We start from the raw sequence: 67,429 nt of genomic DNA, 5'->3' as shown, positions 1-67,429 counted from the left end.
CTGCTGCCGTCTGCACCCGGGGTCAGCCAAGGTCACTCTTTGCCCCTAATTTGTGTTTCCGGACCCGTTGAGAGTAGAAAGGAGGGCCAGTCCAGGGAGGGACACTGTGGCCATGGCCACTGGCCCTCAGAGCCTACAGGGACCAGATCTTCACCACCAGCCCTCTGCTTTCGGCTGTCAGAGCGAGAGCCGGTGGGGAGACCGCCTGAGCATTGAGACCTGCGGCCCAGGGGACCGACCTCCCTGACCCTGCAGGTGGGGAAGGGAAGGGGTCCTGGTAAAGGCTGCCTCCCGACGCCGGGGTTAGGGGGCGCGGCGCAGGGGCCCAAGCCCGGGGCCACGCTCTGCCGCCACCTGCGGTGTGGCCTTCTGAGGGCGCGGCCTGACGTCTAGGTGCACACCGTGGCGCCGCATAAATGCAGGGGTCCCCTTCCGGGAAGCAGCAGGCTGTGGCTGCGCCACTCCCGTGCCCCTGATATGCGCACCTGAGGTAGCAGGCTCAGGAAAGACCCGGGGTCCCAGCCCGCGCACCCCCGACTTCCCGGCCGCGCCTTGGGTCCTGACTCGGGCGCGGGGAGATGTGCGCGGTCCGTTTAAAAGGGGCGCGGCCCTCCTAGCGTGGCCCTGAGGACAACAATCCCATTGGCTGGAATGTGGACCTCGGCCACGCCCCTCGCGCTCAGTCCCTGGAATCCTATTGGCCCAGCTCCAGGGCCTCATCTTCCACAACCTGGGAGCCTGGGTGTGGGCCAGGTTCGGTGACGCAAACGCGTTGCCCGGCAACCGCTCCCGCCTCGGGGCAGAGGGGCCCAGCACAGTAGCCAGGGCGCAGGCGCGGCGGCCGCGGGTCCCCAGGGCGCGCGACCCCGACCCCGCAGTCCGCCCTGTCCCCCGCCGTGCGGACGAGGAGGAGGAGCCCCGGGGACGGCCTGCCCGGCGGGGGTCTCGGCGTGGGAACGGGCTGGGCGCCGCGGGCGTCCGGCTGCCGAGGGCGGGGAGGGTTCGGAGGCGCGGGGTCCCAGGCCCCGCAGCAGATCCGCTGGAGCTTTTAGCAGCATTAGCAAATCCAGCCCGGGGGGAGGGTATTCCTGGAGGCTGGAGCCGGGTCCCTACAGCCGCCGCTCCCGGCCGCAGGCTCCCGGCCTCTCCCGGCCTCCGTCCCAGCAGCCAGGTTTGCCTCCTCCGGGCCTGGCTGGACCTGCCTCACTTTGCTCATCTGCAAAATGGCAACTCGAGGCGTCAATGCCTGTGTGAGCCTCCAAGGCCGCTGTAAGAATTACCCGATTTAGGGCCTTAAAATGACAGAAATATATTCTATGACACTTCTGGAGGTCGGGAATCCCACACCAGACTCGCGGGCTAAACCCCGGCGTGGGCAGGGCTGGTCCCCCCCGGAGCCCCCAGGGAGACCCGGCTCCGGCCTTTCCCTGGCCCGCGGCCCCCCCTCCATCCTCGCCGCCAGCAGCGCGGGGTCTGCCCATCTCTGGGACTCCCACCCTCTGCCTCCCCCCCCCCCCCCCCGTGAGGACGTCCGGCCGAGGAATCCCCACCTCAGGGTCCTCAATCTCATTTGCAAAGTCCCTTCTGCCACTAGATTTCATAACCACAGGTTCCCAGCATGAGGACAGGATATCTGCCTACCCCAGAGCCTGACTGAGCTTTCTGCAGCAGCCCCCTCTGGGCGAGGCCCTGGGCCGCAAGAGGGTTTGGGGCAGGTGACCTACGTGGTGTGACCTGGTGGGGCATGGGGTTTCCCCCCACATCTGCCTCCTTTTCCCTCCCTACCCCATCACCTGTCCTCTTTGGGCCCCTCTTTGGGCCCCTCTGCACACATGCCTGAAAGCCGCCACCCCTCCCCAAGACTGGGGGCTTGTGTACATGATGCCCCAGGTTATTATTGTTGGACAGGTCAGCCAGGAGTGGGAGATCTGGCTTTCCCAAGAGCCACCTACATGTCCACCGCCCTGGACGACTGGGCAGAGAGGAGACAAGATGACAGGCCAAGGGCCCCATCCTCAGTCACTGGGGCAGAGTGGTGGCCCTTGGCCCTCTGCTGGGCCCACCCTGCCAGCCCCCAGCCCCGCCCCGCCCCCACCTTTGGGACTTCCAGTGACCGATCCCTGGGAGATAGGACATGCGCGGCGGGCCCCATGGCTGCTGAGGCACCCACAGCCAAGCAGGCGGGGCAGCCCAGAGCTCCTGGCCACACCCACCCCTGCTTTCTCTTCTCCCTGCCCTCCCCCCACCCCCACGGAGGACAGCGGCCCTGGCCCCAGCCCCAGGACTGCTGAGCCACCGGAATGGAGCGGGCTGTGAGTCAGTCAGCAGGAAGGGACACTTACAGCCACTTGCATCAGATGTTCCTGCCATGTGGCCCCACAGCCAGAAGCCCCAGCTCGTGACCCTCACTTCTCTGGGGAGCTCCTGGGGCTTGAGGTTCCTGTCCATGGAGGGCCAGATGTGTGGGAACACGCGGGGAGAGTACAGGCCTGGTGGGGCGCCAGCCCGGGACTCCCAACCCCACCTGTGCTCTATTACCCACAGCCACCCTTGCTCCAAATGCCAGTCCTGATCCCAACAGCCTGATCCTGCTTAGAAGCTGCACTGGGACCCAGGTCCTCCCACACCAGCTCAGGGCTCTAAGGCAGCCCTGTGCCCCACTCTGAGTCAGGGGCCTGGCTCTGAGCAAAAGAGGGAGAGGCCCAGCCCTTTCCCCAAAGGCACTGGCTTGTGAGGGTACTGCAGCCATCCTAGCACCACGCACGGGCCCCCACTGCTCTCTCTTATGTGTGCACACACCTCCACTCTGCTCCCACACGTTCACAGACACACGTGCACACCCAAATCTGCTCGTACTCGCACACACGCCAAACAGGTGCCTTGTTTTTTGTTAAGATTTTTTATTTATTTATCTGACAGACAGACACAGCGAGAGAGGGAACACAAGCAGGGGGAGTGGGGGAGGGAGAAGCAGGCCTCCCGCCGAGCAGGGAGCCCGATGCGGGGCTCGATCCCAGGACCTCAGGATCATGAGCTGAGCCGAACGCAGATGCTCAACGATTGAGCCACCCAGGCGCCCCTCGGTGCCTTGTTTTAAATGTTGCAGGAGAAAGGTCTTTACCATCACCCCCTGCTAAGGTTGTCGGGTAAAATATAGGACACCCAGTTACATTTGAATTTCAGATAAACAATGAATAACTGTTTGGGATATACTTATGCATTCACTGAAAAGTATTCCTTGTTTACCTGTCATTTCGTGTTCTGTATTTTATTGGCTAAATCTGGGAGTATCTGCTGGGTTGTGGAGGCAGACCCTGAGCTTCCTGGGTTCCCCCAAACACTGCCCAGGAGGTGAACGCAGCACACCCAAGCCCCCCAGATCCCAGGGCTCTGGCCACTTAGCCAGGCCAAGGAGGGGGTGGTCAGAGGGGGCACCACCCATGACAGCCAGCTTGCCTCCTGGCTCAAAGGAGGCAGGGGGAAGCAGGGGCCCTAAGGGGGAAGTCAGGACCTGCCTCGTGTCTCCTCTGGGGTTTTGGGGAGTCCTGAGCCCTACCTGTCCTGCCCACCAGCTCTCTCTGTCCTTAGCCTTGGCTGGAACTGCACATTCCGCGCCCCCCCCCCCCGAGCCCCCCAGTGACGGTCACCAAGAGCTGGGCAGGCGTGAGGAGCAGGGGCTAGGACCTAGTCTTCCTGCCTCACTTGCCTGGCAGACTACCTTCCAACCCCCAGGGCAGGTGAGAGGCAGGTGAGACCCCTGGGGGTCCATGGAGAGGTGGGCAGGGTGGCTGGCAGATACCTCTCAGCCCCCTCTCCCTCCCTGGGGAGGGCACCCAGCACCTCTGGGAGCTTGGCCTATAAACAGGGCCTTCCTGGAGGAAGAAGCCTGGCTGTCTGGGTCTGCGGCTGGGGCTCAGGCCTGCGAGCCTTGCAGGCTGGGCACAGAAGTCCCTCCACTCGCCCATTCCCATTGGCAGCCCCCATCGCCCCCAGTGCAGGCGACACTGGGGTGGGCCTGGTTGCCTCTCCCTGGCCATCATAACTCAGGCACCCACAGGCACCTGTCCTGGGGTCATCCCCAGGGCTCAGACCTGGGGGCTCAGGCACCTCTGAGGGCATCTCTGACCTGACGTGCTCAGGGGATGTGTGTGGACGAAGTGAGCACCCCTCTACGTAGCCACGGACACACACACGTGCAAGCCCCTCGGGCTGTGCACAGAAGCCCGTCCCTGTGTGCACTCACACACGGCCCCCACCTGTGGGGAAGGACCCTGTGCGCACCATGCCCCCCCAGCTCTCACAGAAGGGTGTGCTCCCCCGTGGTCCCCACCTTCTCACACACAGGGCAGGGGATTACAGGACTTTGCTCCCTGGGTGGGCAGAAGCAGTGGATATCATCCAGGCGGGAGCCTGCCCCCCACCCAGGGAACACTGGGTGAGGTGCGGAGACATTTGTGGTTGTTATGACTGGGGGTGCTACTGCATCGAGTAGGTGGGGGCCCTGGATGCTGCTCAGTGCCCCGCGTTGCCCAGGGCGGCCCCCACAGAGAGTGACCTGCCCGTGTGTCACTAGTGCTGAGGGGGGGCTGCTGGAAAGACCCCAGATGGGGGGCCGCCTCCCTGTTTTCCCACCTATGACACGGTGCCCAAAGAGGAACCAGCTGTTCCGGCTGTATGAGGGTGAGGCGGCTGTCTGACCTGTCACCAGACCTGGGAACAAATCTGTTCCCCTGCCCCCCACCCCCCACCGGCCGGGCTCCAGGATCAGCCCCCCGGACCTGAGCTTGGCTGCACTTGGGGAGATGGCCCCGGGGGTGGCCTTCATTCTGTTCCCTGAGGTCAGTGTGAATGTCAGCCCCCACAGGTCCACACACGAGAGTGAACACGGCTAAACACCCACCCTGGGGTGTAGACCTGCTTTGCTGCTGTGGGTTGAATTGCGTTCCCTAGGAACCCATGAATGTGGCATCTGGAAATAGGGCCTCGTTAGGTGGAATTCGTTAGGATGAGGTTGTACGGGACGGGTGATGCCAGAGATGCAGAGCAGACAGCCACCTGAAGGCGGGGGCAGGGGCCGGGGTGAGGTGGCTGCGGGCCTAGGGACTCCAGGACTGCCAGCCAGCTCCGGAAGCTGGGAGAAGCAGGAAGGATCCTCCGCGGGGAGCCTTCAGAGAGGGTGTGGCCCTGCCTAGACCTTGATTTCAGACTCCAGGTCTCCAAAACCTGAGAGCATAAATTTTTGTTGTTTGAAGCCTTCCAGTATGCGAGAAGCTAACACACTTACACAACCCCTGTACGCACACACACCCCCTTGCACACACGCGTGCACACACGCTCAAACACATCTATTCTTCTCAGCAGTATTCAGGGGGCACGTCCTGCGTGCCAGGCCCTGTGCTGGGTGGGCTCTGGGCGGGCAGCGGACAGATCTGTGCTGTCATGAAGCTGAGCTTCCGAGGAGGGGCAGTGACCCATCTGTACTCACCTGAGCCCGCCAGGTGACAGGGAGGGCCCTGGCCTGGAGGCTGAGGTGGGAGGGGCAGCCAGGAAAGGACAGAGGGAGGGCGAAGAGACTTCTCCTGGGCAGGCAGGTCTAACAGCCCCACCCCAGGCACCTGGAGCCAACGTGTACGTACACACACACACACACACACACACACACACACACACACACACACGCAGGGGATGGCGGAGGATGGGGGAAGTGCTTCCTGAAGGAAGTCAGGTGTGGCCTTGGCAGGCAGCACAGAGAGGCTGCCCCACTAGAAGGGGACAATTCAGCTTCAGGTCAGCGGGGCCTGGTTGGGGGACAACTAGATTTGGGTGGCAGGAAGTCTCTAGCAGGACAAGCTGAGGCCTGGAGGAGAGGGAGGTCGGTCCACCCCACAGACTTGTACTTCCATGTGCCCAGGGTACGAAGTCAGGACTCTGCACCACAGTGCTTTGGGGACAGGGAACTGGCCCAGCTCAGGAAGGGCCGATTCTACCCAAACCTGGGTCAGGGCGGGGGGGGGGGGGGCAACAAAAACAGAATGGTATTTTACCCCCTGTCCTGGCTGCTCCCACCCTTTGGACTCTTTCTTGGTCCTGGGTCCCTGCTCTCCCTGAAACATTCCTTTGCAGAACTGAGGGAAGGTCCTTCATAGATTTCAGTCCCCATCCCATACAGTGGTCCCCTTTCTCGGCCAACTACAGGGCAAACTCTTGGGGAGCTCCCTGGAGGAGGCAGCTGGGTCTCAAAGCCTGTTGGGGTGCATCAGCAGGACAGCCGGAGCCAGGATCAGGGAGGTGCATCAGGAAGCCTTGGCAGGTTGTAGGATCAATCAAGACAGAGCCACAGCAAGTTCTGGGATTGGGGAGCTGCCAAGAGGGAGCCATGTATGTTCTAGGGAAGGGAAGTCGCCCAAAGGAGTCAGTGTATTCGAGGCCCTGGCCGGGCATCCTGGGGGAACTGCCAGAGCGCAGGGCCCGGCTCCAGCTCGGTGCCAGGGACCCGCGGGTCTCCCAGGGCCTCAGGCAACCCCCCCAGCAACCGTCAGCAGCCCTCCCGGGTCTTTCTCCCGAAGCCCCGCGCACCTCACCGCGCAGGCGCGTGGACACCCCTCACGGCCCGAGTGCGCAGCCGCACTTGGCCCGGAGGGCCCTCCAGCCCAGCTCCCGCTGTGCGCGTGTGGGCGGGGCTGGCGGGGGCGGGGCATGCGTACGGGGCGGGGCGAAGCCTGGCCTATAAAGGCGGCGGCGGGGCGGCGCGCCCGGCTCCTCTCGGCGGCGGTGGCGGCGGCCCAGGCGGAGGAGTCCGCGGTGGTGGCGGCGGCGGCGGCGGCGGCGGCGGCGGCGGCGGCGGCGCTGTTCCCCGCGCGGTCCGCGCAGCGGGGTCCGGGCTGCGTGTCTCGGGCGGTGGCGGCGGCGGCAGCACTGCGGCCCCGGCCCGAGCCCGACCCCGGTAAGTGCGGCCCGGCGACCCTGGCCCGGCCCCGACCCGGTCTCGGGAATCAGGCCCCGCGGAGCCTCGCCGGCCCGGGCTCCCGGCGCGCTGGCCGCAGCCACTCACGCTCTCCTTTGTCTGCTCCCGCCTGCAGGGTCCCTTCCCCGGCCGCCCCCCGCCCACGGGCCGTCCTCCCGGGCCCGCCGTCCCCTCCCCCGCTGGCGGGGCCCGGACAGAAGATGGTGCAGAAGAAAACAGCCGAACTTCAGGGCTTCCACCGTTCGTTTAAGGTGAGGGCCGGGTGGGTTTGGGGTCGCCTGGGGCTGGACCACTCGAGTGGCCGGTGGGGGGCGCGTAGCCCACCCCCAGGATCCCCCCCCCCCCCGGGGCTCGTGCCTGCCCCCCCACCCAGGGTCTGGGGCTGCCCCAACCGGGTGTGCGCTGGCGGGTGGGGGGGGGGGAGGTCAGTGGGCCACAGTCCAGGCCCCAGCGCCTTGGGGACTGTTGGGGTCTTTCCTCCAAGAACCCCAAGTGGGGCCGGGGGCAGCCTGTGGGGGCACCTAGCAGTGAGTCCCCTGCAAACCCCAGCTGGGTGTGCACTGCCAGGGAGCTCAGCAGGCCACAGTCCAGTCCTCAGCGCCCTGGGCCTGTGGGTCTGTGGGGTCTTTCCTCCAGGGATCCAAAGTAGGGCTGCAGGACCCCAAAGCTCTCCTACGTGGTCTAAGGAACGGGGGAGTGGATTGGATGCCCCCCAGCCCTGCACCTCCCAGACACTCCAGGCCCAAGTGCTACTTCCTGTGGGAGCGGGAAGTTTCTGCGGTGGCCCCACGGCTGCAGCCGAGTCCGGGTCTCAGATGAGCGCGTCTGGGGGGGGGGGCGGCAGGCAGGTGCTGGGCTGGGGCCCCACAGGGCTGGCTCAGGGGACGCAGTGATGTCAACGGCCGCCCCACCCTGCCAGCCGCGTTATGTAATGGCTTCCCTGGGCCTCCTTGGGCAGGGACCTGTTGCCCTGTAAAGAAGGCAGGACCTGCGCGCGCGCTTGTGTGTGTGTGTGTGTGTGTGTGTGTGTGTGTGTGTGTGTGTGCAGGCGCGTGCATGGGCACGCGCGCGTTTGCGTGTGTGCGTGTGTGTGTGTATGTGCGTGTGTGTGTGTGTGTACACAGGCGCGCTGCGCACCGAGGTGGGAGGAGCAAGTGGAGACTGTTTGGGTTAGAATTCCCAGGCCTGTCCAGCCAGCATCTCGGGCCAGCGTGCCCCACCCCTGCCCACATGCCTGTCATCCGTGCTTCCCCCCCACCCCCAGGGCAGCGACGCCCTTGGCTCATCCATGTGTCCAGGGCTGGGCTGAAGGGGGGGTGAACCTGAGACATCACTGGCAGTGGTCTGTCCCCTCCTGGGGCTGGGCAGGAGCTGAGACAGGGTCAATGTGAGGGGCCAGCACGGCGGCCAAAGCAAACTCGCACTTTCTGGATGGTTCCAGCTGCCGCCTGCCAAGGGCTGCTGACTGGAGGCCTGAGGCCAGCCCCAGGCCCAGCCCGCCCACATTGCTTGGGACCAGAGGCTGCGCCCAGGTGGGCCTCCGGGAGTGCTGAGCGGGTGGGAAGAACACTGGACAGGGAGCCTCGCCTCTGAGATGGCCCTTCGGGCCACTCTAGGACTCTCCTCGCACCACACTGAGGTTGTTCCCTTGGGCTGGGGCCAGCTGCCTCCCCCCACCGTCCAGCAGCCGCACAGCGGGGACAGGCTTCTGCCAGGCATCTCCCAACACACTTTCCCCTTTGTAAGTGAGGAAATTGGAGGCACAGCCAGCACCGGGGTTTGCCCTATTCTCCCCTGCACGTGGTGCGAGGGCACGGGAGCTGGCTCTCCCCTGGGGGTGGCTTGGCCACCCTTTCTGCCTCCGAGTTGGAGGCCGGGACAGGCGTGTGGGGGTGGTGAGGGAAGCCAGCAGGCTCCCTGGGGTCCTCGCGCCCTTCCTCCGGCCGACGAACCGTGGGCAGCTTCCTCCCATGTCACCCACCGATGTCGGTCAGGCCTGGGGCTGAGGTCACCAGACCAAGGTGAGGTAGCTGGAACGTGACATCGCTGGCTGCTGACTGGGAGCCTCTTGTCTACCCTCCCTCGTCATCACCCCTTTATGTGGTTCCCTGGAGCCCCTCCTCCCAGGTGGAAGCAGTAACCTGGCGCCTCTGGAGGAGTCTTATCAGACGGCTGTGTGCCTGACTCCCCCAGGGGCCGGACCCCTCAGCAGGCAGGGCGAGGGGCTGGTGGGTGAGCCCTGAGTAGGCTGGCTGGAGTACTCCCTTCTCCCCGCTGCCCTGCCCGGCCTGGGCCTCCTAGCAACTATCTGCAGGGTGGGTAAGGAGGCAGGGAGGGCCTGTGCGTGTTTTCAGCCGCTCCCTCTGACCTCTGCCTGCCCCCCCTGTGCTGCCGGCCTGGCTTCCAGGCCCCGTCTGTAGGAATCTGGCCCAGCTCCTTCGGCAGCGGGCCCCTCAGGGTCTCTCTAGGGCTTTCCTGGACTTCCTTCTCTGGATGACCCTCCAGCCAGAGCCTGGCCCCGGTTGTCTTGAGGCCCAGAGAGGGGCAGTGACTGGGCCCAGGTCACCCAGCACCAACAGCACCACTGTGCACACAGGCCGGCCCACACCCACCCGAGGCCCTGGCCACCTAGTCTACTAGCGTTCGGGGAGCGAAATTAGAGCTAACTCCTGAGGGAACCTGGCTGGGCCCCAGCCTCAAAGGCCTCACACCTCATGCTGGGGGCCATCAGTCCTCACCCTGGACCATCTGCTCTGCAGAAAGTTCTTCCAGCAATCCTGTGGGGCATACGAAACAGTTTCTCCAACCCCCAGCCGCCTTCCTTCCCTAGTCAGGGTCTGGCGCCCTTCCCGCAGTCGTGGGGGCTGGCGGGCTGCCTCCAGCGGGCCCCTCTCTCCCAGGGCTGCTTTCTTAGCTGGGCACGGGGGCCTGGAAGGGGCTGTGTCCTGCGGGTGAAACGGGACTGGGTAGGGCCAGGCAGAGGGCAGCCCGGGGTTTATGCTCTCCCGCCGGAGGCCTTGCAGGCCCATCTCATGAGCCTCCAGAGTCTGGGGGAGTGACACAGTCTGGTAACAGCGCGGCCACACAGGGAGCAGTCTATGGGCAGGAGGGCGGTGGCTCCCCCTTTGACAGCGGGGAAACTGAGGCCAGAATGGCAAGGGCCTTTGCGCAGGAGGCCGTGGGAAAGCAGGCAGGGCCGCCCCTGCTGGGAATCCCGCCTGGAGGCCGGTGACTCATCCCCTCGCACTGACCACTGACCGCCCTGCTGCCTTTGATCCCAGGCAGCCCAGAGGGCCAGGTGGGCTAAGGAGGTTGAACCCATTCTGCAGGGTGAGCAACCAAGGTGTGAGGCATGGCCTGGCACCCGGGTGACTCACGCAGGGCCCTCTGCCTCTGCTCATGGCCCCTCCCCGCACCGCATCCCCTTCCTGGACGCCCCAAGGGCCCTGGGCTGGTGGGGGGAGGGGGGAAGGTCCATTTCCTCACAGTCAGGCAAAGCCAGGCTTTGTTCCCCTTGACTTGTGGACACAGGGGGGGCTGGGTCACTCTCTGGGCGGGGCCTGAGCGCTCTCCTTTCCTTTCCCTACAGGGGCAGAATCCTTTCGAGCTGGCCTTCTCCTTAGATCAGACCCATCACGGGGAGACTGACTTCAGCCTGGAGTGCCCTGCCCGCCCTGGTGAGGGCCTGAGCGGGAGGGGTACTTCCCTGGCTGTGGGTGAGGGCCGTGGCCGGGGAGCCGCAGGGGCCGGCTGCCTGCTGGGCAGGGTCGGCCTCACCTCCGGGTCTCCCAGTACAGATATGCCCACGAGCCAGCCCATCGACATCCCGGATGCCAAGAAGAGAGGCAAGAAGAAGAAGCGGTGCCGGGCCACCGACAGCTTCTCGGGCAGGTTTGAGGGTGAGTGGGCACCAGCAGGGGCGGGGGAGGGAGGGAGAGGGGGGCTGGCCTGGGGCAGCTCTCAACCACCCCCCCCCTCCACTCCATAGACGTCTACCAGCTCCAGGAGGATGTGCTCGGGGAGGGCGCCCATGCCCGCGTGCAGACCTGTGTCAACCTCATCACCAACCAGGAGTACGCTGTCAAGGTGAGCGCCAGCGCCCAGACGGCCCTCCTCACCTCCCCGCAGCGCCTGGGATCCGGCACCAGCTGAGGGTGGCGGGAGGAGGGGAGCTGGCATCTGAGCCCCTGGACCAGCAGCTGGGGAAAACTGGTGTCTAAAAATGGCCCCAGGGCCAGTGACTCAGGCCACCCTTGGGAATCTAGGTCAGACTGGTCTGAGCCCCCGAGGCTGGGCAGGAAGTGACCACAAGGGGCAGCTCCCTACGCAGGTGGCTGAGGACCAGTGCGGCTGGGGGCTTCGGTCAGAGTTGGCTCTTGTCTGCTGGTTCACCTCGTGCCATTCCTCAGGAGTGGCAAGTGGTTCTCCATGTTGGTCACAAGGATGGAAAGGCCACACTTTACTTGGGGCCTGAGGAGGCTTGGCATTTGGGGCGACTAGGGCAGCCTCGGAAGAACCTCTTCAGTGTTCCTGTGTAGCCCCTGACCCACAGTATGGCCAAGTGGTCTGGAAAACCTGTTTCTTGGCCAGGCAGTGTGACCCTGTGTTCTGGGAAGTCTTCCAGTCCTCCCTGGCGATGCTACATCTGGGTGGGATGGGGCCCCAGGAGGCTGGCGGCCCAGCAGCGAGGACCAGGTGCCCCCTGGTGAGCGGAGCGGGGCAATGGTGCGAGAGAATTGGATGCTTAGCCCCAGCACTTTCTGCACTGGGTGCTTTCCTCCTCAGGATCCTCCTGGGCAGCTGGCTTCCTTACACTGTTGTGTGACCGCCCGTAAAGCCATCCCTCTCCCGAGGGACCACATTTTTCTCATGAAGTAGGGGTCCTAGCCAGGTTGTCAAGAGCTACTCCAGCAGAGTGTGGCTGCTGGCATTGTGTCAGGAGGCCCTGAAATCTGGTTGTCCTGCCTCTCTGTGGCACTGGTGTTTGTCACCAGACAGGTGGCACAGTGCATAGGCTGGGTCCCGGCAGCAAGTGGACGTCATGCCTGCCTGCTGCAGGAACTAGCTGGGGGAACACACTGCATCCCCCTCCAGGCCAGTGCACTGGACAGGGAACCCCGGGCCAGGGGGTGACTAGCCTCCCTCACCGGCCCAGTGAGAGGGGGCCGAAGATCCAACCTGTCCAGAGAGAGCCAGCACGTACCTTTTGCCCCCACTTCTGGGAGCAAAGGTGGCTGGGGGACCCTCCGGTCCTCAGAGCTCCTGGGTGCCCAAGGGGATTGAAGGCAGAAGCTGGCTTTCTGGGGCTGAGTCCCAGGAGACTGTGCCTGCTGGTTGGCAGGAGGCCCATCTGGATGGGCTGCGTGAGCCCAGGCAGCTGCCCGGACGGTCATGAAACTGGAGAGGTAGCACTTGGCACTGAGGTAGGCGGGGGCGGTGTGTCTGGCAGCCAGGCACCCCAAGGCCCCTCCAGTCCCCTGGGTGGTGTGGGAACCCGTGCAGTGGCCACCAGTCTCCTGGTCAGGGAGGAGAGGCTGCCCAGTCCCAGGGCCTCTGACACCCCTGAAGGGGCATTTTGTAGGAGTCCCAGCCCACAGACATGCCCCTGAGGACTGTGGGGTCGGGAATGGAGAAGGCCCAGTTCTCTTTCTGGCTTTCTGGTCCAGCCTGTCTCTCCCCTGGTGCCACTCTGGAAACATGTTGCACCTCGCCCCCCCCCCCCAGGCTTGTGCTGATGCCATAGTTCTTGACTTCTGGCGAATTCTGGGCCCCAGGAGGAGAGCTCAGCTTCTTAGAACTTCAGATCTAAGCTCTAATGGGGTTTTAGGCATGGCACAGGGCAAATTTCTGGTAGGGGCCCCTTGGGCTTTGGAGGGTCTGGCTGACCCAGCTGCTCTGTCTCCTGCCCCACCCCCGTCTAGATCATCGAGAAGCAGCCGGGCCACATTCGGAGTCGGGTTTTCCGGGAGGTGGAGATGCTGTATCAGTGCCAGGGACACAGGTAATGTGACCCACCTCACCACAGAACTGGGCCCTGAGCCATCTCTCCGTGGATGAATGGGCCTGAAGCTCATCATCCCCAGCAAGCGTTCCGGGAGCGCCCAGTGCGTATCTCTGCGCAGGGTCTTCTGCGGTACACCCAGTGTCCCGCACGCAGCCCCCAGCAGGCAGGGTGGAGGCAGGCCCAGGGCCCCGGTGCTATAGCCTTCCTGTGGGCAGGTGGGCGTGGAAAGGGCGGGCCCCAGCTGGGCTGGGCGGTGGGCGCACACGGTCCTCAGAAGCTTCCCTCCTCTCCTGCCTCTCCAACCCCCCATGGCCCAGGAATGTTCTAGAGCTGATAGAGTTCTTTGAGGAGGAGGATCGCTTCTACCTGGTGTTTGAGAAGATGCGGGGCGGTACGTGGGGCCTGGGAGCCACCTCCAGCTGCATCTTAATGGTTAATGGGCTGTGGGCCCGGCCACCAGGAGGGACTTTTCAGAGCTGCCCCTCCTGTGCATCGGGGGGTGGGGGGGTGGATTGTGGGGTCTGAACTTGCTGTCCAGGCTTTGAGCCCACGGAGGCCAGAGTGGGCGTGTGCCTGCGGGGTGGAAGTGGGTGCTACTGGGCGGTGGCCTGGAGACACACAGGTGACCTGTACACGTTCTCCGTCCCCCACGGCCTGGCCCCAGGCTCCATCCTGAGCCACATCCACAAGCGGCGGCACTTTAACGAGCTGGAGGCCAGCGTGGTCGTGCAGGACGTGGCCAGCGCCCTGGACTTCCTGCACAACAAAGGTGGGTGGTGGGGCCCACGGGGCCCCCAGCGGTGTGCAGCCTTGCGCCCGCTCCACCTGCCCCAGACTCCCAGACAATGCCCCCACTCCCCCCAGTGACCCCGCTCCCCCCTGGTTCTCACCGCAGGCATCGCCCACAGGGACCTAAAGCCAGAAAACATCCTCTGTGAGCACCCCAACCAGGTGAGGGCGCCCGGGAGCGGCCTTCCCAGCGGCCGGGGCGGGGTTGGCCTGGACCCCCGCCTCACCGCCTCTTCGCACCCCTCCCAGGTCTCCCCCGTCAAGATATGCGACTTTGACCTGGGCAGCGGCATCAAACTCAACGGGGACTGCTCCCCCATCTCCACTCCGGAGCTGCTCACCCCGGTGAGGCGCGCAGGCAGCGGGCACGCCCCGACCCGCTCCCGGGCTGCGGTTGCGTAACCTCGAGGTGCCGCCGGCCGAGCGCCGCCGAGCTGGGGCTTTTCGCTTAGCAACAGCCGCTGATTGGCCCCGCGGAGGGGGGCGGGGCCGGCTCCTGGCCGCTGATTGGGTGGCTAGGCGGGGTGGGCACCTGCCACCTGTTGATTGGGTGGAGGGGCGGGGCTGGGCCCCTGGCCCGCCTCTGATTGGCCTGGCGGGGCGCTGGGCGCAGAGGCCCCGGTGACCCTGCCTTCGGGCCCTCACGTGACGCCGGGAAGTCCCGGCCTGGCCGCGCTGCCCTTCCCCCTCGGCGGGTTCGTGACGCCCGGTCCCCGCCCGCAGTGCGGCTCGGCCGAGTACATGGCCCCCGAGGTGGTGGAGGCCTTCAGTGAGGAAGCCAGCATCTACGACAAGCGCTGCGACCTCTGGAGCCTGGGCGTCATTCTCTACATCCTGCTCAGTGGCTACCCGCCCTTCGTGGGCCACTGCGGCAGCGACTGCGGCTGGGACCGCGGCGAGGCCTGCCCGGCCTGCCAGGTGCGCGCCCCCTGCGCCCCGCGGGACCCCCGTGCGCCCCGTGCGCCCCCTGCGCGCCGCGGGACCCCCACGCGCCCCGTGCGCCCCCTGCGCCCCGCGGGACCCCCACCCACTGCCATGTGCCGCCCTGTCCGTGCACCCCGCGGGGATCCCCACCCCCCCACACACACACCACACACACCCCGCTGGGACCCCCACCCACCCCCTTGCACTCCATAGTCTCCCCCATCCCCTGCACCCCGCCATATCCCCTGCACCCCTGCATCCCACCACTGCCTTGGTCACGGTCTCCCCCCTGCACCCCGCGGGACCCCCACCCACTGCCATGTGCCGCCCTGTGCCCCGTGCACCCCGCTGGGACCCCCACCCACCCCTTGCACTCCATAGTCTCCCCCATCCCCTGCACCCCGCCATATCCCCTGCACCCCTGCATCCCACCACTGCCCTGGTCACGGTCTCCAACACCCCACACGCCCACAGGATGGTGCTGGCCTGCCCTCTTGGGGTTACACAGGCTTCTTGGTTCTGCGGCCTGAGAGAAAGCAGTTGGGAGGCAGGGAGCTGCCATGAGGAGAGGCAGGGGTTCCAGCCTCGTGGCCTGTGCCTCACGGGAGCCCGGCTGCCCGTCACACTGTCCCAGGCAGAGTTCACTGAGCACTTGGCTGAGGCCAGCTCTCCACTGCAGCCTGCATCATACCCAGGCATTTAGCCCTCCAGAGCGGCCCCGCCCCCCGCCATCCTGCCAGCTAGGTCTCAGGGGCCTCTGCAGCCCCCAGTCCAGCCTGTTGTCGGGGGGGAGGGGGGTGAGGGGGGGTGGCAGTGTGTCCAGGTCATGGGTTAGGCCGCACGGTTGGGTCCTGGGCCCCTGGCAGGGCTCGTTCCTAAGCTGGCGTGCCCGAATCTGGTCCCAGCTGGCACGTGTCTGTGTGGGGCTCAGTCGCCTGCAGCGGACCTTTCACCTCCTTACTTGTCTGCCCCGCAGAACATGCTGTTCGAGAGCATCCAGGAGGGCAAGTACGAGTTTCCTGAGAAGGATTGGGCCCACATCTCCTTTGCTGCCAAAGATCTCATCTCAAAGCTCCTTGTCCGCGACGCCAAGCAGAGGCTGAGCGCCGCCCAAGTTCTGCAGCACCCTTGGGTGCAGGGGGTGAGTGTGAGCTCCGCTAGGGCCTCCTGCCTCCACACAGCCTCCAAGGGGCTAGGGGTGACTTGGAGCGGGTGTACGAGAGTCCTTGGGAAGGCCCGCAGCAGCTCCCCACCTGCCGCATGGGTCTGGGGCTCAGGCCATCTGGGGTGGGGGCACGTGCATGGCGGGAAAGTCCACCCGCTGCTACCAGCTAGGGGTTGGGACTGCAGGCACTGCCGCTCAGTGAATTGCTTGGTTTTGTGCCCCAGAGGCGCAGGGGCCTCTTCCTGTCTGGCACACCTGCACAGAGCAGCAAGCCGAGGTCGTCCAGGTGTTGGGCAGGTCACAGACCCCCGGCAGAGCCTGCCAACCCCAGCCCAGCTTTCTGTCCCCACCCATCTGGGAAGAGCCTGCCATTTCTCTGGCCAGCGGTCACCCGAGCCAGGCTGCCAGCCCAAGGCAAGGAGGCCACAAGGGCAAGGGTCTTAACGAAAAATAGAATTTGGCACTGGGCCTCCCCAGGGAGCGAAGGCAGGCCCTGATCTCAGGGCAAGTGGTGGAGGCGCACCTGTGTCCTTCTGGAACGTCAGGAGATCCATGAGTAGACAGGGGAGGGGGCAGGGAGCAGGTGTAATGGACCACTGCCAGGCTTCTGCCACATCCTGCTCCCCCTGGCCTGGCTCCGTTCTAGCAGGTATGCCCCTTGACCCCTGGTCACAGCCAGCTGGGCACTCGGAGGGCAGCGGGGCTCTGTGCTTCAGCCCCGCCCCTCCTGTCGCTTTACAGTGTGCTCCAGAGAACACTCTACCCACACCCATGGTCCTGCAGAGGTGAGGCCCGCGTGGGGGCATGGGGCCCGGAACAGAGACCCTGAGGTGGGGGAGGGTGGTTAACATTAGGTGTTTAAAAAAGACAAGAAACCTTACTTAAATCATTGGGTTGGGGAGCCACCTAAGTGCTTGGGTTTTCTTGGACCAGTGATGGTGGTAGATTGGGCCCCCAGTTGGGGGGGGGGGTCCTGGGGCCTGCAGCCCCTCCCCCAGGGTACTGAACGCCTCGGGGGGGTCCCGAGGGGATCGGGGCGTGCCTGGCGGCCCTCCTCCACCTTCTCCACGACTGCCCCCTCCCCAGGAACAGCTGTGCCAAAGAGCTCACGTCGTTTGCGGCTGAGGCCATCGCCGTGAACCGGCAGCTGGCTCAGCGAGAGGAGGACGCAGCCGAGGAGGCGGGGCAGGGCCCGCCCGTGGTCATCCGAGCTACCTCACGCTGCCTGCAGCTGTCCCCGCCCTCTCAGAGCAAGCTGGCCCAGAGGCGGCAGCGGGCCAGCCTGTCTGCGGCCCCCGTGGTCCTGGTGGGAGACCACGCGTGACCCCTCGCCCCCTCTGTACATAGGTCACTCCTCCCCCTCCCCCCACCCCCCAGTCACATCTAAAGATTTTTTTAAGCTGTTGCCAGCCGGTGACCAGCAGGCTGCCCTCCCCTGGCTGGACCCCGAGGCCCTAAGCTCAGTTGGGGGGGGCTCTTTTTATATGAGGTTTTTGCTGTTGGGTTTTTTTCTCCTTTTTTCTGCCCTACCCCCATTTTTGTTGCCCTTTAAAGGTGTTGAAAGCAAAGCAGACGCCTGGGGAGGAGAGTGGCGGATGCGTGTCGCTGGGCTTGCCCGGTCCCTGCCTCCCCAGTCCCAGATGCTCACCTGTACTGTGAAGGTCCCCCGCCCGCCCGCCCCGCCCCGATGTGACTCAGGAGAGGAGGCGTTTGTCGTCTTCCAGAGCTGGGGGCACAGGGACGCGCCCCCTCCCCAGCCTCACAGTATTTCAGGGACGGGCCAACCCCACACCTCCCCTCAGTGACACAGCAGCTCCTTCATCCCGCACCCGGGAGACACCCTGGTGGCCGGGTGGGGTGGGGGCTTCTCAGGTCTCCCTCGTGGCAGGTGGGGTCCTGGGTGCAGGCAGCTGGACTCCCCCCTTTGACTGACAATCGGGGCTCTCGCAAACCTTGACCTTAAGCTGCAGCTGACCCGGGGTGGGGGGCTGCACCCACTGCCCCCTCCCCTGCCCACCCAGGAGGGCGGTGCCAGAGGAAGTGGGAGGGGCTGGACAGGCGCCCGTCAGCCAACGTGGGGGTCCCAGAGACCCCCACCCCGGGCACCCGAGTGCCCCTTCTCAGGGCTCAGTCTGACCACGGCCACGTCCCGCCCCTTGTCACCCTTGGGGTCTGATGTGGAAGCTCTGTCAGCCCCCTTCCTCCTCAGAGCCAGGGCCCACCCAGGGGTCCTGCTGAAGCCCCCCACCCCCCAAGGGCAGCGTCTCGACTCTGCCCACCTTCAGGAAAATGGCCGCCGCTGCCACGGCCTCCTTCCGGGCACCCAGGAATCGCCATGCCCGCCTCTGCCCACCTCGGCGCTGGGGTCACACGTCGAGGGGCCTGCTAGGCTTGGGGAGACCAGTGCCCCTCCTCGTCCTCGGGTGGGAAACACTATGCAATACAGGCCCCCCTTCTCCACGCACACGCGCTCCTGCCGCCCGGGGAGGGTCCCTGCGACTCCCGCCAAGGCAGCGTGGCCTGGGGTCTGGCCGGGTCTCCATGGCAGGCCAGGGCCTGGAAAGCCCTCTGGCTTCTAGTTGTTCGTCCTGTTTTGTTAATTTTTTAAAGACATCAGTTGACTTCCCTTCCCTGTTCTTGAATACTTGAATGTTGGGGGGCCTCGTGGGTGGGGGGGCCCAGATGCTGTTTCTGTGGCAGTCTCTGGTGGCTGGTGGGGACTGACACCCCCTCCGGTCCCCCTGCCCGCCTGGATCTGTGGACTGGCCTTTCCAAAGACCCCGGGGGGGGGGGAGGCCGCCCCCACCCCCACTTCGTGCCCACCGGTGATCCTACGCGTTGCAACTGGGGATTCCGCCTTTTTGTAAAAAAGAAACAAACGGACCCCCCGCCCGCCACAGGCGCCTTGGCCGTTTTACTCTGGAACGCAGAGCTGTGAGGAGCTTTTTTTTTTTCCCAAAGGTGGGACAGCCACTTCCTCCACCCGCCACATGTCACGTGGGCCGTGGGAGCTGGAGAGACTGTCGGAACCGTTACTGTGAATGAGCGCCTGGCTCCCAGGCCACCTGGCCCTGCGGGAGGGGAACGGCCACGTCTCAATGTTAAGATGTGTAAAAAAAGACAAAAAAAAAAACTCAAGTTTTTTAAAAGTGGGGGGAAAACACCCAAGCACTTTAACTCCACCGCACCAGGTGAATCGATACAGCTCATTTTCCTTACACCAACTGTCAATGCCGGAATTTTGTATTGTTTTGTAAGGATTTAATAAAAGTCATAAAAACTTGTGTGCTCTCGTCCTGGTTTTGTGTGGTTTTTTTTTTTTTTAAAGAAATCAGGTGTTTTGTTTTGTTTGTAAAGATTTCATTTATTTGACAGAGACAGCGAGAGAGGGAACACAAGCAGGGGGAGTGGGAGAGGGAGAAGCAGGCTCCCCGCCGATCAGGGAGCCCGATGCGGGGCCCGATCCCAGGACCCCGGGACCGTGACCCGAGCCGAAGGCAGACGCCCAACGACCGAGCCACCCAGGTGCCCCCTGGTTTTGTGTTTTGTAACAAGTGGCCCCAAACCATTTCTCGTCCCCAGTGACACCGTGAGTCCGGAACGTGGACAGGCGCAGCGGGCTTGGCTTGCTGCCTGGGGGGCCCGGGCTCCCGGCCGGTGGGCTCGTCCTCGACGTCCTCACGACGTGCTGGGCGGCTCAGCAAATCTGTGGAACCGAAGAGGGAAGGGGGGCAACAGGGCTGGCCTGACCTTGGACACTGCGCCATCACCTCCCCACAGCCAACGCCAGGCTCGGGGCCGCCCCAGATCCAAGCTCAGGGAGAAGGAAGGGAGCAGCTGCTGCTGACTTTGAACACTGCAACCCAACAAGACCTAGTCATTCACAACCCCCCTCATGTGGCTGGCCCTCGGCCATCATTGAATCCTCACTCTGCAGGCTTCTGTGGCCTGATAGCCCAGGGCTGACTTCCCATCCTGGCGGGGAGGGAGCAGATCAGGGAGGGCTTCCTGGAGGCAGGAGCCAATGGGGTGGGGGAGGGGTGGTGAAGCCGGGGGGTTGAGGTGTCGGCCTGGCTGCTGTGTGCTTCAGCATCCTTATCGGACCAGCGGGGATCCGAGAGAGGCCAGGTGTGGGAGCAGGTGGCCGACCCACATTGGGCGCGGGCTTCCGGGGCGTCTGCGTGGGCTCAGGGTCTGTCCCTGGGGCAGAGCGTCGTGGCCTCTGGGTCTGTCCCCCGGGCGCTGCGCCTCGCTCCTGCTCACGGCCGAGGGACGCTCCCGTGCGTGGGGGACACGTGTGTATGTGTTGATTGTGTTGTTTATATGTGTTAAGTGTCCGCGAACACTTAGCTTGCTCCCCGTTTTTGGCCGTTGTGAGTTGTGCTGCCGCGAGCGCTGTTTCCGTTGTCCCTGCGTGGATGGACACCCACAGACAGGACAGGAACAGGGCACAGACCCGACTGGATGTCATTTCTGGGGGGACCATCTTGTCACCGTGTGGAGTGTGGACGCAGCCTAAAGGGCCTGGTGAGCTCTTGTCACTTTGCAGCCAGCCCGGTGAGGGGTGACAGGCCAGGGCAGGGCGGGGGCCAGGAGGCCAGAGAGAGGGCCAACAGCTGGCTGGCAGTGGGTGACCCGGGAGCACCTGGAGTCAGCCTGGACGTGGCACTGGGAAGGGACGGGTGCTTTCTGGGCTGGTGACAGGCCTCCCTGGACAGGCATAGGCGCTAGGATGTCCTGCGGCAGCAGGGGCCCGCAGGCCACCCCCGTCCTCCCTGGGAGCGCCAGGCTCAGCCGTGAGCACACCCTCCCCCCACCTGGCACCCCAAAGGAAAACCTGAGCACCCTTGAACCTGGCTCCCACCCTGCATTTGTCCAGCCACCCCCTCTATAGAGCCCTCCTCAGAGACCCCACAGTTACCCTGCCCCCTCCAGGACCTCCCCCCCAGCCAGGTCCCCCTCTCAGTGCCTCTGGGCCCCTCCCCTGTCCCTTGCCCAGCCTGGTGTATGTGTGTGCGCGGAGGAGTGGGGGCCCCACGCCAAGCTCCTGCCCTCCCAGGTGGCACCGAGCCCTGCCCTGGGCCCTGCCAGGCCTCGCTGACCTCTCCCAGCCTCCTCCTGCCTGCCGGGGCCCAGCACCGGGCACACCTTGTTCTTGGAGTTGCGGTTTCTTCTCGGCCCATCCTGCCACCTCCGCGTCCGTCTCCTCCAGGAGTGGCAAGAAAATCCCGGAGCGGGAGGAACTGGGAGCCTTTCCCAGGCTGGTGACGGGCTCCAGCTGGGTCAACGGAGACGTTGGTTTGGGGCTCACCAGCTGCCCTGCAGCCGCCTGGCCTTGCGCATCCTGGGACCAGACCGAGATGGGGGTGCGCTCCCCTTGATAGGCAGGGTCACAAGCTGATGTTCAGTGCTAGTGATGGGGAAATGGGCAGGCCTATGGGAATGGTATCATCTTCACAATTCTTTCTGTAAAGCTAAAACTTTAAAAAAGTAAATTGTGTTTAAAAAATAATTAAAAGATAATAAAAGGAGGAATGCCTGGGTGGTGCTGTCGGTTGAGCATCTGACTCTTAACTTCGGCTCAGGTCCTGATCTCAGGGTTGTGGGATCGAGCCCCGCATCCGGCTCTGTGCCCAGCGGGGCGTCTGCTTGAGATTCTCTTTCTTCCTCTGCCCCTCCCCCCATGCTCGCTCGCTCTCTCTCTCTCTCTCTCTCTCTCAAATAAGTAAATAAATAAAGTAGAAGAGCATCCACAGCCAGGCAGGGGCTCTGTGGGTGTCAGAGACTGGGGCGGGACGTGATGGCTGATGGGGACGGGAGAGTGTCTCCCCTGGGGTGACGGAACTTTTTGGAATTAGAGGGCCGTGATGGTTACACAGCACAGTGAATACATGCCACTGATTTGTTCTGTGAACTGCGGCCTTGATTAAAGGTAAAAGATGACCAGAGCGAGGGGCGCCTGGGTGGCTCAGTCGTTAAGCGTCTGCCTTCGGCTCGGGTCATGATCCCAGGGTCCTGGGATCGAGCCCCGCGTCGGGCTCCCTGCTTCACGGGAAGCCTGCTTCTCCCTCTCCCCCTCCCCCTGCTTGTGTTCCCTCTCTCGCTGGGTCTCTCTCTTCCAGTAAATAAATAAAATCTTTAAAAAAAAAAAAAAAGATGACCAGAGCGAGTCTGTGTAGGATGTGCTCAGTGTTCAATAAACGCATCAAGGACTCATTTATCACCCAAGGGGTCGGGTGAGGCCGCACAGACGTCTCCCCCGGAGCTGGGGTCTTCTGCAGGTTTTGCTCCTGTCTCGGTCACCCACCCCCGTGGCAGGCTCTCCCATGGGCCACCCCAGCTCGACGCCCTCCTTAATCGTCCTGTCTCCGGAGGGAACCCTTGCCTGCCCCAGTGTCAGACTCCCCCACGAGGGAAGAGTGACAGAAGCAAGACAAACGTGAGGAAGAGCGGTGCCGTCGGCCTTGTCCGTTCCCGACCCGGGGCTGCATTCATACCTCTGTCAATGGGCATTTCCCTCTTCCCCACACAGGGTTTGGGATTTGTGGCAACCTCGGCAAGATGCTTCAGGGTTTCTGTCCTGCCCATCATTTCCCGCCTGGAGACTCAGTTTCCCCATGTGGAATGTGGCAGGAAGCGTTCCAGCTGCCCCCGAACTCCGTTTCCCTTTTGTGACCCCCTGTGAGGCAGCAGCAGGCTGGGGCACCGAGGAGGGGGGACAGGGTGCTTGCCCAGCTCAGGTCGCGGAGTCCCACAGACATGGGAGGAGCTTGGCGCGGCCAGCATCGTATCAGCTCGGGCAAGGTGGCACCTGAAGATACCGGGGCCACATAAGCTTGTGACCCAAGGTAATTAGCTCAGTGACTCAGCCCTGCCCAGTCTCTGGTCCCACAACGTTCCTTCACTTGAGCCTGGCGCCAGGCACGCAGCGGCCAGAAACGGGCTCGTGGCCGCTGCCAATGGGAGAGTCAGGGCCGAGGGCGGGGCAGCGCGGGCCTTGGGGGGCTCCAAACAGTGGGTCCCTTGGACACTCCCTTGTGCTGGGAACCTTTGCAGGACAGTTGCAGATTCGCCCAGTCTCCCCAGGGGGTAACATTTTGCAAAACTGTTACAATGTCACAACCAGGACACGGGCTTTGCTACAGTGCAGCCCCGGGGAGAGTGCGGTAGGGGTGTCAAAGGACCAGGAGAGGGGCCTCCCTGTCTTCCACAGCTTTTCCCTTCGCAGTTCACGCCCGTGACAGCCAGTGGGGGTGGGCTCCTGGGGGGTGTCGCCGGGACCCCACCCTGGAGTGAGGGGTGGAGGCAGGGGGCCCAGTGGGAAAGAAGAGCTCCTCGCCCTGCATTTGAGGCCAGAGTGGGGTACTGCAGGCACCGCAAGTGGGGAGGAGGAGGCGGTGTTCAGATGGGGAAACCGAGGCACGGAGCAGTCACGTCCCTGGCCCACGGAGAGAGAAGCGGTGCACGCGGCCGGAGCCGTGGAGCTCTGAAGAGCGCACGCCTCGGTCCCTTGCCTCTCAGAACGCTCGCCCTGCCTGCCTGTCTCCGTCCGTCTTTCCCTCCTGACTCCTCTGTCCCTCCCTCTGCCTTTCTTTCTGGAATAAAATCGGCACATACTTGCTAGATGTGCACCACTATTTCACTTCCCAGAAGGAAAACATATAAAGTACATTTGTGAAAAATCCACCAGCGAATTAGAGGTTTCCATGCCCGGTGTCTGCGCTGGGCGGGGGTGGGGGGGTCCGACGATGGTGTCCGGACGACTGGGGGGGGTGGGGGAGTGGGGGTTCTCCAGGCACAGCTCAGGGTGTCTGCCCACAGCGGCTTCTCCCACTCGCTGCTCGGGAGGCGAGTCCCGCTCCAACCTCTTGTCACCGGGAGGCTCGCCTCTTTGGCATCCAGCCCTCTGGGTTGGGGGACCCCAGCACCCCGGGCCCTCCCTCCGTTAGCCCAGATGCACCCAACCAATCCTGCGAGGTTTCTCAGGAGAGCTGATGAGGGCTGGGCTTTGCAGCTGGGTTCATGTCGGGGGTTCAAGGCCAGACTGGGTCCGCCCAGAGGCGTGGCAAGGATGGGATGGCACCCACCCCATTCTGCTGTGGGGAGCCGTCGGACAAAACCAGGACAGGGGAAAGAGGGGCGAGGTCCACGTGTGGTTGCCTGACAAATAACCCCCAAACTCACCAGCTTAACACAACCATTTTATTTTGCTCATGATTCCGTGGACCAGGAACTTGGGAAGGGCTCTGCTGGACAGTGTGCCCTGGGGCCGGGCCCCGAGCCCACGACGCTCAGGGAGGGAACCAGACACAGAAGGCCGCACGGGGTGTGAGTCCACGTGGGTGACACGTCCGGAGCAGGCTCATCCGCGGACGGGAAGGGGGCTCGCGGGGGCCGGGGGCTGGGCTTGGGGGAGATGGGGAGTGATGGCTGATGGGGATGGGTTTGCTTTAGGGTGATGGAATGTTCTGGAATTGACTGTGGTGATGGGTATACATTATGTGAATACACTAAAAACATTGAATTGTACACTTAAAATGGGTGAATTGTGTATCAATAAAGCCATTGAGGGGGAGAAACATAGGCACAACAGCATGACTCACAGCACTGAGAAGGGTCCATTAGCAGATGAGGGGTACACACGGCGCGGTCCGTCCCCACGCGGGAACACGCTCCAGCCCCAGGAAGGAAGGGACCCCGACACCTGCCACGACGCGGAGGGACCCCCGAGGACCCCGGGCTCAGTGAGAGGAGCCGGACCCAGAAGGACACATTCCGCAGGAGGACCCCACTCCCAGGAGGTCCCCAGAGGAGTCCCGTCCACAGAGACAGAGAGGAGAGGGTGGGAGCCGGGGCTGGGGCAGGGGGTGGGGACAGAGTCTCCGTGGGGGGAGACGGAACGTTCTGGAGACGGCGGGTGGGGTGGTTGTAGGACCGTGTGAATGGGCTTCGTGCCGCGGAGCTGTGCACTCAGAAATGGTTAAAGTGGTACATTTATGTTATGTGTATTTTATCATAATAATTTTTAAAAGTTAAAGCAAAAACCAAAGCGACAACAACAAAACACATAGATTTATCTCTGGCCCCGTTCCTGGGTGGCAGGTCCTCTGCTCACTTCTCCGCACTCCCGGGCATGCAGCCACCAGTCCCAGTGGGACAGAAGGGACAAGGGACCTGGAGTGTGTCACTCTGTCGAGTCTCGGCCCTGATATCCAGCACTCCAGGCTGGCCCAGTCTAAGGCCGGGGGGTGACCCAGGCCTCGGCTGTATCCAGGCCTCTGCCACGATGGCCCTGCAGCAGGGGATGGTGGCCGGGGGCTGGGAGCTCTCCAGAGAAGGGGGCTCGGAGGACAAGCGAGCCCACCCTGCCACCTCCTTCATGCCACACGACCAGCGGAAGACAGAGCTAGAAGGTCTTCCCTGCGTCCAAGACGAGGCTGGCTTCCTGCTTGTCCCTGTAACACGAGTCCCACACTGGCCTCCTTGCAAATGCCGCCTTGCGAAAAGAGACATTACGACTCTCACAGCTCGGAGGATGCCCTCTACGACACGCGGGGGCAGGACACAAACCCCAACGCGAGGTCTCTGAAATAAAGAATCTCGTGATGCAGAGGACTTTGGATTTGCCAGGTCCTGGGAGAGATTAAGTCTGAGGAGGGGTGGAGGGAGAGGGGTAGGATTTCCCAGTCCCTGTGGTTCCTGAGAGCGGCACAAAGTGCTTCCAGAAGAACATTCCAGAATATTCCCGCCTGTTCTAGACTCATCCCGGGTCAACATTCCCGGAGTACAGTCGTCACCCTGTGAGCTCGTGAAGTGTTAAGCAGGCCAGTCTCTAGAAGAGTTTGGTGTAGGAACAGAATTTGAGAGTCAAGGGGCGCCTGGGTGCCTCAGTCGTTGGGCGTCTGCCTTCGGCTCAGGTCGTGATCCCGGGGTCCTGGGATCGAGCCCCGCGTCGGGCTCCCTGCTCGGCGGGAAGCCTGCTTCTCCCGCTCCCACTCCCCCTGCTTGTGTTTCCCCTCTCGCTGTGTCTCTCTCTGTCAAATAAATAAATAAAATCTTAAAAAAAGAAAAAAAAGAATCTGAGAGTCGAAACAAATCAGTGCGTTAATCAGACCTGTCACACCGAATCTCAGAGGCCCTTCCCCTTCTTTGGGAAACTGGCCCCCGATGGAGTTTTTCCCCTTGCCGTCTCTCCTGGGCCAGGCTCCCAGAAGCACACGGTGAGGCGGGAACGCGTGGGAAGGCTTTGTTAGGGTTCCCTGGGAAAGTCCAGTAGGGCGATGCCTCTCCATAGGGGCAACTGCCCCCCTGGTGTGCGGGGCCACGTCTGGGGGTGTCTTGCTGTCACACTGGGGTGCCCCTGGCATGGTGCCCCTGTGCAGCCCCCCATGCCAGCAGTGTGGAGGGGCAGAAGCCCCGCGGTGGGGGGCGCAGAACCAAAGGGAAAGGCAGGGGAGCAAGGGCAGCAGACATCAGACAAGGTCTGGACAGGGCAAGGGTCACACCTCAGTTGTCCCCCCTGGGGCAAGAGAGCCGGGGTAGTCGCACCCCACACCCGTGGGTCATCAGCTTAGGGCTGCTCCCATGGCGACATTACTCCCAGGTTCTCCCGGCTCCCGCTGAGTCCAGCAAAGTGGGTACCAGCTGCCTGGGGGCCGCTCGGGGGGCGCAAAGCACAAGGTGCCGGCTTGGGGGGAGCATGAGGAAAGCACCGGGCGGCACCTCCTAAAAACAGACATCCAGGTAAAGGGCAGCGGACTGTGCGGGCGGCCCGAGGTCCAGGCCGCCCGCCGGCTTCAGGGCCCCGTCAGTCTGCTCCCTTCGCGCCATGTGGCCACCGCCCCCGGAATGGCCGCCCACCGCTGCCCCCGCGGAGGAGGATGGGCCTGGGTCACCAGGACTCCTGGCTGGCGGGCGCTCAGACAGCACTGTACACACAGGCTTTCAGGAGCTGGCCCCCTCCCCACCCGGCTTCTCGCAGAGACTAAGCACCTTGTCCTGCAAGACACCACCTCCTGGCAGGTCCCCTGGCTTCTGAAGTTCCTTCAGCTTGCTTTCTGGCCCAAGGGATTTCTCATCAGTGGGAAGTTAGGCTCAAAGCCTTGATGGGAGTCCAGGTACCACTTTGGGCTCGAACTCTTCGGCGGTGGCTCCGGGCACTTCATGCTGCACCCCCCGGCCATATCTGGTGGTCCTGGGTTTGGAGGTGCTCTGACTCATCCCTGGACCGGGGCGCTGCAAGCCCCACGGGCGTGACGAGACTCCCGCGCCCCGTACCCCTCTTCCTACTCACCTAGTGATCTCAGCACCACTGACCGCCACGGCTGGGAGCGAGAATTTCATGAAGAACTTCCAGCAAACATGTCTCCTTCCTTCCCCCAAACCCGGTCACGTACTCAGTTCGTGACCTCAGGAGGCCATGTGAATAGTCCATTCTATGCCCAAGCAAATCCCGTGGTCTGACTGGGCATGAGACTAAATCCAGGCAGAGTCCGCCAGCACCTGAGTAAGCGGGGTCCTCACCTGTTCCAGGTCACTGACCCACTTGTGGGAGGGGCCTTCCTGGGCCAGGGTGTCAAGGAGAAGGCTGGGCTGGCTTGTTGGCGACGTTGCCACCTTCAGCCCAGGCTAACGTAAGCCAAGTGGAACCAGGAAGCATTGACCCACAGCTGATGTCACTGGCAAACTTCAGTTGTGTGGGGGAGGGAAACCATTTCCTCTACCCTCTTAGGTTCTATACTGGGGATCTGTCAATTAAACTGATGAAAGACATTTTAATAGGAGCCACACAACTTTATTTATTTTTAGTTTGATGTGCTCAGGCATCACAGAAAGAAGTGAAGGTGCAAAGGAACGGTCAGATCTGAGAGCTCATATACCACCATAACAGGGAAAAGGGAGGGGAGAAACGCCACTTACGGGAGAGCAAATGAATTTTAGGAATGATAAATGGGCCCTCAGGAGAATAAGTGGGAGATATGATAGTTTGTGACAAAGTCTAACTGGGAACGGTGCCAGCTTCTCTTCTCCAAGAGGAGACATTGATCCCCGGAAGGGATTTATGATGAGTGAGTTCTTTTGGGAGGCTCTGTTTTTATCTTATTTTTAAGATTATTTATTTATTTGACAGCGAGAGAGGGAACACAAGCAGGGGGAGTGGGAGAGGGAGAAGCAGGCTTCCCGCCGAGCAGGGAGCCCGATGCGGGGCTCGATCCCAGGACCCCGGGATCATGACCTGAGCCCAAGGCAGACGCTTAATGACTGAGCCACCCAGGCACCCCATGGGAGGCTCTGTTTTTAGGCAGATAAGGGATTTCAGGAGCTCAGACGCTCTCAGCTCAAAGTAATACTTACACCAAAGTGGCATATTTTGGGGGTAGCATGTCTTGGTCCCCTTCAGTTGCTCCCCCCAAATTTTTTGCTAACCTTTCCTTTTTTTTTTTTTTTCTTGTGTCAGGGATTTTTGGTGTGAATGATATATTTCTGTGTGACAGCCCCGGTGTCCTAGAGTCGGGGCGGTGGGATAAGGGAGATGACATCCCACCCTGCCCTCCACTGATGGGTTCATAAAAATCGTAGTCTCCGGAAATGAATCCGAATTCCTGGGCTGGGCTGTGTCAGCAGCGCCCTCTAGAGGCCACCACCAGCATAGACAGGCCCGGGAGCAGTTCAAAGACCCCTGGCTGTGAAATTCTAACACCTCAAAGAGGCACTGCAAGAACACGCACAGGTGTTGGGTTGGCAAACAGCGCCAAGCGTCAGTTAGATGAGGCAAACGGCCTGTGGACCTTCCCTGGTCACCCCTGGGGCCGGAATGCCCTCAACTTTCAGCTCCCACCGCTCATCTCTGTCTTCCAAAGGACGCCAGAACACAGGTAAAAACATCACATTTCAAGGTCAGCTGAACTTAGCTGAGATGTAGCTGACTTACAGTGATGCCCACAGAGCCTAACTCAGAGCAGCTGGATGGTCCAGGCAAACGCAGGAAACTATGTCGCCCACATTCCCATCAAGATCTAGAGCATTCTGGCACCTGGGAAGCTCCCTCCGCTCCCCAGACAACCATTTTCCTGATTTCTATCTCCATAGAAGTTACACCTGTTCTGGAACTTGATCTAGTTGGGGCCAAAACAGGACGTCCTCAGCATCTGGCTACAGAGTTGTGATTTTGCAATTGTATGGTGTGAGGTAAGAAAATTTGTGTTCAGATGTATCAAGACCTTTTTTTTTTTTTTTTTAACTGGAAACATAAATACCTTCATTGATAGATGCATTGCTCTCTTCTCTGGCCAGGCATGGAAGTGTGAGATATTCAAGAAATAAATAAAGAGGGGCGCCTGGGTGGCTCAGTCGTTAAGCGTCTGCCTTCGGCTCAGGTCATGGTCCCAGGGTCCTGGGATCGAGCCCCGCATCGGGCTCCCTGCTCAGCGGGAAGCCTGCTTCTCCCCCTCCCACTCCCCCTGCTTGTGTTCCCTCTCTCGCTGTGTCTCTCTCTGTCAAATAAATAAATAAAATCTTTAAAAAAAAAAAAAAGAAAGAAAGATACTGTAAATTATACCTCAAAAGGAGGTTAACTACCTTGACCAACTATAGGTCCTCTGGGTCCTGAGATAGCATTACTGTCAATTCACTGGTTTTTGTGTTTCATCCTGATTAGTTTAGATCGGACGACCTTGGGGCGTCTGGGTGGCTCAGTCCATTAGGCATCTGCCTTCGGCTGAAATCCTGAATCCTGAAATCTCAGGGTCCTGGGACTGAGTCCCAAATCGGACTCCCTGCTCAAAGGGGAGCCTGCTTCTCCCTCTCCCTCAGCCCCTCCCTCCTGCTCATGCACTTTCTCTCTTTCTCTCGCTCAAATAAATAAAATCTTTTTAAAAAATGACATATTAAAAGTGAACATTTATTTCTTACATTTCAGAATATTTCCTTATGCATTGCTAAGAGAAATAGGTCTCAGAAATTTATATACTTATTTATATATATTTATATATATTGTATTTATATAATATGTATTTTATATTTATAATTTATTTATATAACATATGTTTTTAACTGCCATAGGGCAGTTACAACAAGGTACAACATTGTGGATCAAACATCACCTACTTTATCTTCTTATTTTTATTTTTTTAAAGATTTTATTCTTGGGGCGCCTGGGTGGCTCAGTCGTTAAGCGTCTGCCTTCGGCTCAGGTCATGATCCCGGGGTCCTGGGATGGAGCCCGCGTGGGGGGGTTCTCCTGCTCCGCGGGAAGCCTGCTTCTCCCTCTCCCACTCCCCCTGCTTGTGTTCCCTCTCTCCCTGTCTCTCTCTGTCAAATATATAAATAAAATCTTTTTAAAAAAGAAAGAAAAATGCATGCAATGCAAATAGATAATTTAACAAGTTATCGTAAAGCCAACATATGCCCCCAGTCCAGACTGAGAAGCCCTCCCCCGCCCCCTGCAACCAACCATAAAACCCATCTGGACCCAGTCCTCCCTTCCCCCACCAGGGTCAGTAACTTGAAATTTATGAATATCACTTTCTCACCTTCTTTATAGTTTGACCACAGAAGTATGCTGCCTAAATAAATGTAGTCTTGCCTCTTTTAAAAGTTTACATAAGTGGGATGATACTGCACATAGTCTTTTTTTCTTAAGATTTTATTTATTTATTTGAGAGAGAGAGAGAGAGAGCATGAGCAGGGGGAGGGGCAGAGGGAGAAGGAGAAGCCGGCTCCCCACTGAGCAGGGAGCCTGGGGCTGGATCCCAGGACCCTGAGATCATGACCTGAGCCACCCAGGAGCCCCGGGAGCTGTATATTTAGATTCACAATATGAGCAGCACAATAGGGCCATACAAAGCTTTTCTGCAGTGGGCCATGCCAGACGCGGTAAATACAGTAGAAACGGACAGGTACCACTGAGACTCGGCGGAGACCACAAGTTTTGATTTTTTTCTTTTTCAGCAATGGGAAAAAGAAAAACATTTAGAGAAACGAAAGCGGTACAAATACATAATTTCCCCGTCAGTAATGTAACTTTTCAGCTTCCTTACCTGCTTCCTTACACAGGTTAGCTGAGCTTGGAGAAAGTGAACGAGATCAGAACGTGAAAGATGTTCCTTGTTTTCTCATCAAAGGATTCCACTAGGATTAGCACGAGGATCTTTCTGGTGCCCGTGTCTGTAGGTCAGCCAAACACCCAGGATCTCTGTAAAGCTGAGGAAGAGGCCAGGGCCCCCGGCAAATCTCAGAACCTCTCTGGCCTCTGTTCCTATTATTGGAGCACACGTGACCTCGGGCAGCTGCTGGTGTGCTGGCCAGACAGGTGTCATTTGGGTTAAAACTTCAAAACCCCCTGCAGTGGAAATTTCTCGGGACGTCATTTTGAGCACTTGCTGTATTGTTCCAGCCCACTTCCGGAAGCTGACCCTGTTGTTCCTGGTTCAGGGCTAAGCAAGCACATACAGAAAACAGAACAATAAACACGAGTAAGAGAATAATCGCGTTAAAAAGAAAACAACGCAATGCACTGCAGCGACCCGGCCAAGCGCCCAGAGGCCGGAAATCAGCCGGGAAACCAGTGCGCCAGCAGGGACTCCAGTCATCAACAGACTAAGCAACGTGTGGAGCCGGGGGAGCACCCACCCGCAGTTCTTGGAACACGCGAGCCACCCCACCCCCACCCCCGCCCCGCAAACCATCTTGGGGCCTGTGATTCCCGCAGCAGCTGCAGGGAAACCTGACTCCAGGGAGCCTCGAGGACAGCCTCCTTGTCCTCGCTTTTGGGGCCTAGCCAAGGCCGGGGCGGGGAGCCCCAGAGCTGGAGCCCTCTGCGCCCCATGCGCCTCATGCGCCTCATGCGCTATGGCTAGAACCCGCCCTGGCACTTGCGGTCTCTGCCGCAAGAGCGCGAGCCCCAGCCCCAAATGCTGGAAAACAATTTGACTTTTTTTCCCCACCAGCATTTGATTTTGAAAATTTCCAAACATACAGCCAAGTTTAAATAATTTTGCAGTGCACACCACCTACCCAAACATGAATTCTACCATTGCCCTTCTGCTATGCCTCCCACGTCTCCGGCTCAGCGTCCCTCCATGGCTCTGACTCGTGTTGGTCGCATTTCATGGTTGCAGACATCAGTCCGCTGCCCCCTGAATAATTTGGCGTGCATACCGTTAGCGTACGATTCACAAAGAGTTCGTGAATTTTGTTTACATTTTTTCTTTTGAAGTAAAGTTCACAATGACTTTCATAAATCTTCGGTATACATTTGCTGAGCTTTAACGAATGAATGCACACATCAGTGCACCAGGAGCCTCTACGAAGATCGAGAGCATTCCATTCCCCCTGTGGGGGGCAGAATAACACCCCCCACAGATGTTCATGTCCTAACCCCTAGAATCTGTTACCTCCCATGGCAAAAGGCACCTTGCAGATGGGATTAAGTTGAGCACCCTCAATGAGGGTGACCCTGTATTCCCCAGAGGGTCCAATGATCTGACAGGGTCCTTATAAGAGTGGGCAGGGGGGTCAGGGTTGGAGGAGACAGGGCAACGGAAGCAGAGGTCAGAATGAGACAACCACAGAAGCAGCTGGAGACGGGCAGGAAATGGACTCTTCCAGGGCGCCTCCGGAAGGAGCCAGCCCTGTCCGCCCGATGGAGGGGGCGTTGAGAGGTTGTGGTGCTGGTCGACCTGTGAGCGGGCCCCGGGCACTTGGAGGCTCCATCCTCCTCCCTTGTGCTGGGAAGGTGTGGTCCCCTGGCCTTCCCTGCTTTCGAAGCTGCCCAAGGACACAGCCCTGAGACAGTGAGGCGGTGTTGAGACCGACCATCTGGATGGTACTCAGTTCAGGCCTTTATATGAGCTTTAAGATTCGGGCGGGCGGGTACAGGGCGCTAGAGAAGCCTTGGAAGGATGTTCCCTTGCTCATAAACCCATCTACCCATCTGGAATGGCCCATCCCTTCCTTCAGTTTCTCCTTGCCCAGCATGTACAGGGGCCTGTTTGCAAACCAACACTGCACCTTGATTTTAGCCCCATGAGACCACATCAGCCTTCTGACCTCCAGAATTGTCCAGAGAGTAAATGTGCTGGTGATAGTTTGTTACAGCATCCTTGGGAATCTCATACACACTCATCGGCCAGGACTGGTCACATGCCCAGTCCCTTGAACCAAACAGCAGGCCAGTCATTCACACCCACCTCCATAGCTCCTGTGATCTTAGATCTTAATCTCCAACCCACAGGGATTGTAGAGACTGTTGATATTACTACTAGGGTCTGTCCTTGTATTTTATGCTGACAGATAAAATGAATATGAGATTACACAAGTTATAATCAGGATCTTCAGAAACTTACATGGTTCACCAAATGATAAAAGAAAAAGGTAAAATTATATTTCGGGTGAGGGGCTAAAAATCTCGGTAGGTATCTATTTTTTTTAAAGATTTATTTATTATTTATTTTGAGAGAGTGAGAATGAGAGAGAGAGAGAGAGCACATGAGAGGGGGGAGGGTCAGAGGGAGAAGCAGACCCCCCTGCTGAGCAGGGAACCCGATGCGGGACTCGACCCCGGGACTCCAGGATCATGACCTGAGCCGAAGGCAGTCGCTTAACCAACTGAGCCACCCATGTGCCCGGTATCTATTTTTTTTTAAAGATTTTTTTATTTATTTGACAGAGAGAGATACAGTGAGAGAGGGAACACAAGTAGGGGGGGTGGGAGAGGGAGAAGCAGGCTTCCCACTGAGCAGGGAGCCCGACGCAGGGCTCGATCCCGGGACCCTGGGACCATGACCTGAGCCGAAGGCAGACGCTTAACGACTGAGCCACCCAGGCACCCCTAGGTAGGTATCTATTGAGGAGGGTCTGCAAATGTTTTTTTTTTTTAATAATTTTTATTTTAGCAGTTTCAGACTTTTTTTTTAATGTTTTCTTTATTTATTCATGAGAGTCAGAGAGAGAGAGAGAGAGAGAGAAAGGCAGAGGCAGAGGGAGAAGCAGGCTCCCATGGAGCAGGGAGCCCGATGCGGGGCTCGATCCCAGGACCCTGGGATCATGACCTGAGCCGAAGGCAGACGCTTAACCATCTGAGCCACTCAGGCACCCCTGCAAATGTTTTCTGTAAAGGGATTTGCCTGCCCTTTGGGGCTCCATGGTAACTACTCAAATCTGTCCTGGAAACTGGGAAGCAGGCATAGACAACTTGCAAATGAATGGGCATGGCTGTGTGCCAATAAAACTTTATTTACAACAACAAGTCGTGGGCCAGGTCAAGCGCTCAGGCAGGCCATATTTGCTGAGGATACCTGTTATAGAGTATTGTTAGAGCTAAAGTGGAAATAACAATATGAACTCACACTCTTCAAAATCGATCATTTCTACCCGATCACTCAGGTAGCCATTAAACAGTTTTGCACCAAAAATTAGCATGCAGTAATGGAAGAGGTGTCTCCGATACTAAAAATGCAGTCACGGATACTCTTCTCCACCCCTAGGGAATGAGGGTTTTCTGGAGAATAGCTGGTTTTGTGTTTCGGGGCCGGGAAGGTGCACTACGGGCCTGGACTATGTCATTGTGAGAAGGCCAGGGGTGCTTCTCCATGTTCTGGGGGTGCTGAAGGCACACAGGAGCCCACATAGAAGTAGCCTTCATCCATCATGATTACAATTAATTAAAACTAACTAGTCTGAATGCCATGAATCCATAATTATCTTCAAAAGGCAAGAACAAGGATTATAGTATATCCAGGCCTGATTTATTCAGATGAACCACTTCTCAGCGTCCCCACATAAAAAGTCTGGTATCCTCTTACCACATGAGTTAGATTCAGGGTCATCCCAACTATATAAAAAGATGTAACTCAGGCGCCTGGGTGGCTCAGTTGGTTAAGTGACTGCCTTCGGCTTGGGTCATGATCCTGGAGTCCCGGGATCGAGTCCTGCATGGGGCTCCCTGCTCAGCGGGGGGTCTGCTTCTCCCTCTGACCCTCCCCCATCTCGTGCTCTCTCACTCTCTCTCTCAAAAATAAATAAAAGCTTAAAAAAAAGAGAGACGCTACTCTTTGTAAAAAAAAAAACAAGAAAAAAAAAGCCAACAAAAAATACACTAAAGTGTTAACACTAGTTACTTTGGGATAGTAAGACAGTAGGTGATAGTCATGTGCTTTTCCGTATTTTTCTGGCGTTTCCAAGATTCCCGCCTTTCTTTTTCTTTTTCTTTTTTTTTAAAAAGATTTTATTTATTTATTTGACGGAGAGAGACACAGCGAGAGAGGGAACACAAGCAGGGGAAGTGGGGGAGGGAGAAGCAGGCCCCCCGCGGAGCAGGGAGCCCGATGCCGGGCTTGATCCCAGGACCCTGGGACCATGACCTGAGCCGAAGGCAGACGCTTAACGACTGAGCCACCCAGGCGCCCCATCCCGCCTTTATTTTTCATATGTTACTTTTAGAATGAAAAAAAAAATTATCCCCAGGTTTTGGGCTGCCTTTGTCCATGGCTATAAGTTGCATGGTTTGGCCTTGGGTCAATTTCTCTCCCCAAAAGAGCAGAGGCATGAACTCGTGCACAAGGTGGCATTTTTATTAAATCCAGTGGCCAATGGGCGCCTGGGTGGCTCAGTTGGTTAAGCGACTGCCTTCGGCTCAGGTCATGATCCTGGAGTCCCGGGATCGAGTCCCACATCGGGCTCCCTGCTCAGCAGGGAGTCTGCTTCTTCCTCTGACCCTCCCCCCCACGTGCTCTCTCTCTCTCTCTCATTCTCGCTCTCTCAAATAAATAAATAAATAAAATCTTTAAAAAAAAATCCAGTGGCCAAGGCTGCTGATGGGAGCACATCCTGTGAGGTGGGGCTGGGAGGTGTAGAGCTGCAGGATGCCCCGGGCTGTGTCCTCATCCCCAGGGTAGAGGTTGTCCCCAGGGGAAGAGCACTGGCTATCAATGGAAGGAAGCCCCTGAAAGGCTTTAAGCAAAGGCTCCAAGACACCCGATTAAATTTGGTGGAGATTGGATTCTAAAGGGTAAGGAAGAGTAAGTGGTTGAGGCTGGGGGTTGTCATGAGAAGCAGGGGACAGTGCAAAATTAAAGCGTGGAGTCCCTTGTTCCAAAATTATTACAAATCTCAAGATGGTGACAGCAGAGCATTAAATCAAACATGGGGCCCTGGATGACCCCCTGGGCTGTGTGCCCGATGAAGCTGGCCGTGGCAGGATCCACGAACAGAGGCCCCATTCAAGGTCTGCTTTGGAGGTAATGAGCTGATCAAGATTTGGGCAGAGACTGGACACTGGGTGGGATGTCTTGCCTGTAGCTCTCCTAGGTGTCACTGGGCCATGCACCCCTGCCCCCAACGAAAACCCCTTCTCCATGGGAATGACCAGGCTGAGACGCTGGTGTGTGTGGGCGGGTGTCTCCCAGGCACTAATTAGATGCTACATTGTCGCAGATGTTATGGAAGTGTGTCCTGAAGTCCTGTGCTCAGGTAAGGGCCAGAGGAGAGCCTCATGCCCACCTTTGGGGATGGGTCTGTGCTGGGGCCTTGACCTCTCTACCCAGCCTTCTGGCCACCCTGATGTGGCTCCAGGACCTGGAAGAGGCACTTCCTGGTATTCATCTTCCTAACTGCTGGTCACTGGTCCGCGTCCCTTCTTCTTCCAGGAGCGCCGCCCCCAGGCTGCAGCTCCAGGTCTTGACCCCCCCCACCCCCGGTTGCGCAGGGAGCCCGGCTTTATGCTCTCCGACCTCCCCGTGTCCCCTCTTCAGGGCATTGGGGTACTCTGACACTATGAGTGTGCGTAGCAATTTGGGGGTTCCAGCCCTGTCTGCGCTTCCCATCAGGTACCTGGCCCAGAAGGGGGCTCATTTCTCCTCCTCTCCTCTCTCCCCGCCTCCTCCCCTCCCCTGCCCGGCCCCTCCCCACCCCTCCGCGACCCCCTCCCTCTCGCCCCGCCCGTCTCCCCGCCCCCTCCCTCGCCCTCCCCCCGCCCGCTCGCCCCCTCCCCTTCCCCTCCCTTGCCTTCGTCCCTCCCCTCCCCTCCCCTCCCGTCGCCCCGCCCCTTCCCCTGCCCGCCCCCACCCCTTCCGTCGCCCCTCCCCTCCCTCGCGTCGCCCTCCCCTCCCCTCCCGTCTCCCCGTCCCTGCGTCCCTCCCCTCCTCTCCCGTCGCCCCGCCCCCTCCCCTCCCCGCCCTCCTCCCGCCCGCCCCGCCCCGCGGCCGCCGCACCGACAAGATGGCGGCGGGTGGGAGCGGCGGGCGCGCGTCGTGCCCGCCGGGGGTCGGCCCGGGCGCGGGGGGCGGCCCCGGGCCCAGCGCCAACGCCGCCGCCGCCCCCGGCAACGCGGCCGCCGCCGCCGCCGCCCCGGCCCCCGCCGCCCCCGGGCCGCCCCCCGCGCCCGCGCCCGGGCCGGGGCCGGGGCCGGGGCCGGGGCCGGGGTCGGGGCCGGGGCCGGGCGCGCAGGCCGCGGCGGGCGGGGAGCGGGCGGCCGAGGAGCCGGGGGCGGCGGCGCTCCTGCGCGAGCCCGTCTACAACTGGCAGGCCACCAAGCCCACGCTGAAGGAGCGCTTCGCCTTCCTCTTCAACAACGAGGTGCTCTGCGACGTGCACTTCCTGGTGGGCAAGGGGCTCGGCGCGCAGCGCATCCCGGCGCACAGGTGGGCCGCCGCCCCGGGCCCCCGCCGTCCCCGGGCCCTGGGATCCCCAGCCCCCACCGCCCCATCCCCAGCACCCAGCCGCTCCAGGAACCCGCCACCCCTCAGGACCCCTGGCACCCACTTTGCCGCCGTCCGGTGACCCTGCTGGGCCCCCATCCACCCCTCAGCCCTCTGATGCTCGCCATACCCTGGCCTTGGGACCCCCACCTCTCCGTCCCCCAGCGGACTCCGGCCACCCTGTCCAGGATCTCCGGGCACAGCCACCCCCACCACCCTGCCCCAGGGACCTCCTGCACCAAGTGCCCCATCCTTCCCCGGTGGTGACCTCCAGGCCCCCACCAGACCCCTGCCTCTTGAACCCAGAAGCCCAGACTCCTAAACCACATAACCCCCTCAGCGATCCCAGTTCTGTGACACCCCAGCCCCATGTCCGCCCTGGCCTCCAGGCCTTCTCTCTGAAAAAGGGGGCATTGTTGGCCCAGGTCCGGGCCCCCCCCCCCCCGCCAGTCTCCAGGATGCAGCCCTCAGCCCCCAGGGCAGGGTGGGACTGATGTCAGACTCCCGGTCCGTTCCCCATCTCTCTGACTCTGCTCCCCGATGCACTCCAGGGAGCTGGGGGAGGGGGCCTCACGGGGAGGGCTCCATTGGGGGAGGGGGGCTGGGGGTTTCTTGCCACTGACCTGGAATGTTCCGCAGCCTGCTGTGAGTGGTCCTCCCTGCCTTTCTGACACGTGGCCTCTGTTTAACCTGTGCCTTTGAGATGTTTCTTTCTGGCTTTTTCTTGGTTATTTACGTACGACTGGATCTAGATTCCTGCCTACAGAAGGTTCCAGGCTTGTGGTTGGGTCCCCAGGACCTCCCGTGGCTCCTCCCTCCCCTGTGTGTGTGCAGCCACATGGGCCTCACCCCCACGCAAGCCTGGAGTAGGGGGCCTGATCCCAGAAGCAGCCCCCCACCTCGGCCTCCCTCATGTCCACCTGTGCTCCTCAATACTGCTCAGCCCAGTCTGGCCTTTACAGCTCCCCCTCCCCCGCCCCCACCAAGCTTCAGGGAACACATGGAATGAGCAAGGTGAGGCTGCATGGGCTCCTGCCCCCCTGACCCAAGCCCTTTGGGGATGGGGCCACGTGGATGCCGCTGGAAACCCCACAGGGAGGGGGAAGGGGGACCTCAGGGTTTCTGCTTCAGGGGAGCGAGGGGGTCCCCCGGGCACCCCTAACCTTAGGACATGTACTCGACTGTGTGTGGCTGTTAGTGGTGAAGAAGGGATGAGGAAGGTGGGCGTGGGGCCCCCCAGAGAAGTGGGGGAAGGGTGTGGCGCTGCTGGGCTCGGGAGAATGGCTGGGAGCAAGGGCTCTGGTAGGAAGGCCGGCCCGGCGTGATATTTAGTGAGCTTTTCTGAGAGCAGCAGGGAGATACAGGGCCCTGGGAGGGGGTGGCAGGGATCCGTACCCTGAGCAAGTGCTGAGCAGGGCGAGGGGGAGGGGAGACCTGGAGACCAGAGGGGCTGGGCACGCAGCAGGGGCAAGGGGGCACTGTGGGCCAGAGGGACAGTCGGCTTTGACGGGGGCCCTGGCTGTGGATGGAGCCTGCAGGCGCTTGGTGAGGACCAGAGAAACAGGGCTCCTCTCCCTGGTGCGGTGAGGTGGCAGCTTGGTAGGGGAGGGAGAGCGGGGGCTGCGGCGGGGGGCCCCCCCGGACCCTGGCTCCAGCATCGGAGGGAAGGACAGAGTGGTGGAGGTAATGGGGCAGCCTGGGGGGAGGGGTGTGGATGGGGCCGGTTAGTGCTTGGGAATGGCTGTGGGGAGCCACCCTGAAAGTGTGGTCTGGGATGCGGCTCTTCTGGACATGCTGACATTCATATTCACCTTCAGGCGGGCCCACCCACTGCACCCGGGGCTTCTCACACTAGTGGCCACACGAGTCCCAAGTCCCCAGGGAGCCCGGCCCCCTGGCACACCTTGCTGGTTCCTGCAGGCATCGGTCGGGGCCCCAGGGACTCCCTGGGTGTGTGTGTTTGATGTCCAGAGAGGGTCCGGGGCAGGCCGAAAGCACTTTTCTTGTCCCATTTACCCTGGTATTGATGCCCCACCATTTGGCCTTTACTGATAGAAGGTTCTAGTTCTTTTTCTTTCTTTTCTCCCTTTGGGTTGTGATTTCGTACAGATTGGTGAAATTTTACCTGCAGTGATCAGGTAGATCACTGCCCAGCAAGTGGCCCTGGGCTTTCTGTGCCTTAGTTTCCCCACCTGTGAACTGGGACTGACCACTCGGATGCCTCCACCCCAGGACTTCTGGGAGGATTGACTTGGTGACCCAACCGAGTGCTTATCACAGCGGTCCAGGGTGAGCTTAAATAAAGGTGCGGACATCACCCAGGGCGTGAGGCAGGCAAGTCTAGAGGCTGAATCCGAGTGCGGAGCGTGGGGGAGGTGAGGCTCCGTACCCCAGAGCCCCGGTGGTGTGTGCGGGTGCTCCCTGCCTGGGCCCAGGCCCCAGGCCCCAGGAAGTGATGGTAACCCCACCGTGGGGAGACCTGGCACACCCCACCTGGGCCCAGGGGTCAAGTTCAACTCCAGAGTGATGTTGAGCGGCCCGTCAGGGACCCCTGATGGGACAGGACCAGAAGGGCACCCCGGCTCTGTAGTTCTTCCCCAAACCCATAACCCCAGTGTCGTGGGTTGAATGGTGGCCCCCCAAAAGGTGTGTCTTCATCCCAGGCCCTTGTACCTGTGAGTGGGACCTTATTTGGAAAAAGGGTCTTTGCAGATGTGATTAAGTTCAGGGTCTCGAGATGAGATCATCCTGGATTATCTGGTGGGCTCTAAACCCAATGACACGTGTCCTCCTAAGAGACACGGAGGAGAGACAGAGGAGAAGCCCCTTGATGACCATGGAGTCAGGCACTGGAGTGCCGTGGCCAGAGGCCGGGGGACCCCTGGGGTCCTGCGGAGCTGGAAGAGGCAGGTCGGACCCTCCCCTGGAGCCTCCCGAGGGCCCTGCCGCACCTCTGTCTGGGGCTTCTGGCCTCCGGGACTGGGAAAGGATGAAATCCTGTTGTCGGGAGTCGCCCTGCGTGTGGGGCCTTGTTAGAGCAGTCGTGGGAAACCGAGATCTCCAAACTCCACAGGCAAGCAGCTGACAAGCCCGGATCGGGGACACGCTGTGGGACACCTGGCTGGGCGTCCAGGAGGCTGTCAAGGTCACGAGAAACAAGGACAGGTGGAGATGTTGCCACACGCTATGGGCTCTGAAGGAGGTGATCAGATGCCATGTGGGGCCCCAGGTGGTGTCCTAGGGCAGAGAGAGGGGTTAGGGCCAGAACATGGGCACCACTGCGGTTGAGGCCGCCTCCAAAAAGTGGGGACTTGAGCGAACACCTGCCTCCCCCCCGCCCCCCGGCGGGCATGGGCTCCGGGCGCAGGCTGACCCGGGCTGTGGGGCAGGAGGGCCGGCATCCGTGCAGGCTGAGGAGCGGGCCCTGGCCCCTGGTCCCGAGGCTCTGCCTGGCCTTCACCCGGTACGCTTTTCCCTCTAAGCTCCCAATGACGGGCACCCCCGTGGTGGTGGTCATGGCCTTGCTCCTCTCCTTCCCTGCTGCCTTCGGAGCCCCAGGAGAAGGCCTGGCATGCAGTAGGTGCTCAGTAACTGCAGGGCATCGACCTGCCCGAATCAGATGTCTGCTCTCCCTTGCTGGCGGGCTCTGCGGAGATGCCGCGGGGCTCGGGGTAGGGCGGCCCTTGTGAGCGATCCGGGCGCTGCCGCAGTCAGTATCGCAGACGCCCGAGCTCATCCGTCTTGGAGAATGGAGCAGAGAAGGCCAGCAAGCGGAACGGTCTTTCTGGGGTCTCTCCGGGCATCGATCCGTGTTCTGCTACAAGAACATTTTTTGATGACTCTGGCTTTCCGGTATGTTTTGAGAACTGCTGAGGCCCTTGTTCCCAATTTTATTCTTTGTCAAGACTTCTTCAGCTGGTCGCACATTGACCCTTTTGGCATCGATGGCCCACCCGTCCCTCGGGCCCCCCTCAAACAGTCACAGACACGTGGTGCTGGCGGGAAGCATCTCTGTCCCTCCACGGCCGACATTCCAGCCCGGCATCAGCCAACTTAGGTAAACAGCCTCCGTTCCCCGTACTTAATTCTGCCCAGCAGGACAGGTGTAGACAACACATCAGTGAATGAACACGGCCATGTCCCAATAAAACTATTTGCAGAAACAAGGGGTTGGCCAGTTTGCGGGCCCCTGGGCAGACTCATGGTTCCGTTGGATCTCTAGAATCAGTTTGTCAAGTGCTGAAGGAATTTACTGGGGGGACGGGTCCCCCAGCGATACCAGGCTGCGGAGAGCGAAGGTTAGGGTACAGAGCGTATCTGGGAGCAAGATCTCTCTCCATTTGTTCCGGGCAGTTTTTGTGTTCCTAGGACAGTTTCGTGGTTTTCTACATGTGGCTTTTGCACATTTATTGCTGATTTTGCTCACTTACTTTTTTTTTTCTCTGTTGTGAATAATCTTTGTTATATTTTTCCAGCTGGTTCTTGCTGGGAAGCTGTATGTTTTTTGCATATTTATTTCTATCTGATTTGAGCGATTTCTGTCCAAGCCCTTGTTCATGTTAATAATTGTTCAGTGGATTCTGTGGTCTGGCACTGTCCGATACTTTCCTGTGATGATGGGAATGTTCTCGATTTATGCCGTCCAGCGCTAGCTACACGTGGCTACTGAGCATTTGAATATAGCTGTCATAACTGAGGAGTTGAGTCTTTCATTTTTTAAAAAGATTTTATTTATTTGAGAGAGAGAGCAAGCACGAGCGGGGGGTGGAGAGGCAGAGGGAGAGGGAGAAGCAGACTCCTCACGGAGCAGGGAGCCGGACATGGGGCTTGATCCCAGGACCCTGAGATCATGATCTAAGCTGAAGGCAGATGCTCAACCGACTGAGCCACCCAGGCGCCTTCTTACTGCACTTCTGACCACAGGACATTGCTCCCTAACAGGTGATAGCAAGGAGCCTTTGTGTTTTGTGTTTTTCATCGACAAATGGGACCACGGATGCTGGTTTCCGACGGCTTCTCTCAAGTTTCTCTCGATTCCCTGCTTTCAGAGGGTTTCGTGAGTGTGGGTGTGGGGTGCTCCCAAGCCCTTTCCCCGCAGCCTGGTCCGGGCCCTGACAACTGTCTATGTGGAAAGTGTGCACCGCCGTGTGGCCGCCGCCCCCTGAGGTCCCCCCGCCCACTCGCTGCCATCACCGGCCTGCCTTCTGTCTCTCCCAGTCTGCTGTTTTTAGAAATTTCATGTAATTAGAGTGATACAGCATGTCATCTTCAGTCTGGCTTCTTGAAAGTTTTTGAGGGGTGCCCGGGGGGCTCGGTCAGTTAAGCGTCTGCCTTCGGCTCTGGTCGTGATCTCGGGGTCCCGGGATCGAGTTCTGCGTCGGGCTCCCTGCTCGGCGGGAAGCCTGCTCCTCCTCCTCCCCCTCCCCCCGCTTGTGCTCCCGCTCTCTTTCCCTCGCTCTCTGTCTCAAATTAATAAAATGTTTAAATAAAAGAAAAAGTTTTTGAGATTCATCCACGTTGTTGTGTGTATCAGTACACTCAACCCTTGAACCATGTGGGGGTTAGGGGCGCCGGCCTCCTGCACAGCCAAAAATCCACATGTAACTCCACCCCTGAGGCCTCACCCACTGAGAGCCCACTGGGGACCGCAAGCCTCACCAGTGCACGGACGGGGACGCTTTATGTATCTACCGTGTACTGTGTTCTTAGAACCAAGAGAATCGTAAGGAAGAGAAAGGGCGTTTTGAGTCCCATGCTGCCTTTACTGAGAAACATCCGCCGGTGTGTCGACCCGCACTGTTCAAGGGTCAGCTACAGCCCAGTTACCTTTCTTTTTTTATTTTAATTTTATTTATTTATTTGTGGCGGGGAGGGGCAGAGGGAGAGGGAGAATCCCGAGCAGGCTCCTCGCTCGGTGCAGAGCCCGATGCGGGGCTCGATCTCACGGCCCTGAGGTCATGAAGGAAGCTGAAATCACGAGTCCGAGACTTTTTTTTTTTTTTGAGATTTTATTTATTTGAGAGAGAGAGCGTGTGAGCAAGAGAGTATGAGTGAGGGGCAGAGGGAGAAGCGGGCTTCCCGCGGAGCAGGGAGCCCGACGCGGGGCTCGGTCCCAGGACCCCGGGGTCACAGCCTGAGCCGAAGGCAGACGCTTGACCGACTGAGCCGCCCAGGGGGGTCCCAGCTCAGTTACGGTTACTGCTAAAGTTACTCACGCAGTCACTGAATTCAGCTGCAGGGACGGACCGGGGTGTGTCCATTCACCAGCCGCTGGGCATCCGGGCTGTGTGCGGTTTCCAGGCTGCCGTGTGCGCTGGGGCACGAGTCTGTGCGTGGACACACGGTTCCTTTCCTCTTGGACAAATACCTGGGAGCGGACCCTTGGAATTGGGGGTAACTCTGACAGTTGACAGTTTAAGAAAGCGCCAGCCTGGGGCGCCTGGTTGGCTCGGTCGCCTGGGCGTCTGCCTTCGGCTCAGGTCGTGATCCCAGGGTCCTGGGACCGAGCCGTGAATCGGGCTCCCTGCTCAGCGGGAAGCCTGCTTCTTGCTCTGCTGCGCCCCTCCCTCATGCTCTGTCAAATAAATAAAATCTTTAGGGGCGCCTGGGTGGCTCAGATGGTTCAGCGTCTGCCTTCGGCTCAGGTCATGATCCCAGGGTCCTGGGATCGAGCCCCGCATCGGGCTCCCTGCTTGGCGGGGAGCCTGCTTCTCCCTCTCCCTCTACTGTCCCCCCTGCTTGTGCTCTCTCACTCTATCAAATAAACAAAATCTTTAAAAAAAAAAAAATAAAAAAATAAAATAAAATCTTTAAAAAAAAGAAAGCAAGCAAGCGCCAGCCTGCTCTGCGGTGCATGCGCACCGCCTGCCCCGCGTACTGGCCTCGCGGCTGCCCTGCTCCCCCCTCCCCCCACCTCTGGGAGAGTCTGCCCACAGCTGCTATCCCTTCTGAAATGCCTGGGGCCTTCCCTTTGGGGAGAGGTTTTCAGGGGCTCATTCTGTGCTTGCGTGTGTTCCGAGCGTCTCCGGGAGTCCGTCCCAGCTGGTTGCGTCTCCCCAGGACATCATCCCTTCATCTAAGCTGTCCCAGTTTGTTGGCATGAAACTGTTGGAATTCTTTCATCTTTAGGGTCCGCAGTGACGGTCTCGCCTGCGCTGCTGATTTTGTGGCCTGTGTCTCTTCCGTGGGCGGCGGGTTCTGGGTGCCCCCCTGCGCCCGGGCTCACGAGGTCCTGCTGTCCCCCTGTGGGCTTCCTTCTCTGCTTGCGGTGGGTTTGCTCCCCACTGTCTGGACGCCTGAGGCGGGAGCTCCCCTGGCCGATCCCCAGGCTTTGCCTCGTGGATTTGCCACGTTTGCTTCTAACGGCGCCTCTTTCCTCGTGGCGGGTGGTGTTTCCATTTTCAGGCCAGCCGAGATCTTTTCTCCTTTGCCGCCCGTTACTCCCCCACTGGGTTGCTTCGAAGTGTGTTCGTTTCCAGACATTTGGGGATTTCTCAGATTTCCTCTGGTTGTGGATGGCTAATTCCTCTGCAGAGTGTGGTGTGGCCGACGTCAGCCCTGGTCGTGCGTTCACCTGGGGACCGTTCCATGTGCGCGTGGAGGGTTCGGTCAGGCCGGCGGTGACGGGTGGGCCGCGGTCTGTGCGCCGCTCTGCCAGCCTTCGAGAACAGTCCAGAAGCTCCAGCTCTGGTGGTCCGGCTGTCTCTCTCTCCCTCAACGCTCAGTTTCTGCCTCGCGTATCTGGGGAGCCCGTTGCCAGGCGCGTGCTCATCCGTGACTATTCCCCGTTGCCGGCGCACGGCTCCCTGAGCCCAGGAAATGTGCATCTCCAGTGAGGGCCGGATCCTGCCGCCCGTCGGGTGGGATTCACGCCGTCTCTGCGGGCTGTGCCTTCCTCATCCCCCGGGGCCACTCCCGCGGTGTGGCTGGATGTCAGGCAGTGGCCTGCGTCCTTCCTGGGGCATCGTGGCCAGAGGCCTGCCACCGCCGTCCCCTCCAAGTGGCTCTCCCCGGGGGACACCGCGAGGCTCTGCGCACACCCTGTGTCTTCTCCCTGTCGCCCCAGGCCGTCGTGCTGGGGGTGGGGGTTCTCCCCGCGCACGGCTGCGGCCCAGGTGTTTGCTGGTGGTGCTTTTCCGCGTCCGTGACCGCGTCTGCGTCCGTCCGCTGGATTCTGCGAGGAAGTGCGGTCCCTTTCCGTCCCTGCGCTCACGCAGTTAGGTAACTCCGTCTTTGTGGCCGAGGGTACGTACGTTATGCAGTATGCGTGCGAGGCTGTGGCTCGTGCCGTCCCAGGTTTGGCCATCCTGCATCCTCCTGACGCTTCCCCGTCGCGCTTGGAGCGTTTCTTTACTTGCTGGCCCCACGAGACACTCCAAGCTCGTCTTGTCCTTTCCCCGCTCCGGCCCCGGGGTCCGCCGCGTCTCCAGGGAGCTGGTCCCGTTTGTTGGTGTGGGATGTAGACCCCAAGCTCCGGGCGCTGGGTGTCCCCTCGCTGCCGGGCTGCCCATGCGTGGAGCCGCAGGATGCTCCCCATGCCTCTGCTCCAGGCCAGCACCCCGGAATCCGCGCCCCTCCCACACTTGACACCCTGTGCCCTCGGCAGGGGGCCCCGGCTCGCACCGTCCACCACACGCCTGCTCCGTGGCGCCGCCCAGAGCACACGACTCTCCGCTCAGGAGCCACCCAGAGGAAGTGCGGGGCCGCGGCCCGTCCGGGCAGTGGGGTCCTCCTGCGGGATGTGTCCTCCCGGGTCCGGCTCCTCTTGCTGAGCCCGGTGTCCTCGGGGTCCCTCCGAGTCGTGGCAGGTGTCGGGGTCCCTTCCTTCCGGAGGCTGGAGCGTGTTCCCGCGTGGGGACGGACCGCGCCGTGTGTATCCTTCATCCACGGACACGCGTGCGTCCCCCTTCTGGCCGCTGTGACTCGCGCTCTGTGAACACCGGTGTGCAGGCCGTGTGGACGCGTGCGCTCGTCTCTCCCGCACGTGCACCAGGCGTGAGCTGCTGGGCCACGCGGCCGCTCGGGCTGGGCCAGCAGAGGAGCTGCCAGACGGTTCCCACGGCGGCCGCGTACCTCGCGCTCCCGCCGGCCTCGCCGCGGGTCCTGCTCTCTCCGCATCCGTGTGGCCCCTCGGCGTGGTCTGCATGGCTCATCCCAGCCGTCTGCGTGGGGTGAGGCGGCGTCCCCCGGGGGGCAGATCGGGGCTTGGAGAAGACCGGGTGGCCAGCCAGGCGGGGCGGGGCCGGAGGCGCGAGGGGTGTGAGCAGAGGGCCCGGGGGTGCAGATGCCCCTCAGACACGGCAGTCTTGCGGGGGGCGTGGGGGCTGGCAGCCTCTTACTGCGGCGCTGGAGCCCATGTTCCGGCGAGAGAGTGAGGTGCTTCCCCCAAGCTGGAGAGGAGGACCCGGAAGGCACTTTATCTAAGGAGCGCGTGTGGGGGTGCAGTGAGGGGCCTGGGGCCGCCGAGGATGCGGGTGAGGCTGGCCGCGCTTGGGGCAGGGCCCCAGAGGCGTTTCCTGTCCCCGTCCTGGGGCCAGACGTCCAAGGCCGACGTTTCATGGAGGCTCCGGGGACGGTCCTTCCTGCCTCTCCCAGCTCCTGGGGCTCCAGGCATCCCCGGGCTCATGGCCGCGTCCCTCCCATGTCTGTATCTGTCGCCACGTGGCTTCTCCCTGTGTCTGTGCTCAAAGTCCCCTCATGAGGACACCAGCGTGGGACTAGGGCCACCCTGCTCCCATATGACCTCACGTGAACCGGTCACGTCTACGAACACCATTTCCAAGTGAGGTCCCATTGCGGCTTTCCAGGTGGACATGACTTCTGGGGGAGGCTGTCCTCCCCACTTGGATTCCCATCTGGTCCCCTGTCTCGGGTCTGGTCCCCAGACATGCTCAAGCCCCGCGCACACGGCGGTCCGAACGAGGGCCTGGGAGGCGCGCCCCTGGATGGTGGGGAAGGTGGGAGCTGGGGAAGGAGGTCCTCCCCGTTAACATTTGGGGGCTTCCCAGCCTGGGGTTCGCTGGGAGCCGTGGGCAGGCTGGGAAGGAGAATGTGGGGGCCGCTCTGAGCCCCGCGTGTGTCACGATGGGGACCCCAGGAGGGGGTGTGACGCAGGGCCTCGCGGACCCGGGGACGGGTGCTGTGCGGCAGACGGGCCGCGGGGTGAGCCCTGGAGACTGCGGGTGGACAGCACAGAGCACGGAGCAGTGCTCCGGCGGTGGGGAGGTTGCCGCTGCCTCGGACGAAGGCTGGGGGGGCGCCTCTCTTGTCCTCGCCCACTGGGCCTTCCTGTCCTTGCGCTGAGAAGTCACGGGCAGGTGGGTCCCGCACGGTCATACCACTCTGGATGAACCCTTCGGCCTCACGGCTGCCACCTCCTAACGCTCCCCTGCGCTCCTACCGTTCCCCGGGCCCTGATGCCCTTCCCTGGGGCCTCACCCCGCTCCAGTGTCCCTGCCAAGCCTTCCCTGACTCTCCTCCCATCACAGGCTTACGTGCTTCCTGCCCCACAGTCAGGCTGTCCATGCACTGGACCTGCACCTGCCTCCCTCCAGGACGGCCAGGACCCTAGTGCCCACAGCCTGAGCACGGGGGTGTGTGTGTGTGTGGGGGGGGGGGACACCCACAGCCTGAGCACGGGGGTGTGTGCGTGGGGGGACACCCACAGCCTGAGCACGGGGGTGTGTGCGTGGGGGGACACCCGCAGTCTGAGCACGGGGGTGTGTGCGTGGGGGGACACCCGCAGTCTGAGCACGGGGGTGTGTGTTTTGGGGGACACCCACAGCCTGAGCACGGGGGTGTGTGCGTGGGGGGACACCCGCAGCCTGAGCACGGGGGTGTGTGTTTTGGGGGACACCCAAAGCCTGAGCACGGGGGTGTGTGCGTGGGGGGGCACCCGCAGCCTGAGCACGGGGGTGTGTGCGTGGGGGGACACCCACAGCCTGAGCACGGGGGTGTGTGCGTGGGGGGGCACCCGCAGTCTGAGCACGGGGGTGTGTGCGTGGGGGGACACCCACAGCCTGAGCACGGGGGTGTGTGCGTAGGGGGACACCCACAGCCTGAGCACGGGGGTGTGTGCGTGGGGGGGCACCCACAGCCTGAGCACGGGGGTGTGTGCGTGGGGGGGGCACCCGCAGCCTGAGCACGGGGGTGTGTGCGTGGGGGGACACCCGCAGCCGGAGCACGGGGGTGTGTGCGGGGGGGGGCACCCGCAGCCTGAGCACGGGGGTGTGTGCGTGGGGGGACACCCGCAGCCTGAGCACGGGGGTGTGTGCGTGGGGGGGCACCCGCAGTCTGAGCACGGGGGTGTGTGCGTGGGGGGGCACCCGCAGCCTGAGCACGGGGGTGTGTGCGTGGGGGGACACCCGCAGCCTGAGCACGGGGGTGTGTGCGTGGGGGGGCACCCGCAGTCTGAGCACGGGGGTGTGTGCGTGGGGGGACACCCGCAGCCTGAGCACGGGGGTGTGTGCGTGGGGGGACACCCGCAGTCTGAGCACGGGGGTGTGTGCGTGGGGGGACACGGGGGACCTGCTGTTGCTGGGCCGGTTGCATAGCCTCCCTCCTGGAAGCATCTGCCACTAGGATATTCTGGGCCAGCATCTGCTGGGGCACCGGCTGGAGCCGCTCCCCGAGCACCTCCTGTGGGGACACATGGGGCCCCGACAGCCCCCAGACTGGGGTGCCGGGAACAGGCGGGGCCGCATGGAGGGTAACCGGGCTCTTCTCTGACGCCAGGTTCGTGCTGGCCGTGGGCAGTGCCGTCTTCGACGCCATGTTCAACGGGGGGATGGCCACCACATCCACCGAGATCGAGCTGCCCGACGTGGAGCCGGCCGCCTTCCTGGCGCTGCTCAAGTAAGACTTCTAGATCTTTCTCGGAGGCCCCCACCCCGTTTTCATTTTTGTATGTTTTTAACAGACGTAATTTTCAGACGGGACAGTCCACCCATTGGCAGCACACAGTTCAGTGGTTTGTAATGTGTCCACAGCGTTGGCGACTGATTCCACACCCCGTCACCCCACTCCCCTCCCCCGGCCCCCGCGAGCCCCCTTCCCGTCCGCGGATCAGCCCGCTCCGGACGTGTCACCCACGCGGACGCACACCCCGCGTGGCCTCCGGTGTCCGGCTCCCTCCCTGCGCGTCGTGGGCTCGGGGTCCGGCCCCGGGGCCGCGCGTGCAACTCCCCGTTCTCACCCGTCGTGGTCAACGGGTTGTGGAAGAAGTAAGATAATGTGAGAATGTTCAGTACCAGCTCTAGTGTTTTCTTCTTGAGCCTCAAAATTCCCTCAAGCGCGTTAGCATCAGAGCGGTGAGCACCCAGGGCGGGGGCTGCGCCCTCCGAGCAGGGGGCAAGCGAGGCTGTGGGCTGGCGGGGCTCTGCCCCTCCGCTGAGCACAGGCCTCTCGCTTCCAGAAACACCGGGGGTAAATCACGGCGGGGAACTTTACAGACTGTCCCAAACAGTTAACATTTCTTTTTAAATGCAGAGTTTATTTTTTCTCTTTGATTATAAAGATGGCACAGACTCACAGGGGGAGAGAGAGAGGAAGGAAGGAAGGAAAGGAAACAAACGAGCGTGCAGGACGGGAGGAGCCGCCCCCTGCCGCGTCCGAGGCCGCGTGGGTGCTCCCCTCCCCCGCCGTCCGCAGCGCACTGGCAGGCGGGGCTTTGTTCCCGTTGGTCCCCTCGGCGGACGCCCCTTAATGCTTGGCGCGGTCTGATACGCTTGGACGCTTGGTCCTGTGCGCCACTCCCGGCGTCTCCCCGAGGACAGGTAGCGCTTTGGGGAACAATCTCAGGGATTTGTCATCGTGTAACTTCTCAGGTTGCTAAGACCAGCGGCGGATGGGCTCCGTCCCCAGCACTCACCCTGCGGCTGGTATTGTGAAAGCAGCCGGACTATTTGTAAACGATCGGGGAGGGGAGGCTGGGAGCCACTAAAACCTCAAGTACAAGAACAGGTGACAAAACCATGATGAGCTATCACTTCATACCCACCTGGGCAACTATTACGAAAAACACAGAAAAAACAAAAGAAGATAACCAGAATCAGTGAGGAGCGGGGGATTGGGACCCCCGTGCGGGGCCAGTGGGGTTGGGAGACGTGGCCACCTCTGCGAGACAGGAGTGAGGTCCCCCAAGAGGTTTAAACGCGGAGTCACCGTGTGACCCAGCAATTCCGCTGCTGGACGTCTCTGTGAGAACTGAGAGCAGGGACTCAAACAGGTCCCCGCGCACCCGTGTTCACAGCAGCACGATCCTCACGGGACAGACACAACTCAAGTGTCCGCCCCTGGGTGCAGGATAAACACCACGTGTCCATCTACACGCTAGACGGTTAACAGGGACAGACGCCGAGGACACTGGGCTCAGGGAGAGGAGGCAGACCCCACTCCCAGGAGGTCCCCAGAGGAGTCCCGTCCACAGAGACGGAACGGAGAGGGTGGCAGCGGGGGCTGGGGCAGGGGGTGGGAGTCCGTGCTTCACGGGGACAGAGTCTCAGTTTAGGGAGATGGAAAGTTCTGGAAACGGAGGGTGGGGGTGGTCGCATGACACTGAGGCATATGCCTAAAAATGCTTACAGTGGTATTATTTATGCTGTGCATGTATTTTTTAAAGTGTCATTTAAGTAATTTCTAGCCCCGATGTAGGGCTTGAACTCCCAGCCCTGAGATCAAGAGTTGCATGCTCTTCCGACTGAACCAGCCAGGCGCCCCCTTGTTGTGTGTAGTTTATTGTAACTTTAAAAAAATAAATAAAAGATGTTCATGAGAAAACAAACAGGTGACCGGTTGCAGTTTGCCGAAACCCTGGCTTAGATTGAACTCAGGTGGGGTGCTGGGTTCCGCCCTCTGGCTCCCGGTTCCCAGCACTCCCGCTGAGCTGCTGCCCCCAGGGCTGACGCTGTCCTCCTCGCTGGTGTGTTAAGCGGCCGACCCCGTCACAGGTGCGCCCACTGCGCTGCTGACCTCGGGTCCGGGGTCTCCCTGACCCCACAGGATTACAGCTGCTGATGTGGGAGGCTGTGTGGGGGCTTCCAGCACATTCTCGGGAGACCCCGGACTCGGGCACAGCCTTCTGGGCCTTGCTCTTGCTCTCCGTGCTGCATCCCGCCGGCTTCGGCCCAGGGTTCTCATCTCTCCACCGCCTTGTTCTGTAAAATTGACCGTACCTCCACGTTCCCAGTGCGGCGATGGTGGTGGTCATAGTGCCTGGTTCAGGCTGGCCTTCCTGGTCCTGCGACGCGCCCCGAACTCGCGGAGCCTTGCAGCCACGTGGACGGCCGTCCCACGGCAGATCCCACGCAGCTGCCTCCAGGGGAGTCGGGGGGCCTTCCGCGTTGGTGCCCTGGCACGGGGCCGTCCCACCAGGAAGGAAGGGGCCCGCCGCATAGACGCGTGTTTCGGTGGTGGAGTGTGGGTGGGATGGTCTCTGGCTGGCCTTGGTGGGTGATGGTCTTTGCCAGGTCATAGGGCAACAGGCGCTGGTTCTGGAAGGCTCCTGGGGCTGGGCTGGGGGGGCAGGGGCTGGAGTGATGTCTGCCAGCCGGGTCTGACGGTCCTAGCGTCCTGTCTTAGGTTTCTCTACTCGGATGAGGTTCAGATCGGACCCGAGACGGTCATGACCACGCTGTACACAGCCAAGAAGTACGCGGTGCCCGCGCTCGAGGCCCACTGCGTGGAATTCCTGAAGAAGAACCTCCGGGCTGACAATGCGTTCATGCTGCTGACGCAGGTGCGCGGGGGCGGGGCGAGGCTGCGCTCGAGCGGGGACCAGGCGAGGACGCCAGGGTGCGGGGGGTGCGCGGGGCCGGGGCAAGGACGGGTGTGCTGGGACGGCGGGGGGGGCAAGTGAGGTCAATGGGACCCGGCGAAGACGAAGGCGCGCGGGGCCGGGCGAGAGGCGGGTGCTCCGGAGAGGGTACAGGTGCGCAGGGGCCGGGCGAGGACGCAGGTGCGCCGGGCGAGGACACGGGATCGCGCGCGGGAGAGGGCGCGGGTGCACGGGGGCTGGGGGCGCGAGGCCTGTGAGAACGTGGGTGTGCGGGTGCGGGGCGAGGATACGGGTGCGAGGGGTCCGGCGGAGGCCTGGGGCAGGGGGACCAGGTGAGGATGACGTGTGCAGGGGCCGAGTGAGGATGGAGGGGCGCAGGGAGCCGGCGATGACGCGGGTACGGGGCTGGTGCGCGGGGGGAGGGGTGAGAGTGCGGGGGCGGGGCAAGGAGGAAGAGTGGATGGGGGGGTAGTGGATGGGGGGGTGGTGGTTGGGGAAGGTGAGGACGCTGGGCCGGGCGAGGAAGCGGGCGCGGATGCAGTGGGGGGCGGGTGGGAATGCGGGTGCATAGGGGCGGGGCAGGGGCCCTGAGACTGGGCGCAGGTGCGCGGGGGCGGGGCAAGGATGCTGGTGTGCTGGGGTTTTTGGAGGTGGCCTGGCCCCGGGCCAAGGTGGGGGGCAGCCCCGATCGTGCTTCCTGCTCTGTGTGGACGCAGTGCTGCCGGCCTCCTCTCCGGGCTCCGGGGCTGGTGGGTCCCGGGGAACCCCCCCCTTGGGTTGCCAGATTGAGCAGCAGCGGTAAAGAACTGTTTGGCACGGCGGTCTCCCACGCGCTGTCCGGCTGTGGAGGTGCGGGCCCTGTGGCGCCTGGGCTCCGGGCCGCGGCTCCCTAGTCTGTGTGGGCTCCGCGGCCCGCGCCGCGTGAAATTCATGACGAGGTGTGACCCGAGGGGCGTCCGGGGCCCCTGCCTCGGGCCGTGGGTTGACGCACGCCCTCTCGCCAGGCGCGCCTCTTCGACGAGCCGCAGCTGGCCAGCCTGTGCCTGGAAAACATCGACAAGAACACAGCCGACGCCATCACCGCCGAGGGCTTCACCGACATCGACCTGGGTAAGGCCCTGGGGTGCGGGGGCGCGCAGCTGCCGTGGGGGGGGGGGGGCTCTGAGAGCCCGCGAGGCCGCTGAGCCGGTCCCGTCCCCGCAGACACGCTGGTGGCCGTGCTAGAGCGGGACACCCTGGGCATCCGGGAGGTGCGCCTGTTCAGCGCCGTCGTCCGCTGGTCCGAGGCCGAGTGTCAGCGGCAGCAGCTGCCTGTGACCCCCGAGAACAAGCGCAAGGTGCTGGGCAAGGCGCTCGCCCTCATCCGCTTCCCGCTCATGACCATCGAGGAGTTTGCCGCAGGTAACGGTCAGGGGCCGGGGACCGCTCGGCAGGAGCACGACCCCCAGGGACCCCAGGTGTGACCCCGAGCCAGCTGTGGGCAGCGCGGGTGGGCCTCTCTGCCGAGGATGCCCTTGCCATGTCGCGTGGACAGCGTGGAGCGCATGTCTGTGTGTAAAGACCCAACGCCCCACAGACGCCACCCGACGGGCGCCTGGGTTCCCTTCCCTCCGTGTCCGAGTGTCTGCGCGCGCGCTGGGCTCCCACGGGCCCCCGGCTTGGGTTCACGTCCTGGGGGCCGGGCTCTGGCGTCGGCATCCTCGACAAGCCTGTGTGGGCTGGGAGGTGGCCGGGCCCCGGGCCAAGGTGGGGGGCAGCCCCGACCGTGCTTCCTGCTCTGTGTGGACACAGTGCTGCCGGCCTCCTCTCCGGGCTCCGGGGCTGGTGGGTCCCGGGGAACCCCGCCCTTGGGTTGCCAGATTGAGCAGCAGCGGTAAAGAACTGTTTGGCACGGCGGTCTCCCACGCGCTAGCCGGGACGCCCTTCTGCAGAGTAGTTGTCTCTGACGGGAAGTTCGGGTCCGGCTGTTCCGTCCGTGCCCGGATCGCTCATTCATCGGCCGCGTAGTGAGTGCCTCTCGTGTGCGGGGACCACGGGGGCCTGGGCGCTACGGACCGGGGCCAGGTGGTTGTCAGGGGGCCAGGAGCACCGATGTCCCCAGATGTGGCCCAGGGGGCCCGGGGGCACCCGGCTGTGACAGAGCCGCGCTGTCCCGTCCCCACACCCATGGCAGTCTTGCTGGGCTCCTCCCTTCCCAGCCTGGCTTGCACCCCCAAAACCGCTCTCCCGGAGGTCCCCCTGCCCACGGGGACGCTCACCCCCCCGGGGCCCCAAGCCCTGCAGGTGCCATCCGCTCACCCTTGGCGTGGAGCCTCTGCTGCTTCCTGTGCCCCCCACTGCCCCTTACCCCGCCTGTGAGGGTCCCCCCGGGCCGCCCTTGCTCTGCCCGAGGTCACTGGGAATGACCCCGTGTGTGTCCTCTGGGGTCGGGCTTTCTGGCCCTTCGTCACTCAGCATGTTTTAGAGAACGCCCCTGCTTCTATGTCCCACTGGAAAATACCAGACGAGAGAGAAGTTGGAAAAAACTCCGCCCAGCTGAGTGCGCCACGGCCGCGGTCTGATGTATTTTTCTTTCTGCATTTTCTATGCAGAGATTAAAGAGAACCATGGTTAACACCGTATTCCACTTTGTATCTTCCTTACTCACCAATAGCTGTCCCCACGGGTCCCTCGGGGCCACCCTGTCCTGAGCCCCAGGCTGTCACCAGCCTGAAGAGGCCAGCTCCCAGCGCTCGCCACCCCCTCTGCCTCTGGGTTGCCCCCTCCCGGACCCCCCTCTGGATCAGGGCCTGTCTCGCGAGTCCCCCCCTTGCCAGCTGACTGCTCCTCCTGAGCCTGGGCAGGGCGGCCGCTCCCCCCCATACCCCGCCCCGGGCCGCTGTTTGCCCGGCGACCTGGGGCCGGGAGGGGCATGTTGCCCCGGGAGCCAGTGAATCGGACGCCCCCCCAAGTGCCAGGGCCGGGCTGTCCTGCCCCAGGGTTGCCCGGACCCCCCCTCGGCCCCAGGCGTCCTCACCTGAGATGCCCGTGCGGTGCCCTCGGAGGTTCATGGCCGCCCTCCCTGCCCGCCCTCCCCAGCCGCCAGGCCGGCCCCCACTGCAGCCCGACCTCCGCCCCCTGTGCCCGCAGGGCCCGCGCAGTCGGGCATCCTCGTGGACCGCGAGGTGGTCAGCCTCTTCCTGCACTTCACCGTCAACCCCAAGCCGCGTGTCGACTTCATCGACCGGCCACGCTGCTGCCTCCGGGGAAAGGAGTGCAGCATCAACCGCTTCCAGCAGGTGGAGAGCCGCTGGGGCTACAGTGGCACCAGCGACCGCATCAGGTGGGCCCCCGGGCGCGGGGCTGGGGGAGCTGGGGAGCCGGCCGGGCACGGGAGGGGGTGGGGGCCCCGGCGGGAGGGTGGCAGCCGCGACGCTCAGCCTTGGCTTAGCACCTCCTCTGTCCGCGGCTCAGGTTCTCGGTCAACAAGCGCATCTTCGTGGTTGGCTTCGGGCTCTACGGCTCCATCCACGGGCCCACGGATTACCAAGTGAACATCCAGGTGCCCACCCCGTGTCCTGCCCCCCATCAGCCTGCTCGTGGGTCGGTCACAGGCTGGATTCTGTGCGGCTCGCCCTCCGTGGGGTCCTGCGGTGGGGGGGCGCGGGGGGCCCTGGTGAGCAGCACCCGCTCCCGCCCCCACAGATCATCCACACGGACAGCAACACAGTCCTGGGCCAGAATGACACAGGCTTCAGCTGTGACGGCTCCGCCAGCACCTTCCGGGTCATGTTCAAAGAGCCGGTGGAGGTGCTGCCCAATGTCAACTACACGGCCTGCGCCACACTCAAGGTGTGTCTCTCCCTGACCCCCGACCCCGTCAGGCCCCCGACCCGCAGTCACGGGGCGTAGGGCGCAGCCATCGCCACGGGGGGGCTGCCACCCCGAGGCCCCCAGTAGGACACCCTCAGGAGGGGCTCTGCCGCCCCCCGCCCTGCTGGGGCCCCGGGGTGCCTGACTGCTGGGACCCCCTCCCCCCTCCCCCAGGGCCCGGACTCCCACTACGGCACCAAGGGCCTGCGCAAGGTGACCCACGAGTCCCCCACGACGGGGGCCAAGACGTGCTTCACCTTCTGCTACGCGGCCGGCAACAACAACGGCACGTCCGTGGAGGACGGCCAGATCCCCGAGGTCATCTTCTACACCTAGGCCCCCGGGCCCCCGACGCCACCTGGTGCAAGGAGGCCGTCCCCCGTCCCAGGTCATGTGTGCGCGCTCTGCCCCGTTTCTGGGCGTCAGGAGAGGGTCACTCCCGTGGCAAGCCTGGCTGCCTGCTCAGAGGAGCCGGGCAGGGGCTGTGAGACTGGCCCCTAGGACTTGGGGCGGGGTGGGGGGGGGCAGGGCTGGCCTGGACCCGCCCTGGGCGGAGGGTCCGCTGGGTCCTTGGGCGTGGGAGTCGTGCACGCCATCCCTGAGCTCGGGGCTGCCCGACTACAGGTTCCAGACAGGATCCTGTCTCATGTTTGTCCGGTCTCAGCGCACATGGCAATGCGTCTTGGATCCCCACTCCTCGGGTAGGAGGCAGTCTGTGGGGGCACCCCTAGTGCATTTGCTTGGGGTCTCGGGTTCTGGCCTATTCACTGGGGATGCTTAGGCCGCCCCAGCCCCGGTCCCCAACACACTGGCCTCGGCCCACCCCCCCCCCTTGAGGTCCTGCAGGCTGGCTTTCTGCCAGGCCTGGGCCCACCCAATGGGCCCAGTGAAGGGCCACCCTCTTCCAGCCTCTGCAGCCACGGGCATGGATCACAGACCCCGTCTGCCCGGGCAGTGCTGTGGGTCCGCCGTGGTGGCCAGGTCCTCGGCTGGCCCGCCTGCCCCCCACCTTGTACATACTGCAGCCCTGCCCCACCCAGCCTCTGAGTGAGCACTCTGGCCAGAGGTGCTGGAGGGCGCAGCCCCTCCCCCAAGTCCTTCCCGCCTCCCCACCATGTGTTTCCACCCCAGTGATTCCTTCTGGAAACTGTCCTCCCCAAAGCCATGGAAGGTGTGCTCTTCTCACACCATACCCCCAAATAATTTTTTTAAATAAAGGAATGAAACGTAACCACCCTGACCCGCGTGCTTCTTCCTGTTGGAGGTGGTGGACAGGAGCCTGGCAGCTTTGAGGTCTGGCTCTTCTCTCTGCAGCTGCTTCCCCCACTGTAAGACTGGGGGGCCTAGGGAAGGGCCTTCTGCCCATGTCTGGAATCTCAGTCCCCTGACATAGACGTCCCCGCCTTGGGGCATCCAGTAGCGTTGGGGACCCTCCCCATGCCCTCTGTCCTCTGTACAAACTTCTGGTTTGCGCATCGTGCCCCTGCTGTCCAGCAACGGGGGACCCCGGGGAAGGCTCTGCCCGTTGGACCTGGGGCTGGGCTTGGCACACAGTAGGTCCCTAGGCCGTGCCTGTGCAACACGGGTGACCTGACCCGGCTTCCCTGCTCGGCTCTGCTCCATGTGTCAGGGAATCCCCAAGAACAGGCAGAGAGAGAACAGGGCCTGAGAGCTAAGAATTTTCCAAAATGAGTAAAGACCTCAATCCATACATTTAAAAATCTGTGACACAAAGTGAGATTAAAAAAAACAAACTCGTGGGGCGCCTGGGTGGCTCAGTTGGTTAAGCGACTGCCTTTGGCTCAGGTCATGATCCTGGAGTCCCGGGATCGAGTCCCACATCGGGCTCCCTGCTCGGCGGGGAGTCTGCTTCTCCCTCTGACCCTCTTCCCTCTCGTGCTCTCTCTCTCTCATTCTCTCTCTGTCAAATAAATAAATAAAATCTTAAAAAATATCTTTAAAAAACAATAAAATAAATAAAATAAAAAAATAAAAAAAACAAACTCGCATATACTCAAACTGCCAAAAACCAAAGGAAAAAAAAATCTTAAAAACAGGAGAGGGGCGCCTGGGTGGCACAACTGGTTAAGCATCTGACTCTTGGTTTTGGCTCAGGTCATGATCTTGGGGTTGTGAGATCGAACCCTGTGTCAGGCTCCATGCTCAGTGTGGAGTCTGTTTCTCCTTCTGCCCCTCCCCTAAGTCATTAGCGCACACTGTCTTTCAATAAATCTTAAAAAAAAAAAAAAAAAAAACTACCACCAAACTAGAATTCTATGCCCTTCAAAAATGAAAATAAAGCTAAATGAAGTTAAAAGAAAACAAACAGCAAGACGGGGGACCAAAACTCAACTATGTCACTTACGTTAAACGTATACAGATCTAAACACTCCAAGTAAAAGATAACAACTGTCAGACTGGATACAAAACCAAAACTAAACTAGTTCCTAATTACCAGAGTCTCACTTTAATTACAAAGAAACAAAAACTGAAGGCAAAGGGTGTTAAGTTTCACTATGCAAACGCTAACCTTAGAAGAAAGTGGGCGTGCCTGCATCAGTATCAGGCAAAGGAGGCTGGAGGGCACCAAGGGCTCCTGGAAGTGTAGGACATCTCAGCGATGAATGGGTCAACTCGATGGGAAGAAAGAACAGCCCTAAGTGTATGCACCATAGCACGGCTTTGAAATTGCTAAATCCAGAGTCAACAGAACAAAACGGAGAAACCTCTGATCCTAGTTGGAAACGAACACCATCACACCCTCTCAATGTGTAAGATTTCACCTGATCAGCATCTGTAGAATGCTGCACTCTGATGGCAATGGAATCAAACTGGAAATAAATCATAGGAAGATAAAAACATGTTTACATAAATATAGGCTAAAAAGCCATACGGAAATTAGGAAATATTTTGAACTGAACAATCATCTCATTGTACTATTCCAAAATTGTAGGATCCTGTTAAAGTGGAATTGGGGAAATTTATATTTTATGCACAGATTAGAAAAGAAGAAAGTTTTTTTTTTTAAGATTTTATTTATTTATTTGAGAGAGAGAATGAGAGATAGAGAGCACGAGAGGGAAGAGGGTCAGAGGGAGAAGCAGACTCCCCTGGAGCAGGGAGCCCGATGCGGGACTCGATCCCGGGACTCCAGGATCATGACCCAAGCCGAAGGCAGTCGCCCAACCAACTGAGCCACCCAGGCGCCCAAGAAGAAAGGTTTAAAACCAAAGGTCTAAGTTTTCATCTTAAGAAACGAGAACAACAGCAAAGTCGATCCCCAAAATGGGAAATAAAATGCTGAGACCAAAAATGAAGCAGAAAATGAATGAAATACAAAACAAACCATTAGCTGGTTTCTTGATGGAATCCTAGCAAAAACAAAAACATTTTTTTTAAGAGCGAAAAAGCCAAGAGCGATGTCAAGACTGAAAAGGGGACAGCACTACAGACCCTACAGATACTGAGGACAGAGTAAGAGGGGTTATTTCTGGTTAGGATATAGACAGTCAAGGCAGACTGTAACTTTGGTTTAAAAAAAGACGAGAGATGCACTACGGAAATCACATATAGGTACAGCCACTATTGCAAACAGAACTGGAGGTTCCCCAAATAATTTAAAATAGAAATATACAATGCAGCAATTCCACCTCTGGGTGTACATCCAAAAGAAATGAAATCAGTATCCCAAACATCTGCACTCCCACGTTCAGTGTGGCATTACTAAGAAGACATGGAAATGAAGTGTCATGGCGGATGAATGAAGAAAATGTGATATGTAGTGTGTATTATACACTATTTATTTATTTATTTATTTATTTATTTATTTATTTAGCTAGCTAGCTAGCTAGAGAGAGAGAGACACAGACAGGGACAGAGCACAAGCAGGGGGAGCAGCAAGCAGAGGGAGAAGCAGACTCCCCGCTGAGCAAGGAGCCCAATGCGGGACTCCATCCCAGGACCCTGGGATCATGACATGAGCCCAAGGCAGCCACATAACCGACTGAGCCACCCAGGAATCCCTATTTAGCACCCCCCCCTTTTTTTTTAAAGAAAAGCTCTGCCATTTGCAACAACATGCATGACATTATGCACACAAAGACAAATGCTATATGATCTCTTACATGTAGAATCTGAAACTAAAACAACTCCATGGAACCAGAGAGTAAATTGGTGGCCAGGGGTGGGGGAAATGGGCAGATGATGGTTGGCGGGGGGGGGTACCAGATCTGTTATAAGATGCACACATTCTGTGGGTGCACTGTACAGCCTGGTGACTACAGTTAGCACAGTCCTTGTACCTGAAAGCAGCTAAAAGGGGGACCTTGTGTTTTTACCATATACACACAGTCAACTCTGTGAGCTGATGGATGTGTTAACTTCCCTGGTCGTGGGGATCCTATACAATGTCCTATTGTATGCATGTATCAGGCCACATCGAACATCCTAAATTTTTTAAAAAGTTAAAAGAAGTATTTAATTGTAAATATATCAAAGGAATGTGGATGCTGAGGAATCTAGAGAGGCTAGGTTTCAGGGGAAGAACGACTGGCTGGAGAGCAGAGGCCAGCAAGTGCCCCCCAGAAGCATATGCTTGAGCTGGGTGTGCTGTGGGTAGGGCATTCTCTGCCAAAGAGAAGCCAGCTGGGGCCGACGCCTGTGTGGGCTGGCAAAACAAACCCGAACCTGAAGGAGCTCGAAAAATGGCAGGTTTTCTCCCATGGGATTTTGCTTAGTGCTTGGCTGGTGATGCAGGGTGGGTGGGGGTGGAAAGACAGAGTGAAATCTGTGGTCTCTCCATGCTTGGAAATTGGAGTCCTGCTAGAACCCCGGACTGGCAATAAAAACAAGGCAGCTCAAGACATGAATAAAGTTCAAGACCTGAAAACTAGAGGTGACCCAAAGCTCAAGTGGGAACCCAGCCTGATCAGCCGGCCCAAGTCCGTCATCCAGGCCAGCCAGTACAGGAAGGAGTGTCCTCTTGCTGGGGGGGCAGGTGGGCCTGGCTTCTCAATGTTCAAATGCAATGTTTGGAATGCAAAAACAATTCCGAAATGTGAAGGAGGAAAATGTAATCTATAATCAAGAGGAGGCGAAAACAGCCAATAGAAGCAGACCTACAGGGGCCCCAGATGTTGAAACTAGAGGTCAAGGACTATTACATCACTGCTCTACATCTGTTAAGGAATAAAGACAGTGAGGCAGAGGGACGAAGGAATGGAGGATTTCAATAGAGAAATAAGCTCTACAAACACAAGTGGAAACTTTAGAACTAAAAAATACCTAAAATACATTGGCTACAGGGCGCCTGGGTGGCTCAGTCAGTTAAGCATCTGCCTTCACCTCAGGCCGTGATCCCAGGGTCCTGGGATCGAGTCCCATGTTGGCTCTCTGCTCAGCGGGTCTGCTTCTCCCTTTCCCTCTGCCTACTTGTGCTCTCTGTCAAATAAATAAAACCTTTTTAAAAAATTATATACTGGATAGCTTAAGAGCACACAAAGCATCACCAAAAAACAAAAAACAACACAAAACAAAACAAACAAAAAAACAGGACTAATAAAATCCAAAGACATGTCAAAATTATCCAAACTGGAAGCATAAAGGAAAAAAAAAATAGAAAAACATAAAACAAAACAAAACCCCTGGAGTATCAGAGACCTTTGGGGTCAGATGAGACGGTCCTACGCATAGATAACTGGAGTCCTGAGGGCGGGGGAAGCTCGGAGAAACACTCCATGAGCTAATAGCAGGAAATGGCCCAAAGCTGATGAAAAAGACACCAACACACAGATCTAAGGAGCTCAGCAAATTGCCCTGCAGGATAAATACAAAGAAAACCACACATCACAGCCAAATGACTTACAGACAAACAGACTCACAAGCAGCAAGCAGCCAGACAAAAAGGTACGTGACTTTGAAGTGAATGATGACAATCACCTCACATCAGAATCAACCGAATGACATCTTTAAAATGCTCCAGAGCAAAAAACCCAAAACACACCCCACAAAAAACCAAATCCACCTGCCAACCTAAAATTCCATTCCCAACAAAACACCCATCGTTAATGGAGACTAAACATTCTCAGGCAACCAAACGTTGTGAGACTCTGCTGCCCCAAAACGCACACTACAGAAACCACTGAAGGCAGTTCTTCAAGCTGAAAGGACAGGACGCGAGACGGAATCCCTGGAGGGCAAGAAGCCAGAAAGAGCACTTGGAGTCAGTACACGGACACGTGTGTGTGTAAAAAGTGTATTCGCAGTTACATAACACAAATGTAACAGGGAACTGTGGGCTTGTAACATTCGTCAAAAATAAAAGAAATGGCAAAAATAGCACAGAAGGGGGGTCAGTGGAAACAGGAAATACGTGTACACGCCAACACGCATCTGCACGTCCCTATTTTTGCATTTATCTCTCTGCTTCTATATTAGGAGCCACAGTTTGAGCTGACCCCTCTGGCTCTAACCCAACACCCCAGGGCTCATGTCGGTCTCCTTCCTCGGGCTTGAGCTTACAGCTGGGCTTTCTGTGCTTCTTTTGGTCGTGGGTGTACGTGCTCACCCGCAGTCACAGCCCACCCATCCCCCGGGCGAGGGCTGCAATGCTGAGGCCCTGCTACGAAGCACAGCCTGGCGGCACGTGGACCCTCGGCTCACGCCCGTTTTACTGAGCTTTTCAAAAGGCTGCTCTGTCAGCCCTTTGCATTGTGTGTTGGTTTGGAAAAGTCTCATTGCTAAACCCTCTTGCCCTGGCAAATTACCTTCTTCCTGCCGGCAGGCCCCAAGGACCATCGTCATCTCTGAAACAGGGTCGTTTTACTAGGAGATGCCTCGTAGGTGGCTGTTCTGTTCCTTAGGCGCCCGTTCAGTGTGGAGGTTTGGGGGTTTGCCTCCATCTGGAGGAAACACTAGCTCCAATTTGCTTCTTCGAAGGCCCGGCTCGCGTGGTGTTCCTCCATGGCCTCTGCCTTCCTCCTGACGCGTGGCCCCTCGTGCTTCCTCTTTTATCCTGTTCTGCTTCTGTGCCCTTTCGTGAATCTCTCCTGGAGTCCTGGGCGCCCTGCAGAGTATTCCCCATCTCTAAAGTCATCTTCCCACTTCTGTATTTCCTTCCTGAATTCAAGCTTTTTCCGCTTCTGGTTTTTGCCCATTTCTGTCTTTAGTTTTTGAATTTCTGATCCAAGATGATTTTCACAAAAGTCTTCGAATGCTGTTGGGAGCCAGTCTCGCCGTCTTCTTCAGCTTCGAAGTTACCTACCCAGGGAGGCTGGGAGTTCCCTGGTCGAACTCCCTGGTCTGTGGTGTGCAGGGCCAAGGTCTGGTTTGGTTAAGAATCCACTCCCTTTGCTTCTGGCCACATCACTCAAAGACCCCTTACAGGGGCACTAGTCCCACCGGGGGGGTTCCCCCCACAACATGACCTCACCTAACCCTCATCACCTCCAAAGACCCTGTCCCTAACACCGTCCCACCCCACTGGGGTTACGTTGTCAGCATATGAACGTTGGGGGAACACACGCAGTCCACGGCATCCGCCAGAGAGATCGCTTCTCCTCCGTGCTGCATGCAAGGCGACTGGTGAGGCCGCCCTGGGGCTCCCCACTTGGTCGGGGCACTGGAGACCCAAGCATCCAGCTGCAGCTGCCCTCCCCCCCATTTCTCCTGGGAGAACAAGCCACTTCGTTAGGGTTTCTAATGTGTTTGCGTGAAGCCAGGCCCCAGGGGACCTTACCTGTTCTTCGCTCTCATCTTGACTAGGTGAACGGCAGTGTCTCCAGCCCCCAAACACAACCAAGCCCCGCTCCAACACTGACCGGAGCTCTCGGTCTCTCGGTTCTCCTGTTCGGGCTGTCCAGGTCTCCTGAGCAAGGGGTCACCCCGAGCCTGCCCCTCCCAGGGACGTAAGCATCTGTGCTGCCGTTGCTGCTTCAGCCAAGCCTCTTGGAAACACCGGACACCACACTCAGGAGTGCTTTCATTTTCCTTTATTTTTTTAAAAAAGCCCCTAAACTCTATGGCTTCCAGGAAGCGTCAGAGAAACCGAAGTGCCATTTCTGTACACTGTGTAAAGCAAGACCTAGACACACATACCGCTGCCAGGCCGTCCCTGGCTGCTCCACCCCGAGGCAGCACAGGCCCCCCAGGGAGGCCCAGGAGGACCACACTCCCACCAGGACTGCCCGACCCCGGACGTGCCTGCGGGGCTGGGACAGGGCTTTAAGGCGCTTGTCTCCTGCTGGTCCGCTGGCGGCATGGAGCACAGACACGAGAAGCCCACGCACACCCGGGCACAGACCGCGGCCTGAGCGCCAAGCAGGAGGCCGCCCCCGGGGCTCCAAGGCCCCGGACACGACTCCACAAGCAGGTGTGGCAGGGAACCCTGTGGGGCTGTGCCCGCCGGCCCAGGCTTTGGTGCAGCATTTTGGTTTGGGGGGCCTCCCCCACCCCGCCTTCCCCTGTGGTGCAGGGAGGCCCAGGGCGGGCTCGCCCCCGGCAGCAACGCCCACAGCACCCCCTCGAGAGAACGGCCTTTGGATCGAGGGAGACAAGCTGGACTTTATGAGACTAACAGGACGGGCTGGCCGGCGCGGGCGGCCGACTACTCACTTCAGCAGGCGGGCGGGAGGGGCGCAGGGCAGGGTGGCCACTGTTTCTCTTCTCCTTGTTTGAAATAGTTAATGCTCTTGGAGGGGAGGACCAGACACGGGCGTAGAAATTTCGGCCAAAGTCTCGTGTGAAAGAAGTGACCCCGTGTGGGGGGGCAGGCAGCCGCGGCCGGCCCTGCAGTTTGTCCTGGCTGTGGGCCACACAGCCGGGGCCAGGCTCGCCGGGGTGGCTGCGGCAGGAGGGTCCAGGGCACCCGGGCCCAGCATCACTTGTGACGCTGCACTGCTTTTCTCTTCCTTCTCTTGAAAAAACAGCAGCACCTGCACAGGGTGGGCGAGGGGACATGGACATGTGGCCGGTGGTGGGGAGGGGGCCCACGGTGTCCCCGTGCCCAGCTGCTGCCCAGGGCCTTACTTGGTGTCATCGGCCACCTCCACCTCCGCGGGTGCCGTGATGGGAGCATTGGAGTGCCCGGCAGTGGGGTCGTCTGCGTTCAGCTCCCCGTTGGTGGAGTTCAGTGCCTGGGTTGGGGGAGGCAACAGGGGGGTCAGGTGGGCCCTGCCCCACCGCCCCCATGGTTGGGGTCCTTGGCCCAGCCCCTCACCTGGTTTTTGCTGTGTAGCTGGGCTTTGTCCCGAGGCTGAGGCTGCGAGGGCAGGTCGGAGTGGACCGTGCCGATGGGCGTCGGCTGCAGGGGGCAGGACGCAGCGCTGAGGCCGGGCAGCCTACGCCCACCCACCATGCACCTGGGGTCCCATGGGCATGGAGCACCAAGGCTCCCGGCCCCACATCCTGGGGCCTCACCCACTGCAGGAACCAGGACTCTAGCGGTCCGGGGACCCCCACGTACCAGGGGCTTCCCCGCCCAGTCGTACTCATAGTCGAACACGAAGCCGCTGCGGTCAAAGAGGTCGGTAAAGAGCTTGCGCAGGTAGTCGTAGTCCGGCTTCTCAAAGAAGTCCAGGCGCCGCACGTAGCGCAGGTAGGTGGCCATCTCCTCTGTGGAGAGGCAGCGGGGGTGCACGAGTCAGTGGGGCATGGGGGGGGGGTCAGTGGGGCCCGGGGCCATGGGGCTGGGGTGCTCCTCACCTGGGAAGCTCTCGCAGAGCACCTCAATGGGCGTGGCCCGCTTGGTGTCCCCGATCTTCTGGTAGCGCTCCTTGAGTGTGTCGGCCTGTGGGGAGAGCGGTCAGCCGACACCGACCCACAGGCCCCCCGCACCCGCACCCCTGGCCCTGCGCCCACCTTGAGCCCCTGCCAGGGCAGGCTGCCACGCAGGAAGTACATAAACATGTGGCCCAGCGCCTCCAGGTCGTCGCGGCGGCTCTGCTCTGCGGGGGGAGAGCAGGTCAGCGCGGCCCGTGAGCTCCCCCGCCCGGCCCACGCGAGGCTCACCCTTGCCCAGGTGCGTGTTGATGCTCATGTAGCGCGCCGTGCCCGTCAGGCTCTTGTGCTCCCGGTACGGGATGTGCTTCTTGGTCTCGGGGTCGATGTACTCCTTGGCCAGGCCAAAGTCGATGATGTGGATGGCGTGCTGCCGCTTGGTGCCCGGCCGCCCCACCAGGAAGTTCTCGGGCTTCACGTCGCGGTAGATGAGGCTCTTGGTGTGCACGTACTCCATGCGCGTGATCTGTGGTGGGGAGGGTGGCTCAGGGCTGTCCTCCCCTCGGCCCGCCCGCCCCTCCCCTGCCCCACGGCCCTCCCAAGCACCCCCAGCCCATACCAGCTGGATGGCGATCATGAGCACCGTCTTGAGCGTGAACGTGCGGTCACACAAGTCAAACAGGTCCTCCAGGCTAGGCCCCAGCAGCTCCAGCACCATGGCATTGTACTTCCCACACGGGCCGAAGTAGTAGACCTGAGGGATGCCCTCTGCAGGGGCGACACACAGACTCGTGTGGGACCTGCGTGGCACCCTCCGTGGCCCCCACTCCCCACTGTGTGGGGCCCAGGTACCTGCGGCACTGAGCTGCTTGTAGAAACGGTACTCCAGGTGCAGCTGAGGCGCCCGGGACTTGATGGGCTCCTGGGAAGGGCAGGTGGACATGTGGTCAGGGGACCCACCGTGCATGCACCCCCCCCGCCACCCAGGAGACCCACCGGGCCAGCCTGAGCTCAGGACCCCTGAGGCCCCACTGGGCGGTGTGAGGGAAGGCCTGAACTCACCAGTTTAATAGCTACGTATTCATTTGTATAGAGATTCTTCCCTGTGGGAGAGAGGTGCGTCAGCGCGGCAGGGCCCCCGGCACGGGGGAGACCCCACCTGACCCACGCCTCCAGGGCCACCTCCTATTCCCTGGCAGACCCCCTTGAGCCTGGCCATGTCCTGGGAGTGAGAAGAATGCCTACAAAGCCCCCTGCCCCGCTGCGGGTGGCCCCCCCCGCCCCACACCCTCATCCTCCAGCACCCCTCCCGCCAGCCCTCCCCTCCCCCCACCAACCCAGGCCCGCCCAGTCAAGGAGGCCGCTCCCAACGCCTCTCTAGGGGGCCCTTCCCGCCAGCACACCAACTCGTGCCCGTTTCTCCCATCTAAAAAAACAAGGAGAGAAAACAGACCCACGATGACCCCGAGGCCCCTCTTCAGCTCCCACAGCGAAGCAGCAGAGGGTGGTGTTCCCCTCCCTGTTCCATCTGACCTGCGGCAGCCCCTCC

The 67,429-nt window shown here is 60.6% G+C and overlaps 3 protein-coding genes and 1 long non-coding RNA gene across 9 annotated transcripts in view; 3 read left to right on the top strand and 1 right to left on the bottom strand.

Annotated features, from left to right (window-relative positions):
* The first annotated feature begins 6,819 nt into the window (after positions 1-6,819).
* On the top strand, positions 6,820-19,130 carry MKNK2 (MAPK interacting serine/threonine kinase 2). Of its 2 annotated transcripts, XM_035723162.1 has the most exons (14): positions 6,820-6,943; positions 7,080-7,215; positions 10,554-10,641; positions 10,762-10,863; positions 10,953-11,050; positions 12,886-12,965; positions 13,286-13,359; positions 13,633-13,737; positions 13,864-13,919; positions 14,007-14,102; positions 14,481-14,675; positions 15,658-15,822; positions 16,588-16,631; positions 16,933-19,130. In XM_035723162.1, exons 2-14 carry the CDS (start codon positions 7,165-7,167, stop codon positions 17,168-17,170), a joined length of 1,392 nt encoding a protein of 463 aa, XP_035579055.1. In that variant the 5' UTR covers positions 6,820-6,943; positions 7,080-7,164; the 3' UTR covers positions 17,171-19,130. The 2 variants fall into 2 exon arrangements, with proteins under 2 accessions (XP_035579055.1, XP_035579056.1); XM_035723163.1 differs by lacking the exon at positions 16,588-16,631 and having other exon boundaries at positions 18,808-19,130.
* Positions 19,131-37,053: 17,923 nt separating this feature from the next.
* On the top strand, positions 37,054-57,397 carry BTBD2 (BTB domain containing 2). Its single transcript, XM_027586102.2, has 9 exons — positions 37,054-37,484; positions 49,275-49,394; positions 52,119-52,275; positions 53,319-53,424; positions 53,518-53,715; positions 55,444-55,636; positions 55,768-55,855; positions 55,999-56,145; positions 56,341-57,397. Exons 1-9 carry the CDS (start codon positions 37,063-37,065, stop codon positions 56,500-56,502), a joined length of 1,593 nt encoding a protein of 530 aa, XP_027441903.1. The 5' UTR covers positions 37,054-37,062; the 3' UTR covers positions 56,503-57,397.
* On the top strand, positions 38,145-42,960 carry LOC113917985. Its single transcript, XR_003518403.2, has 3 exons — positions 38,145-40,743; positions 41,024-41,598; positions 42,483-42,960. It is a non-coding gene; the product is annotated as an uncharacterized LOC113917985 (long non-coding RNA).
* Positions 57,398-64,119: 6,722 nt separating the features above from the next.
* The window catches only part of CSNK1G2 (casein kinase 1 gamma 2), a 26,792-nt gene continuing 23,482 nt past the window's right edge, over positions 64,120-67,429 (bottom strand). For 3 of the 5 annotated variants that reach the window (XM_027585690.2, XM_027585691.2, XM_027585692.2), the window contains exons 3-11: positions 66,943-66,983; positions 66,500-66,802; positions 66,172-66,406; positions 66,022-66,107; positions 65,866-65,950; positions 65,627-65,775; positions 65,381-65,464; positions 65,191-65,297; positions 64,120-65,096 (exon numbers count right to left, since the gene is read on the bottom strand). In XM_027585690.2, coding sequence (XP_027441491.1) covers positions 65,042-65,096; positions 65,191-65,297; positions 65,381-65,464; positions 65,627-65,775; positions 65,866-65,950; positions 66,022-66,107; positions 66,172-66,406; positions 66,500-66,802; positions 66,943-66,983 — 1,145 coding nt within the window. In that variant the 3' untranslated portion in view covers positions 64,120-65,041. The remainder of the gene's footprint in view (positions 65,097-65,190; positions 65,298-65,380; positions 65,465-65,626; positions 65,776-65,865; positions 65,951-66,021; positions 66,108-66,171; positions 66,407-66,499; positions 66,803-66,942; positions 66,984-67,429) is intronic. The other 2 variants (XM_027585693.2, XM_027585694.2) reach the window with 2 other exon arrangements.

Source organism: Zalophus californianus, chromosome 1 (genome assembly GCF_009762305.2).
Source record: "Zalophus californianus isolate mZalCal1 chromosome 1, mZalCal1.pri.v2, whole genome shotgun sequence".
Classification (NCBI taxonomy): Eukaryota; Metazoa; Chordata; class Mammalia; order Carnivora; family Otariidae; genus Zalophus; species Zalophus californianus.
The sequence above is the reverse complement of the archived record's forward strand: the minus strand, read 5'-3'. Positions and strand labels throughout refer to the sequence as shown.

Excerpts from the sequence above, each read along its gene's own strand:
- MKNK2 (XM_035723162.1), top strand. The coding sequence starts at position 7,165 with ATGGTGCAGAAGAAAACAGCCGAACTTCAGGGCTTCCACCGTTCGTTT. Across the intron at positions 10,642-10,761 it reads GGAGTGCCCTGCCCGCCCTG|ATATGCCCACGAGCCAGCCC; the intron begins GTGAGGGCCTGA and ends CTCCCAGTACAG. Across the intron at positions 14,103-14,480 it reads CTCCGGAGCTGCTCACCCCG|TGCGGCTCGGCCGAGTACAT; the intron begins GTGAGGCGCGCA and ends CCCCGCCCGCAG.
- BTBD2 (XM_027586102.2), top strand. The coding sequence starts at position 37,063 with ATGGCGGCGGGTGGGAGCGGCGGGCGCGCGTCGTGCCCGCCGGGGGTC. Across the intron at positions 37,485-49,274 it reads CAGCGCATCCCGGCGCACAG|GTTCGTGCTGGCCGTGGGCA; the intron begins GTGGGCCGCCGC and ends CTCTGACGCCAG. Across the intron at positions 53,425-53,517 it reads CTTCACCGACATCGACCTGG|ACACGCTGGTGGCCGTGCTA; the intron begins GTAAGGCCCTGG and ends CCGTCCCCGCAG.